Genomic DNA, 71,390 nt, shown 5'->3' on the forward strand with positions numbered 1-71,390 from the left:
AACTAGAGGCTCAATGTTAGCAAAGACATAAAACATCACTTTATATTACAACATTTTGTGTATAAAACTTTATTTTTTTATTTTTTTTATAACTATTATATTGGTAAATCACAGGGCCCCTTCCTTGCTTACTGAACACAAACCACTGTAATTTATGAGATTGCATGTGAGCTTCTAAGAGAAAACTAGTAACACCATAATTTAATTACACAAACTACCATTATTCCAATACCACATCATTGAATCTCTACTTAAATGTAAAGAGACATATCTCAACCTATTGATTAAAACAAATATATGAATGAGAATAATTTTTTTGGTTATATATATATATATATATATATATATATATATATATATATATATATTACTTTTGGGAATATATGCATAACCACACCAATTAAGAAATAAAAAAGATTTTGTAAATCACGTGGGAATTCATTAAAAAATAATAAAGAAATGTACTTTAATGCATATTAATGAATAAAAATTAATTTTTTAGTCAATGCCTCACATAGTAAGAGGAATTAAGTTATTATAAGAGTACAGTCATTACCTTTTATTTTCTTTAATATGATATTTCTAATAAATTATATGAAATAATTAAATTAAGAAAAGAAAAAGGGGTTGAGAATAGTAGTAACTCTTTCAAAGCTACTCATAACTTAACCCCTTTCATATACACACATACACAGGTTTTAAAAAAAACTAAAAAGTAATATTAAATAAAGCATGTTTCATGAAATAAAGTAAAATTAAATAAAAAAACAAAATCATGTAATAGATGTTTTTTTTTTTGGTAAATATAACCATGCAATAAAGTATATTGGAACGGCCTTAATCACGCCCCACGAGTACTCATTAGCTAAAATCATCCTATGGAAAAAGTTTTATGATACCTACAATTTAAAGCTAAATCAGGATACGTGATCAGCGCTGGTTTGTCCTGGTCCCCATACACAGCAACAGAGACGCAACCAGAGCGAGTTCTTACAACATGTTCCTGCAAAAAAGACTAGCTCATTAATCTGGAACAGCGCATAAAAATACCCAGAACCACATAAGAATATGATAAAACACCTCCTTCGTGTTTTAACAGCAAGAGGAAGGGTCAAAAACCACACAGGCAACAGAAGTATGTAAATCTTCTGGTTTTTCAGGGGTGCCCATTCACTTTGAAAAAAAAAAAAAAACAAAACAAAACCAACAAAAATGTGCAAATCTTTGCAGACTGACACTGCAAGTTTAAAAAAAAAAAAAGTATATCAATCTGCACCTGCCAGAATCCTATCGGTGATAGCTATTAAGACAATTAAAAAAATTAAAATCAAATCCAATTTGTTTAATTCATGGAAATCATGCAGCAAAAGAAAAAAATCTTCATTCACTATCTGGAAAGCTTTAAAAATTCCATTATGGCATAATAGAATTCAAGTGAGTTTCTGAAGCAATGCAACAACATTATGAAACTCAGAGGAAGAAGTTTTTAATTAATCAAGCTATGAAGAAACAAAAATGAGTTAAAAAAGCCAGAATGAAAACAAGAATTGAGTTAAAGTGCGTGCCATGAAATGAAATGGTTGTTTGTGAGTGTTAATATGAGCGTAAGTTAGTTACCTCGGGTGGAAGAGAAATGGCTTCCATGTCCACCGACACCGAATCTGCCATTTCACTCTCAATAGCGTCGTGAATGTGTAACCACTCACACTCCATTTGTTTTTCTCTCCTAATTCTTGCTTTTATAGGTAGTTCTCAGCACTAGCATGCGTCAATTTCTCTCTCTTTCTCTCTCCATTTTCTGCTGGTCTCGCACGAGTCACCGACGCTCATCCCCGTGCCAAATTCAATTCAAGCCACACCAGCTCTCTGCATTAATACTCCTTTACTTAACCCACATTCTGCTTCGCTTAACCATGGTTCCCAAGCCGACACTTTTTCCTTCACATTTTTTATCACTCTCTTTTTAAATATTAATGACTAACATATTTCTTTTTCATTAAAATTGCCACTGTCAAGTGCAAACGGATCAGTTTTAGATTTTTAATTTCCTTTTTCTTGTATCTCAGCCTCTAAATTACTTTTCTTTTCAACATCTTCCATTAAATGAATATTTTCAAATATAAAAATACATATAACCACTTGTTTCATAAAATTTCGGTAAACATTTTTATAAAACAATATATAGGTATAATTTAACGATTAACTTTATAAAAATCGTGTTATATATATGTGAAATTATTGACATAAAGTCCGTTGTCTGCAGTTATTGGTAAAAATCAGGTGCATTTTTTTAATAACAGAATGATATACATTATGAACATATTATTACATTCCATACAGAGCATAGGACATGAGGCTTGGGTTGGTTATTATAAGTCTAAATAAATATAACTTAGTACACATACATAGAAATGTGTTAATTAAAATTTATTGTTAATATTATATTATTTTAGAGCATAAATTAATTCCATTTATTATAAAATGTATCTTACACTGTTATACCCTGTATAATGCATGAAATTAAATTAATTACACTGAAATTAGCGCCTCCATCCTTCATGGGAAAAAACAAGCTAATTTTTACATTAGGATAAAAGTAACAAAAAATATATATTGAAATAAGTATTTACGGTATGAAAATATAAAACTTTTACAATTTCAGAACATTAAAGATAACTCTTAATTGAGGTTTTAAACTCGTTATTCTGTAAATATTTCTTTTACAAATTGAGTATATAAAATTGTTAAAATGATAGCGAGTATCCATAAAAGTTATATCACTGGTTAAAAAATAATATAAACAAAATTTAAGATGAATATAATATTTTAACGAGGAGAATTTGATCAATCTCTCTTATTTATCCTTGTGAACTTAAGTATATACATAAAGTAAATCAGAAGTTTATAACTTAAATTTCATTTTGAAGTTCTTATAATTTATTTTTCCTCTTTGTTGAAATTTTTAAACTGTTTGAATTCTAGTTTATGTAAAATCGGTTATAATGTTGATAAATTTATTCCGTGTGTATTTCGAATAATTTATGTGGATTTTTTTTTATATATTTTACAATTAACGTATTAGTTTAGAGATTAATTTATCCAATTATTATACTAATATAACCAAAACATTACATTAATTTAACTAACGTGTCGTGTTCTTGAAAGAAAAAAAAAAGGTCTTGTGTCTCATATTTTTAGCATGTGATACAATTAGTACAATGTCTCAGTCGAGACCTAACCAAAAGTTTAAATTATTTAATCAATTATTTTAACTTGCTTAAACAAACAGTTTGGGTACACATGCACAAGTATGTTTATAATTGTTTTTTTACATTATTATAAGATTAATGATAATTAAGAAATTTAGAAACTTCTAATTGGTTATGTAGTGTTTTGATCTATTGCCATGAATATATTAATTGATTCAAATGAATTTAATAGTTATCCTAATTTAATCAAAATATTACATCAGTTAAATAAATGTATTGTGTTTTAAAAAATAAATAAAAGCTAAGTGAAGTTTTAGAATGGGTTCACACCACTTTAATACATTCCTTTATCATTTGAGATAAGTACATAATGTCAGTATTTTGAAACTCTTAGCATTGTTCTTCTTTTCAATTTCATTTTCTTTTAGGATGAAAAGAATACAGATTAAGGATTCTGTTAACAATGTTTTTAAGGTATTAGTCAAGAAGTTTAAAAAAATGATTAAAAGTTACAGAATAGTTCATTAAAATAATATAAAATAAATATTTTTACATGTCTCAGTAAAATCTTATAACTTATTTATTGTGTTTTATTTTATATATTGTAGTGAAAATATATTTGTCTATGTATGGGTATACATTTTGTTTTATAATAACAAAATATAGGAAATGTAAAAAATTATTTTAATCATAATTTTGTTTCTGGCGTAATGTTTATGGTGAACATTAACCATATAGCTAGTACCATAGAATTGAAAGGTGTAATGTTTTTGGTGTAGTTCACCAGGGATTTTTTTTTATTTTATTTTTATGAATAAGCAGTGTCTTTATAACAGAATGACAAGTGTGATTTATTTGTCCGAAGAAGAGGAAGCACAAGTCATCATCAGTACCTTCAAACATTTCCAGTGCAAAAGGAGAAAGCAGTAACAGAAGAAAACAAAAACAGTGTTGCATGGGATTTGTCTACAAAATATATAAAATCTTCCAAAAAACAAAACACCATTCATAATTGAGAAAGAAGTGATTAATAACTATAGAGAATTCCAAGAGCGTGGTGCCGATCTCGGAGCAAGGAGATTCAGAGATTGCAAATTTCAATGCCATTTATTAAAACTCAATCCCGAGATGTCACTGCCCCATCTACACCTGCTTCTTGAAGACCACTTGTTACTAATAATTCTCACAAATTTTCCTAGCTTAATTGCATTCATTCTTTAATTCCTTTTCTCTCATAATTGCAATTTTGAACTTAGGGTTCGTGTGATCGGAGATAAATTTTGAACTTGGAGAAGATAAGAAAGATAGAAGAGTTCATCATTAATAAAGGAATATCTTTATTTTGCATAATCAGAAACTGTTATCCTAAACCAAAATTCAAGTAAGTTAGAAGTGAACTTACTTGTGTACCGGCACATGGTTGAAAAGAAAATAAAATAAAAATGTGGGAGAGAAAGAACCAAAGAACATTGTGCAGACTTTGGTATATAAAACATATAATTGGGCTGGGCTCACTCGAAAGAAAAGACCTTAATGACCTCGTTTGATTTTGTTCAATGGGTGTTGTTCCCTCCACTTTTACTTTGTTCCTCTACCTCCTCAATTTTTGTTCTTTTTCAAAATTACCTTAGGTTAAAATTTTGTTACTTTTACATTTACTTTTATATAAAATTTTATTTCTTACCCCTTTTACCCAATTGCGCAGCACACCTCATCCCATTCCCACTATCTCATTTCTTTTCTCTTTCTCATTTCTCTCTTCTCATTCCTCTTCTTTCATTTCATCTTTTCTCCTTCCATTTCCGTTTCTTCCATTACTTCCATTTTCTTGCTTACTTGGTTTTAAGTTCCATTTCATTGCTTCCATTGAGTTAGGTATTTGGTTTGTGTTGTGGAAGAATGTGCTTGGTAGTTTGCAGATGGAGTAGGTCACGACGCGTGATGCATATTCGAACTGTGAAACTTCCCGTTAAGTTATTCATGGCCACAGAGTAACTGGATAGAGAAGGGAATATCAAAAGCAAATCCTTATGTTTATTTGCTTGAGAAAGGCTTTACTTAATTGTGCAAATTATACAGGTAATACAAGATATTTGTTTAGCCATAACAGTCACTGGGTTGCCATCATTTCCTCCAAGGGAACTGGTCATATTTTTGTTCTTGCTTCATTTGGTGGATAGACAATTCTTAAGATGCACGATCAAGACACAGATGAGCCTGCTCTTTTGCCAGTTTTTCCTCTACCATGGTGGTTCACTCCACATTTCATAGTAAATCAGCAGCAATTGAGCTTGACACCCCCACCTCCTGTTGTTCTTTTAGTGGTTAGCAGAATAAAGAATAGTAATGTCGGATGGCTCAATACAATTAGTAGCGCGACATCTTTTGCAACAAGGAAAGTTCCAATTCCATCTAGTGTTGAGGAGGTGGTGGGAGCAAATGGGGAGGTGGAGGGAGCAAGTTACATGTTGCAAGTTATAGGTTTCTCTCAGCACCCCCAACTTTTTCAACCTTCAACCTGTAATCTGGAACCTGTAACCTGCAACGACTAACATCTTAGATTTTACCTGTAACCTGTAAATTGTAACTTCTAACCTATAACTTGTATCCTATAACCTGTAACCTGTAACCTGTAACATGTTACATGTTACCTGTAACCTATAACCTGTAACATGTAACATGTAACCTCCAACCTGTAACTTGTAACATATAACCTATAACCTATAACTTGCAACCTGTAACTTGTAACATGTAACATGTAACTTGTAACCTCCAACTTGCAACCTATAATCTCTAACATGTAACTTGAAACCTCCAACCAATAACTTGCAACCTATAACATGTAATATGTAACCTGCAATCTGCAACCTGCAACCTGTAGACTGTAACCTGCAACCTGCAACCTGTAACCTGTGACCAGTAACATGTAACCTGTAACATGAAATATGTAACCTGAAACCTGTACCTACAACCTGGAACCTGTTACTTATAACCTGTAACCTGCAACCTACAACCTACAACTTGGAACCTGGAACCTGGAACCTGGAACCTAGAACCTACAACCCGCAACCACCAACCTCCAACCTGGAATCTGGAACCTGTAACGTGTAACATGTAACCTGCAACTTGTAACCTCCAACATGTATCGTGCAAACTGTAACCTGCAACCTGTAACCTACAACCGATAACCTGTAATCTGCAACCTGTAACCTGTAACCTGTAACCTGCAACCTGTAACTTACAACCTGCAACAAATAACATCTTAGCTTTTACCTGTAACCTGTAACATGAAACCTATAACTTGTAACTTCTAACCTGTAACCTGTAACTTGTAACATGTAACTTTTAACCTGTAACCTATAACATCTAACCTCCAACCTAGAACCTGCAACTTGGACTGCATCCTGCAACTTGGAACTAGTAACCTGCAACCAACAACCTGTAACCTGCAACCTGTAACCTGTAACCTAGAGCCTGTAACCTGCAATCTGTAACCTCCAACTTGTAACCTCCAACATGTAACATGTAACTTGTCATCTTCAACTTGTAATGTGAACTATAACCTATAACCTATAACAGGTAACTTGACTCTTGTAACTTCTAACATGTAACCTATAACCTTTAACTCGAACCAATAACCTGCAACCTGTAATCCGTAACATGTAACCTGCAACCTGTAACCTGTAACCTAGAGCCTGTAACCTGCAATCTGTAACCTCCAACTTGTAACCTCCAACATGTAACATGTAACTTGTCATCTTCAACTTGTAATGTGAACTATAACCTATAACCTATAACAGGTAACTTGACTCTTGTAACTTCTAACATGTAACCTATAACCTTTAACTCGAACCAATAACCTGCAACCTGTAATCCGTAACATGTAACCTGCAACCTGTAACCTGTAATCTTTAATCTGTAACCTGTAACCCGTAACCCGTAACCTGAAACCTGGAACTAGGAACCTGGAGCCTACAACCTGCAACCTGTAACAGGCAACCTGTAACCTACAACATACAACCTACAACCTAGAACCTGGAACCTGAAACCTGCAACATACAACCTGGAACCTGGAAGTTGTAACCTATAACCTGTAACCTGCAACCTGCAACCTGTAACCTGTAACCTGTAACCTGTAACCTGTAACCCGCAACCTGTAACCTGTAACTTATAACCTGCAACCTGTAACCTGCAACGAGTAACATCTTTGATTTTACCTGTAATCTGTAACCTGTAACCTGTAACACGTAACTTGTAACCTATAACCTGCAACCTGCAACCTGCAATCTGCAACATGTAACTAGCAACTTCCAACCTGTAACCTGCAACCTGTAACCTGTGACCTATAACCTGCAACCTGCAACCTGTAACCTGTACCCATTAACATGTTAGCTTTTACCTATGACCTGTAACCTGTAACGTGTGACCTTTAACCTGTAACATGTAAATTGTAACCTATAACCTGTAACCTGTAACCTGTAACATGTAAACTGAAACCTGGAACCTACAATGTGTAACTTGTAACATGTAACCTGTAACTTGCAACCTCTAAGTTGCAACCTGTAACTTGTAACATGTAACATGTAATTTGTAACTTGCAACTTGAAACCTATAATCTGCAACGTGTAACTTGCAACCTCCAACCAATAAAATGCAACCTGTAACATGTAACCTGCAACCTGCAACCTATAACCTGTAACATGTAATTTGCAACCTGCAACCTGTAACCTGCAACTTGCAACCTATAACCTGCAACCTGCAACCTGCAACCTGCAACCTGCAACCTGTAACCTGTAACTTGTAACCTGTAACCTGTAACCTGTAACCTGTAACTTGTAGGCTATAACCTGTTACCTGTAACCTAGAACCAGAAACCTATAACTTGGAACCTGGATCCTGAAACCTGCAACCTGAAACCTTCAACCTGCAATCTGTAAACTGTAAACTATAACCTACAACGTACAACCTAAAACCTGGAACTTGGAACCTGCAACCTGGAATCTGCAACCTGCATCCTGCAACCTACAACCTGCAACCAACAACCTATATCCTGCAACCTATAACCTGTAACTTGTAACCTGTAACCTATAACCTGCAACATGTAACTTACAACCTGCAACCTGTAACCTACAACGAGTAACATGTTAGCTTTTACCTGTAACCTGTAACCTCTAACTTGTAACCTGTAACCTATAAGATGGAACCTGTAACTTGTAACTTGTAACATGTAACCTCCAACCTGTAACATGTAACTTGTAATCTTCAGCCTGTAATGTGAACTATAAACTATAACCTATAACAGGTAATCTGCAACTCGTAACCTGCAACCTATAACTTCTAATCTGTAACCTGTAACATATAATTTGTAACCTATAACTTTTAACCTGTAACCTGTAGCTTGTAACTTGTAACTTTTAACCTGTAACCTATAACATCTAACCTGCAACCTAGAACTTGTAACCTGGAACCTACAACCTGCAACCTGCATACAACCTGCAACCAGCAACTTGTAACCTGCAACCTATAACCTGTAACCTATAACCTGTAACCTGTAACCTGCAGCCTGTAACCTCCAACCTCTAACATGTAACTTGTAATCTTCAACCTGTAATGTGAATTGTAACCTATAACCTATAACAAGTAACCTGCAACTTGTAACCTGAAACCTGTAACTTCTAACATATAACCTATAACCTGTAACTTGCAACCTGTAACATGTAATATGTAACTTGTAACCTGCAATTTGCAACCTATAATCTGCAACATGTAACTTGCAACCTCCAACCAATAACCTGCAACCTGTAACATGTAACCTGCAACCTATAACCTGCAACCTGTAACCTGCAACCTGCAACCTTTAACCTATAACCCGTAACCTCAAACTTGGAACCCGAAACCTGGAACTAGGAACCTGGAGGATGGAACCTGCAACCTGTAACCTGTAACATGTAACTTGTAACCTACAACATACAACTTAGAACCTGGAACCTGGAACCTAGAACTTGGAACCTGGAACCTGGAACCTGCAACCTTGAACTTGGAAGTTGTAACTTGTAACCTTAAACCTGAAACTTGCAACCTGTAACATGTAACATCTAACCTGCAACTGTAACCTGTAACCTGTAACCTGTAATCTGCAACCTGTAACTTACAACCTGCAACCTGCAACCTGCAACCTGCAACCTGCAACCTGTAACCTTTTCCGTGACCTACAACGAGTAACATATTAGATTTTACCTGTAACCTGTATACTGTAACCTGTAACATGTTACGTGTAACATGTAACATGTAACCTGTAACCTGTAACGTGTAACATGTAACATGTAACCTCCAACCTGTAACTTGTAACACGTAACATGTAACCTCAAACTTGCAACCTATAATCTGCAACATGTAACTTGAAACCTCCAACCAATAACCTGCAACCTATAACATGTAATCTGGAACCTGCAACCTGTAACCTGCAAACTGTAACTTGCAACCTGTAACCTGTAACCTATAACATGTAACCTGTAACCTGTAACCTCAACCTGTAACCTGCAACATACAACGTACAACTTACAACCTGAAACTTGGAACCTGGAAACTGCAACCTGTAACCTGGAACCTGCAACCCGCAACCACCAACCTCCAACCTCCAACCTGGAACCTGGAACCTGTAACGTGTAATGTGTAACCTGCAACTTGTATCCTCCAACATGTGTCGTGTAACCTGTAACCTGTAACCTGCAACCTGCAACCTGTAACCTGCAACCTACAACCTGCAACCTATAACCTGCAACCTTAACCTGTAACTTGCAACCTGTAACTTACAACATGCAACAAGTAACATCTTAGTTTTTACCGGTAACCTGTAACATATAACCTCTAACTTGTAACCTGTAACATGTAACCTGTAACCTGTAACATGTAACCTGTAACCTGTAACCTGTAACTTCTAACCTGTAACCTGTAACTTCTAACCTGTAACCTGTAACTTGTAATATGTAACTTTTAACCTGTAACCTATAACATCTAACCTGGAACCTACAACCTGCATCCTGCAACATGCAACCAGCAACCTACAACCAACAACCTGTAACCTGTAACCTATAACCTGTAACCTGTAACCTCAACTTATAACCTCCAACCCGTAACATGTAACTTGTAATCTTCAACCTGTAATGTGAACTGTAACCTATAACCTATAACCTATAACAGGTAACCTGCAACTTGTAACCTGCAACTTGTAACTTCTAACATGTAACCTATAACCTTTAACTTGCAACCTGTAACATGTAACATGAAACTTGTAATCTACAACTTGTAACCTATAATCTGCAACATGTAACTTGCAACCTCCAACCAATAACCTGCAACCTGTAACCCGTAACATGTAACCTGCAACTGTAATCTGTAACTCGTAACCCGTAACTTGGAACCTGGAACCTGAAACCTGGAACTAGGAACCTGAAGTCTGGAACCTGCAACCTGCAACCTGCAACATGCAACCTACAACATACAACCTACAACCTGGAACCTGGAACTTGGAACCTGGAACCCGAAACCTACAACCTGTAACCTGGAACCTGGAAGTTGTAACATGTAACCTATAACCTGCAACCTGTAACCTACAACGAGTAACATCTTAGATTTTACCTGTAACCTGTAAATTGTAACCTGTAACCTATAACTGTAACCTGTAACTTGTAACCTGTAACATGTACCCTGTAACCTGTAACATGTAACCTGTAACTTGTAACATGTAACATGTAACCTCAAATCTGTAACCTCCAACCTGTAACTTGTAACATGTAATCTATAACCTATAACTTGCAACCNAACCTGTAACTTGTAACATGTAACATGTAACCTCAAATCTGTAACCTCCAACCTGTAACTTGTAACATGTAATCTATAACCTATAACTTGCAACCTGTAACTTGTAACATGTAACATGTAACTTGTAACCTCAAACTTATAACCTATAATCTGTAACATATAACTTGCAACCTCCAATCAATAACCTGCATCCATAACTTGCTCCCTCTACAAATTTCTCTCAGCACCCCAACTTTTTCATATCCCTAAATTACTCCTAACAACTTTTAGGTTTTGACTTTTACTATGATCTAAACTCCTATGTAGAGTGTTACAAAATGAAACTCTCTTTTTGGCTCAACCTTCACCTACATTCTTTCTTTTGTACTTACAAACATAAGATTTTGAAATCTAGTAAAAAAAAACTCAACACATAATTGAATTTTCAAATTCAATAAACAAAAATAGTTATATGAACAAAAGAATTTAAAATTAGATTTTCTGATTTTTAAAAATTCAAAATCATATTTCATTTGAGAAAATTAAAAATCAGATTTCAGATATAATTTCTCAAAATCCATATCCAGATTTAGAAAAGTAATAAAATCTACGACTGAATTTTGAAATTCAAAAATATTTCCAACCATATTTCAAAAATTAATTTAAAAACAAATTAAGAATTAGATTTCGAAATGTAATTTTCAAAAATCTACAATCGAATTTAGAAATGCGAAAAAAATCTAAAAATAAATTTTAAAATCCAAAAAAATCCACTGGTAAATATTGAAATACAGTAAAATTCAAAATTAGATTTCAAAATCTAGAAAAATAATAATTTTAAAATACCAAATTTCAAAATATAATAAAATCGAAAATCACATTTCCAAATTCGAGAAAATAAATTTCAAAATTTATATTTTAAAAATCAAGAACTAAATTATGAAATTCAAATAAAATTTTAGAATTGGATTTTAAAATGTGAAAAAAATCAAGAAATAAATTTTAAAATAAAATTTTGAAATGTGGAAAATTCAGAACCAAATGTCTAAATCTTATTTTTGAAAATCTAAAATCAGATTTCAAAATCTGAAAAAAATCAAATTAGATTTTAAAATTAAAAAAAAATCCAAAACTCATCAATATCTTTTTTATATGCCTCAACTCAATGTGATAAAAATGTTAAAAAATTCATCTTAATTAATTATAAAACTAATTCATAGTGTATAACAAACTTCAAAATTCCAAATTCCTAGCTAAACTTTCATTACTCTAAGTAATGACTACTTATTTTTCTTACAAAAAGTATTTATATACACTTTTCATACAAAATGCATGTAAATTGAGGATAAGTAAGAGTCGTCCTAGAATAAACCAGGTTTAGTACTTTTACTTTTTTATGTGATTTTTTTTAGTTTTCTATATCAATATTTTTGTTTTATTTTAATTTTGAAAATGCAGTAAATAGTTATTAAATTACATTTTGTAGCAAGTTCGTGACTGTAATTATTATTTTATGAGTATAATATGTTTTCTTTAATCTCCCATGTTGAAAGTGACGAAAAACTTCAAATAATTGAGCTTAAACAAAATTAAAAAGAATCAGGTTTAATACGGTCCTCGTATTTGTGTGAAAATCTCAGTTCGGTCCTAAAGTTTTGAACTGTCTCAATTAGGTCATAATTTTTGTAAAAATACACACATTTTACCCCAACTATTAACTTATCTCAAACAACGTTAAGTTTAGCTGTTGTGATTTTCATACAAATACGAAGACCAAGAAGGGATTAAGCCAACACGTCAGCATATCACAACAGCTAAACTTAACGCCGTATGAGATCAGTTAACGGTTGGGGTAAAATATGTGCATTTTTACAAAAATTATGACCCAATTGAGACAGTTCAAACGAACTGAGATTTTCACACAAATACGAGGACCAAGAGAGGTATTAAGCCAAAAAATTAGAATGATATAAATAAATTACGAGACAGAAATAAAGAAAATAAAAAGTAAGAATTAAAAAATAGTTTAAAAAGGCAATTAACCAAGTAAATCACATTTATTTGTACGAATGAAGTAGTAAGAAGTAAAATTATTGAATTTCTCTTAAGAAGTAGTGAATTTGAATGGTTATTTAATAATTTAATAAATGAAATAATAGTAATTTGGAAGAAAAAGGTAAGGAATGAAGCTGAAATGGGCCACGTAGTAGCCTTGGTAGGCAGTTTCGTCAACGATGTCTCTACCGTTTTCTAAAAAATAGAAAAAGGTTTGGCTGGAGCGTGGTCAGGGATAAATAGAGAGAGTCGTGAAGGCTGGGTGAGATTCATTCGCTCGTAGCAACATCACTATGGCTCTTCTCAGTCGAGCCTCCTCACGCATCTATCAAGTGCACTCCTATCAACGGGCGTTATCCCTCCACACGACGCTCCCAGCTCTCAACGCATCCACATCTACACACACGCCCACACCATATGCTCCGCCACCGCCTCCGTCCGCTTCATCTCCCGTCGGCGTTTCCAAGGCGGCGGAGTTCGTCATCTCCAAGGTCGATGATCTGATGAACTGGGCTCGCCGTGGCTCCATCTGGCCTATGACCTTCGGACTCGCCTGCTGCGCCGTCGAAATGATGCACACCGGCGCCGCCCGCTATGATCTCGATCGCTTCGGCATCATTTTCAGGCCCAGTCCTCGCCAGTCTGACTGTATGATCGTCGCTGGCACTCTCACCAACAAGATGGCTCCCGCTCTTCGCAAGTAAATCCTCTATCCCTTTTTTTAGGGTTTTTACTTCCCTAATCTCTTTTCCTCTTTGTTCCTTCTCACAGTTGATTACAAATCATATTCCTCACCCGATGCACTGATTTGCTCTGTGCGTGACATATGTGCGTGGTTGAGTATTCAATTTGACTTGATATGGCGTCGATGCCGTCGCGTCTTTGTTTGAATGCTGTTATATATACGTTGGAGAATTTTAAAGATAAATTGTGTTCGGTGTTCAAGAAGGCAGATGCCTGTTATTTGAGAATTTCTGTGACTAAATTGCATTTCGGGGATATTTAATCTGGTCAATGATTATGTGTTTTGTCTTTGTTATGACGTAAGTGTACATGGGTTAGGACTGACTGTGAAGCAGTCAGTACAGTAGATATATAAATCATAGTTAGCTATTGTAAAAATATTCATACTGAACAATAACAAACATACATGTATTCTGCCACTTCTTCTATCAGTTCCGGAATCCCTTCATTCTGGGGTTTCCTGATTTCTTGTTTGGCTTTCTCTCTATTGCCCTAGAACTATGTTTTCTCGTAACAGGCTGTTTTAATTGACTCTTGTTTTGGTGTTGTAGCCTTGTTTTTTTTTTTTTTGATTCAGTGTTGATAGGAAACTGCTACGAGGACACTGTTTTAACGAAATTTTTTTGTTGAGTTAGAGACAGTATAGGGAAATGACACACTAGCTGCAGTTTGTAAACTCTTTAAGGGGCTTGCTTTCTACCGTCCCATTCCTCACTACAATCCTGCCTCCACCTGGCATGTGCACAGGTTGTTGGTTGTTTCAAACTTATAATCCATATCCTCAGACTGATTTCCTATTTACATTTCTTTGCCTCATTGCTTCCACTTGCTTCTAATTCCTTGCCACCCTTGCCTTTCCTCGTAACGACACCTAACTAATAGGTCATGGCTAATACAGTTCTCTTCGTGATTAAATGTTGTTATAGAAATCACTTTGATTGAATGATACGGCATGTGAAAAGAGGTTCTTATGGGGATAATAGTTGTCTTGCATTGGATGAGAGGTGTGAACAGTTATGTCATTTAACTACAAAGTATAGCAATGGTTTTAAGTTGCTTTAGTTTTAGAAAAGGTGTAGAAGAGTATGCCAGTTTCACTTGTTAAATTTTCTACTATGTTATAGTACATATTGTTGGTTGCTCATCATTATCTATTACTATGTCATGATGAGATTCGGTAAGCTACTTAATTGAGCGCTAATTCTATAAGATTTTATCATCGAGGACTTAATTTTGTTTTTCAGAAGCTGGGAATTTTTTTAGGGAGTACAAACCTAAGCTAGATCATAAGAATCCAAAATAGGCATCATTTGGGCTAGAGCCTCTTCCAGCTAACATATTCTATGCAATCGAGAAGCAAGAGATACTAATTTGCCTGTTACTCTATCGGCACATCTTCTGACCAGAATGAGTGTATTTGGGAGTCTGTCTGCATGAGATTATTGCAATCCTGATCAGACAACCAAAGTAAGAATCATGAAACATTTTCTCAATGCATGAAAAACATCATGCATGACTGCCTGTTTCAAACACTACACGAGAACTTATGTCAGATTTTTTCATTAAGTTATTAGAATAAGCTAAAAAAGGTTTGTGGGAGTTATAAATTGTTTTTATATGCTCAAGTAAACTCTGGATAGGTTTTTCCGAATATCTCCCCACGTAAGTCTGTCTAGGAACATTAGCCAGCTTGTTGTGCCACTTGTAAGACAACTGCTTTGTTTATTTCAATTGTCAAAATCTTTTCTTTTGAGGTCTAATTATTCTCTACAATCTTGAAGAACATAAATCATAATGTTGGCTGTTACGTCTGTTGTAATGCCGCATGCGCACTTGGTTGGGATTTTTCTGTCATTGATCTTCATGAAACATTATCAATTTGATTTTTGGGTCATTTTTCTGTCTCCCCTTCCCTGTGAAATTCCATGTTCCGACATTATTATTGCCTTGGAACTTTATTGGTATATGACGCGGAAAAATTCTGGCAGGGTTTATGACCAAATGCCTGAACCTAGATGGGTCATTTCAATGGGAAGTTGTGCTAACGGTGGAGGATATTACCACTACTCTTACTCAGTGGTTCGGGGGTGTGACAGGATTGTTCCTGTTGACATATATGTTCCAGGCTGTCCTCCAACTGCTGAGGCTTTGCTGTATGGACTCCTCCAGCTGCAGAAAAAGATCAATAGGCGCAAAGATTTCCTCCATTGGTGGACAAAGTAAGGTCGACTAAGCTTATTTCTTGGCAGCCAAACTATTTTACAATAAGCAAATTCATGGTATTGTATTACCTTGCTAAGAAGTGCCCATGTTAGATGGAGATTGTGTCGATACATTACCTTATCACAGTTTCTGAATGTTCTATCTGCTCTTTTTATAGGGGCTTCATTCCCCTTAAGTTTTTTTATCTGTTAATGCTTCATTTGTGTACCCGGGAGTAAACTATATGTGAAAAACTCATGTTTGGTTTGTAAGTTACGGTTTTTACGTTGGACCAATTCCCCTCTCCAATGGTTCCTCATGGTGTTCCTATAAATAACTTTCATCCCTAACTTGTATCTGCCACACTCTCTTTCCTCAAAGCTTTGACTTGTAGTTCTCATTTCTATTTTTCTCTATAATTTTCAAAGAATGGATATGCTTTTTTATATAGGATTTGTCAGAGGAAACTTCTTTCTAAATCAACAATGATTTATTTAATGGATTATTTGTGGCTTATAGTCGATTTAGCATAAATGTTAAGGGTTTTTTCAGAGACATAATCATTGTAAAATATTTAAGATAAAATTGATCATATAAAAATATTTCATTAATATTTGTAATTATTTATGTTTTAAAAATTATATTTTTAGTATTTACGTCAATTTATAATTATTTATGTTTTAACATAAACAAAGACATGGTATATTGTATTGCTTATTTTTATTAATATTTATATTTATATACTAAAATGACTCGTTAAAATAAAAAAAAATAAAACAAATAATTGATAATACATAATACACTTCCTTTTTCATTTTTTTTTTACATTTGTCTTTAATCCAACATAATTTTGCTTTCATTTTTTTTAATACAATCATTTAAATGTTAATAAAATACATGTTTTTGTGATGCCACCATTACTTATTTGGTTCAGTGAAGGAAAATGAAACTAGAAATGGCACGATAAAAGATAGGTAGAATAAGAAAAAAGAATGTTAAAATAAATCCTTCTTTCTTAATTTTTTTAAAAATTATTTATTTAAAATCACCATTTTTAAGTTTAAATACTTTCGCTTATAAATTAACCAAACTTTGAAAGAAAAATAGTGAAATAAATCAAATAAACGTGCATAATTTAACTTATTTTTAATCCTTTATTATATATTTTAAGTTTTATTTATTATTTTAAAAAATAATATCAATCGAAACCATTTTTTTATTGGAGTGTTTTGTTTAAAATTTAAAAGTATTTAACAGTATATCATTCCTTCTCAACATAATAAACTCTAAAAATTAGAAAATACGCGTGAGCCTCGTTATTATTCACACTGTCCTGAGCTTTTTTTCAACAAACTTTAAACTACAATAAATAGTTTTTTTAAGCGTGTTATAGTTTCTGTTTTACACTTCCAACTAAATTAGTATTTTACCGCGCGAATTCCATAAAATAAATATTTTTAAAACTATATAAAATAATATTAATTTACAATACATTAAAGCTAAACATTATAATAAATAATTATTTTCGAATATTTGAATTATATTTTACATTTACAATTAACTCCTGAAGTTATAATATAAACTTATTTTATGTTTATGATAAAAACTGCTGAATCTCATAACACAAACATATTTTTATAAAAAAGAAACCATACTTTGAGTAAATTGATTTTTTAAAATAGTTTTGAAAGTAAAGTGTAAAGTGAAATTATATATAAAAAAGAAAGAAAATGTTAAAAATGCCTAATCGAAGGAGCGAAATAATGAATAATAAATATACTAAAATTACGTGAAAATAAAATTTTTCTTTAAATATAGTTTCTTCTTAAAAGCATGACGTAAAAAGACATCTTGTGATTTTGGTTGCATAAACGAAGCAAAATATCTCGCTCTCTCCTACAGAGGTAACGCGAGTGACTAGGGTTTGTGCCAATGGCGGAAGAAGCACAGTATTCATCGGGAACGGAGTCGGCATCCCTCAAGCGCAAGTACGAAGACCAATCCTCCGACAGACCCACCGGATTCTCTGCGGGTCCCGCCACCGGCATCGAGCTCGCCAAGCAGCGTGCTCAAGAAGTCGCCGCTCGCCTCCTCAGTGTCACTCCTCCTCCTCCGCTCGACGCCAAGCGTCCCAAACCCGATAACGGTGCTCCTTCCTCCGGTTTCGATTCTTACGGTAACTAACGATTCCTCTCTGCTCCGCTCTTCTCGTTTATGTTAGGGTTTTATGAACTATGATTTCCGGGAACGTAGATGCGAAGCCTCAGTACTCGGCCGTTCCCCCCGTCTCCTACAGTCACCAAGGAACGAGCAAGAAGATTGATATCCCTAACGGCAGGGTTGGTGTGATAATTGGCAAAGGTGGAGAGACCATTAAGTATCTCCAGTTGCAGTCTGGTGCCAAAATTCAAGTTACTCGCGATATGGACGCCGACCCTAATTCTACTACCAGGACCGTTGAGCTTATGGGCACTCCCGAGGCAATCGCTTCTGCAGAGAAACTCATTAATGAAGTTCTTGCCGAGGTTAAACACATTTTATGCTTCTCATTTTTTTTTTTCTGTCAATCATGGATGGATTAGATTTCGTTTATCACCGATTTTGATGTTACGATAATCTTACCAAGGAGAACTGTTTCCTAGTGAACTGCTTAAATGTTTAATTATTGCAATATATATGGTTATAACTATTTTTGTACCAGGCTGAATCTGGAGGTTCTGGCATTGTTGCTCGAAGACTGACCGGACAAGCTGGGTCGGATGAATTTGTCATGAGAATTCCGAATAATAAGGTGTGAAAGGGAGATTTAAGTGTATGCTTTGTACAATGTCATGAGTGTTTCCCTTGTTCAGACTTGCGGTTTTTTTTTTTTTGTCTGTTTGGGTTGATATGTTTATTGTGTGCATCGTCAGGTTGGCCTTATAATTGGCAAAGGTGGAGAAACCATAAAGAATATGCAAGCTTCTACTGGTGCACGGATTCAGGTTTTTACTTATAAGTGATATATAGAACAATGTTCTCTTATTTGTGCATTGGATATCCGTGATTTGCTGTTATGGTATTTTTACCGTTGCTTTGTCGTTGATAATAATTTGAAAAGAGATTGTATTAACTGCCAACTCCCATGACTAGGAAATTTCTATCTGGAGTTCTTTGTGACTAATGTTCATAATTATTTTTTCAGGTGATACCTCTGCATCTTCCTCCAGGTGACACATCAACTGAAAGAACATTGAAAATTGATGGGACACCTGAGCAAATTGAGTCTGCAAAGGAGTTGGTTAATCAAATCATCAGTGGCGAGGTATGTTTATGGTGCTTCTTTTTGCCACATTTGGCCTAGGCATATCTGTCTGGTTATGCCAAGTCTCGTCTAGTGTTTAAAATTGTTGTTTTTCTACTTGGTTTTTCACTCTGTATGTTGCACAGTCTACTTATCTTATAGACCGATTGATAAAAATAGGTTAATGTACGTAGCTTTATGCGATTGTTAGATGAATACTCCGTGCTTCTGATTGCCTGTTGGATCTTTCTATATTTATGGTATTAAAATATAAAACTAGATCTGATTCACCCTGTAACATGATACATGATTTTGCAGTACTCTTTGATTTGTTCCTTTGCAGGGAAAAATTGTTTTGGTAAATCATGTGATGCTTTTTACTATAGTTTGCATAAATGAGTTTTATTTTTTTCATATTAATTAATTCATTGATCTTATTAATGATATATTATAACACTGATCATTATTACTTAGCATTGTATATCATTGATGGTTTTGATCTCGACTGAAGCAGCTTTTAGCTGTATGGCAATTATTAGTTAACTTGATGCGTATTCTGGACGCTTTGATATCTCTTCTAAAGCAGCTTAGTTCATAGTGTATGTTTTTAGAAGTAGTATGTTTCGAGAGCCTAATGTGCCTTTCACAAGTGATTTTTATTATATGGTACTTAAACATTGATACGACCTCTGTTACCTATTGTATTGTTCTCAAAAGAAAATCAGTATATAATTTCATATTGTGCAACTGTTTCAAGACTTTTACAAAGTAATACTCAAAGGTAGAAAATAAACTAAACCTCTAGTGGCTGTTACGATGTTCTTTCTTTTAATCTCCAACTCTCATCAATGTAATTTATTCAGCTCGCCAGGTGGAAATATGGTTAGGGAGACCGTTCACTGCTATAGCCATAGTTTATTAGCTGTAATGTTAACGACTGTATGGTATCCTGTTCTATGAACAGTCTTTATATACTGGCAATATGCACCTTTCTTTATGTTTAGTCTCGGATTAGGTGATGGTCATTAACTTTCAGGATCTTCTAATTCTGGCTTGTCAACTGGTTTTTACGTTTGTGTATGTGCACTCTGCTCTGTATAATTAGCTAACACTTCTTGGCCATTATCTTTTATCCATCCACAAACTAAGCAATAATTGAGATTTGGACTTTCAGTTTTCTTGACCAAGATACCATACTTTTTTACATAGACCGTTTTTTAACTGTGGTGAAGTTTTTCACCTAGCCCTGTGCTTTCGTCTTACATTGTTTTTGTTGGTTTAGATTCCTGGGGGTGGTGAAGGCTACTGTTATTATGAATATTTTTGGGTCCTGATGGATACTCATTGAGATTATAGCCTTCCGACATTGGAATATGATTATTAATTGTGTATCCTATGACTGATAATGTTATTGGGACTGTTGTAGGGTTAGTGTCTATTGGACTATTGGTGACACCAACATGAATCCCTTTGTTGGTGTTCCCTCAGCGTGCCCTGGTATGGTTCTAAATCTCAGATATTTATTATCAAGGGCAGTAAGTCTCCTACTATATTATTTGACTATGGTGTCATTATTAGACTGAATATTGGATTGTGTTGAAAAGGTTTCAACTTGGTCACTTGTGCTTTTCAGTTCATATCTCAACAAGAACCTTTATGTACTTGGAATAGTATTTTATCCTCGGATCTTATACATGACTTTCATTTGGCATCAGTAACCTGAAAGTTGCCTACCGTGCAACTCTTTAATTATTTTCCCCTACTATTATTCTTCTCCAGCTTTAAATAGTAGTTTTCTGAACTAACCAGTTATCTTCAAGATTTCTGTTAAGATTTATCTGTTGTACATTTTGTACCACTTCTATTCAGCCTCATCGTTCCATTATTTTTCTTTTTCTTATTCGTTTTCCATGAAAATAATATTTAATTTTAACTTTTAATTCCCTAGGTTGAACTATTAGATTGGGTTGTACAAAGGTTGAGAGTATGTATATGGGAGCGCAGAAAGTTGTCTCAACAGTCTATATATTTGAATTTAGAGTTACGCCTTCATCTTAATATACAGTGAAATACTCTTTCAATTAACCTGAATACGAATGATATATTCTATATTGTATGTGTAACAATTGGATTAAGATCTTGCATATTTTGAGATACTATATGATGGATTGCCCTTTCGAGGCAATAAATATTGAATGCTTGTTTGCTTCTATGGTCTGTGCTTTCTTTTGTACCCATCCAACTCGAATAGGGAAAGGGTGTGCTTCTGCTGGAGTAACTCAGTTTTATCACGAACCAGTACGGTATGTAGGTATTCATATCCCTTTCTGATCATGTATGCAACCTGTTAATGCAAGATAAAAAACCCTTTATATCGTATTTATTATATGTTGATTTTTGCATTTGTAAGTTTAACCTGTGTACGTGTGCATATGTTGCTTTCTGTACTTGTCCGATGTGGAAACTTGGGTGAATTCACTTTTCATATTTGGTTTCAATTTGTCTGCACAGAATCGTCTTAGAAATCCTGCAATGTCTGGTGGTTATCCTCAGCAAGGTTACCAATCTCGTCCACCCTCTAACTGGGCTCCCCCTGCTCCAATGCAGCAGCCTGGTTATGGTTATATGCAGCCTGGTGGATATTCTGGTCCATCACCTCAGTATAATATGCCTCAACCACCATATGCGGGCTATCCTCCTCAACAACCAGGTGGATATTCCACTAGCTGGGACCAGTCTTCTGCACCACCTCACCAACAGTCTACTCATGCTGGCGGCTATGATTACTATAGTCAACAGCCACAGCAACCGCAAAATCCTGGAGGGCCAGCACCTCCAGGGGATAGCTCTGCATACAGTTACAGTCAACCACCTTCATCTGGTTATAGCCAACCGGGACAGGGTTATTCTCAGGACAGCTATAATGCATACAATGCACAGTCTCAATCAGGGTATGGACAGCCACAAACATATGATCAGCAGCAAGGCTATGGCTCAGCTACTACTGGCTATGGTAGTGGGAATAACCAAGCGCAAGAGGGCCACACTGCAAGCTATGCATCGCAGGGAGATTCAGGCCCAGCTCCATCTACCCAACCGACCACACAACAAGGTTATCCTACCAGCCAACAGCCCAGCTCAAACACTGCCAACTACCCAGCTCAGGGAACTCCTCAGTCAGGTTATGGGGTTCCCCCGACCTCCCAAGCTGCTTATGGAAGTCAACCACAGCCAGGTTACGGACCTGGTTATGGAGCCCCTCAATCTCAGAAACCAAGTGGCAATCCTCCTGTTTATGGACAGTCGCAGTCACCCGGTGCGGTGGGAGGCTATGGTCAGTCAGCATATCCTGCTCAGCCTCCACCTTCCGGTTATACTCAACCCCAAGCAGAAACGGGTGCTCAGAGAGCACCTCCATCGGGCTATGGTGCAGGGCAACCAGGTTATGGTTCTCAAACATATGGTGCAGCTCAGGGTGGCCAGCCTGCTTATGGTCAGGTACCACCTCCTTACAGCAACAGTTCTTATGGTGCTGGTTATACTCAGGCTCCCGCATATACTGGCGATGGTAATGGCAGTGGAAATACGCAGCCTCCTCAGACTGCTGTTGCTAAAGCATCGCCTCAGACTTGATATTTTTGTCTCCCTTCTCTCATGGACTATCGTTTTTAGTTGTGTTTTACTGATCCTTATTTTTCTAGTGACACTATGTAGCGTTGCATTGTTTAGATGGAAAAAATCGTGTATTGATATTTTCTACATTATCCGGTTCTGTATGGTTGAATAGGAGCTCATTTTTATGTTGTTTGAAGTTGAGATGAAAATAACTTCCCATTTTTATGCTAGTTTCAGTTGTAAATAAGGCTTTAAGGTTTCGTTTGGAATAGAGATTTTTTAAGAATTATCTTATTATGAATTTAGTGATTTTTGTAAGTGTTTTGAGAAAAATTTAAAATAAAATTATATCCAAACGTAACTTTTTAATAAATTATGAAAACAATAATATTTTTTATGAAAGTATCTGTTAACACGGGTAACAGATTTTTGAATCCGATTCTGTAGAAATACATACAAACGAAGAAAGAGAGTATAATAGAATTTGAAAACTTATAAAAAAAATTGACCGTTTTTATACTTGTAAAAGTTAATACTTTTATTTTTCATTTTGGTATTTTATTGCCCAAGAATAGCATGTTTTATTTTCATCTCTTAGTGGATTTTGCATAAAAATTGAATAATACTTGATGATGCTTGTTTGGTTTAGAGTGTTAGATGGATGTGAAAAATGAAAATTGTTTAAACCAATTCCAACTCATATAATATTGAGCTAACATACACTAAAATCATATTCTAAAAAGAGGTAAGTCTGTCAAAATTTTCTAAAAACTTGCAACTATGGTTTAGATAATTGGACATGACACTTTTTTCAAAATCGACCAATTCAATCTATAAATAAAACTATTGTAATGTCGAAAATTCAAATCTTTTCCCATAAAACCCAATGTTAAAAATATTAGTGACTCTTGGAATATTATTGGTGAGCAAAACAGAAATGGGAATTGGATTTTCTCTTTTGCCAAGGCTATTTGAAACTGTGGATCATAACTTCTGATAATTTCATTCAAAAAATATATTTTAATATAAAGTGAAAGTTATATATTTATCGAAAATAAAAAATAAATATTAAAAAAGATAACAAAGAGAAAGAGTAATAGGAATGCCGTTATCTAAATTATAAGTCAGTTGTTAATATACTAACTCATTATAAAGTTTCTCTTAAGTCATATATATTTATTTTTTTTCTTATAAGATTCTTAGATATTTTTAAGAATTTATTAAAGAACCTCATTAATTAATATTTTTTAATTCAACCCTTATTGTTGGAAGAAAAAAAAAGATTGGTTATATTCTGAAAAAAGAAAACTTAGTTGAATCCCTATTAAAGTACACGATTATACATTTATTTATAAATACATCCAATATTATCGTTAGTGGAAAAATCATTTTTTATGAGGAGTAAAAATGATTTATTATGATGGGTAACCTGACATAATAGTTTTGGGCATCATAATAGGTCTGCACATTTTATGACGGACAGAAAAGTCCATAATAATAGGTCCTATTATGACGGACTTTCTGTCATCTATTATAATAGGTCCAGTGTATTATGACGAATTTTCACTTATCAATCATAATATAGCGAATTTATTATGATGCAACTAAATTTACCTATGATAATATGTAGTGTTTTATGACTAAGATTTTTTCACCTGTCATAATATGTAGAACATATAAGTAATTGTTCACCTATCATAATATATATTTTTCAGAAATAAGTTTTTATTACAAACATTGTTCACCACCTATAATAAAAACTTGTTTTGTAAAAATAAATCATTATTACATTTGACATATCCATTCAATTTACAATTAATTTCCTGTATTATAATCCCATCAATCAATTTATAATCAATATAACATGAAATGAACATATTCAATTAAACTAACATAATGAAATTCATTTTAAACATAATAATATTTAATACATAATTTGTACATCAAACCATATATTAATTCCAAATATAACATTAACCTATACTATTACATTGTAGTCAAGTTTCTACAATTTACTAACAATTAAAATAAAAGAAATCCACTTGTTTCTAGTGTCTTCAATGTCTAGAGTCCATTAGAGATGAATAAGTAAAGATTTATAAATAAAATAATTAAGTTAGAAAAATTTTATAATGAAGAAATTATTTTATCATACTAAGGTATAGAATAACAAAAGATAAGACATAACCATGAAGGTCATTTTACAGATTGTTACATCTTGAACAATGGTCTGGATAAAGCCAGAGACTTGACCATTACTCCAATGATAAAATAATCACCATTATCATATAGCACAAATACTACAACAAGCAATATGAGTACGTACCAACTTACTTTTTAAAAATGACATCAGGTTCACAAGCAAGATCAAGTAAACAAAAGCTTTTTAAAAGACAACAGAGACATGGAGCACCAAAATGTGATATACCTAGGTTGCATTTATGCTATCACGGTGAAACTGACATATCTTTCCAAGAAGTGAAACAACATTGTCATATGCCATTACGTTATCAAGGAAGTTGTGCATTTGGATGTCTTATCACAGTATCTAACCTTGAGAGTGTCTCTACAGTAGAGCAGATAAAAAATAAAATAAAAAAGATATATAATTGGCCGCGGAAAAACAGTTAAATGGTGGTATTGGGCAACTAACCTCCAACAAGGGGTTTGAAAACAAATCCACCAAACTCATCACACACACCAACACTATAAACAACAGCCTGCAAAGACATTTAATTATTTTGAGAATATTATTATCCCAGATTATATTCTAAAAATGGAAAGCAACACTAATATATAGAAAACCAAGAAGGGGAAGTTAACTTTTCGAACATCTGGATATTCATCATTGCAAGCTTCTAGTAAGAATGGAAGGAAAGAATCATACTATTTGTGCAACAAAAAGAAACATGTAAAAATATAGAACAAAATCATTCAGGGTAAAGGGGATAAATTTTTTTTTTGCAAGGAAATGTAGAAAATCCACACAAGAACGAAAGACATGGGACTCCCACAAGGAGGAAGCACTTACTTGAGAGCAGTTTCACGACAGTGCTCAAAAACATCATCAAATATACAAATGGCAATTCTCCTTTCCTATGAGGTTTTATCTTAGCCCTGATATTGATTATCAATGGCGGAGGGACGAAATGGGATCAGAAAACAAAATGGAAAAAATTTCTAAGCTCATAATTTGTACAAATATAAAAATGTCCACATTCACAAATATAGACAAGTAGTTCAGTAGTAAATTAGTAATTGACATAATCCAAGTTATTTTCGTGTGCTCTGGGAAGGGGCATAAGAACATTAGCATAAAACCCAAATTTCATATAGCATTTCAGGAGGTTGCATCGTCATGATAGAGGCTAGTTCACGTGATATTATCCACTTTTTTCACTGGCTACATCGCCTTTTCCCTAATAAAAAATGGCATATATAACAATCAAGAAAAATGAATATCAACTTAGGAAAGAAAGATAATAGCTAGACAAGTTTTTTTTTTTTTCATTCAAATTAATTGCCTTACAGAAAAACATTTCACAAAAAACAAAAGGAAATGCCATGAGAGGAAAGATAGACAACTTCAAAGCAAGAACGCCAAAAACTTAAGACTAATTCTAGCATCAAATATGTATTATTAGACAGACAGAAAGAAGCTTTTATATATATATATATATATATATATATATATATATATATATATATATATATATATATATTAGTCTAAGCTTAACCTGACAAAGAGTTTTAGATAAACGTGTTCTGTTAAGATCAATAATAATACAAAAAAAGGTACTCAAATGTTTCCGTTGAAAGAGAAGTGTATAAATGTGGAAGAAATTCACTCTTAAAGGAGGGTTGTTAGAATTTAAAGTGTGAGTCTAAATCTCACATTCGATAGAAATGATTAGAGAATCTTGGATTTTAATGGTTTCTCTTTCATGTTCATCCATTCCTTCTTCCACCGTCATCTTTTTTTACCTCCCTTTTATCGGCATTACATTTGACTCGTCCATATATGTTTTTTTTCCCATGAAAAAGATGAATTTTGTTAGTTTGTTTATAGTCGTGGTGACTCTCCAATAATGATCTCTTTATCCACTAGATGACAACAATGCATTCCTCAACCTTAATTTGAAAAAAGAGATTTACATGGAGCAACTTTCCAAATTTGTTGCTCAGGAGAGTCTTTTGGGTTGGTATTTCATCTTCTATGTTGTCTTGAAAATCATTAGCAATTTAGTGTCACTCAAGTGTAGAAGTTGATATTTTCACTAAATCTCTATAGATTATATTAGTAAAAAGCTCGATACATACAATTTGTATGCATTAACTAAAGGGGAAGTGTTAGATATATTATACAAGTGAGATTAATCCCATACATAATTTTTTTCATTATATTCAACAAAACCTATGACAACTTATCAAGTTTTAGTTTCTTCAATCCTCAACAAGCAACAATGCATTAAGTTTAATAGTCTTAAGATTACTAATGAACTATATTTTATCCCTAAATATAAGCTCTATTAAATACTTAATTTTAGTTTTAGGTTCAAAAGTCATTTTGCAATATCTTAGTAACCAATTAAGTCACAACAAGAATTAAACATAAAAATCAAATACCAATATAAGAATGTAAAAGCATGCGCGCGTACACACACACACACACACACACACACATATATATATATATATATATATATATATATATTAATAACAAAATATACACAAAAAATTAGTTTAGGGTTAAATATGTTTTTATTCCCTATACTATCAAGCGGTTTTGGTTTTAGTCTCTCTTTCAAAGTAAGGTACATTTTAGTCCTCCTTCCTAAGGAAACTTTAATTTTAGTCCTCCAAAACTAACACCATTAAAAACTAGCTGATGTGGCTAACACTGTAATGGCACGTCATTTTTTTTTCTAACATTAGTCAATCTCCTTCATTCGAAACCCATGGACCACCACCAAGCCGCCATCTGCACATGGTTGTTGTTTCTCTGATTGCAGGTGGCTTTTCACGGCAGCAATTTAGGGCATTTGGAGGTCGCGATTTTTTGGTGTATTTTCTGCATTTTAGGTTACGAAGATGGTGTCGCTGGTCATGGGAGATACTCGTTGATGAAGACCGCGAGTGAAGGTGACTCTACTTCACGATGGTGCTTAATGGCGAAGGCATGGTGGCGAGTCTGGATTTGAGTTTTGTTGTAAGTGATGGTGGAACATGGAGCAGTTTTGTTGAGTCACGATTTGCGACTTCTGTTTTGAAATCTCTATGCGAAGAAGATGGAGGTCGAGGGTGATGAACCCATTGTGCTCTGGTGACAGCGGCCCATGTTGAGGATGCGATTTTGGGTTCCCTTTTATTCTGGGCTTCTGTGTTTTCTCTGACAGGTGCGAGATCGATGATGACGCGAAGGTGGCAAGCTTCCTGGTGGCTGCCATGGAGGAGATTGAATCTTGCGATCTAGCGAAGAGAAACACGATACTGGTTGCGCTCTGCGACAACTTAGTGGTGGTCCGATGAAGAGTTTTTTGTTCGAAGGATTTGGTGAAAACGATGGAGGGAGCGGAAGATGGAAGGAAGGAAACAGAAGGGAGAGAGGGGAGGGAGAAAAGCTGGGAAAAATTAAGGTTTAATACATCTTTTGGTCCCATCTTTTGGGACTTTTGTTCAAAATGATCCTACCTTCGGAAAAAAATCACTTTGGTCCCATATTTCATTAAATGTTGTTCAAAATGGTCCCTATGGCAGACGACGTTAAATTTTTAATGGTGAAGTTGCTAGCGTGGCAAACGTCTATCCACCTATTTAAAATTTATATCACGTGGCTTTTTGAAAACATTTAAGGGTAATTAAAAAACCCCTAATTAAAATCAAATTAGAAAATTAGGGTAGGTAAAAAACCCCTAACCCTAATTGTTTTTCAATTGTCGTGGAGAGAAGGCTCTGGGTTGTTCATCTGCTGTTCATTTGTCGCGATTGGAGATCACGTCAGTGGTGATTGCTTGAAGGTGGTAGTTCAACATTGACAGTTTTGACAATTTTCTTACTGTCACTTTTCATCATCTTGTTTTTCTTCTTCTTAATGTTGTATTGCAGAGTTAATTAAGCCCTGAAATGAAATTAACTCTAGTGGAGGGAATCCACGAGTTTCCAGCAATAAAATTAGCAACAGTGAATTTGGAAGCATCTTCAACCTTAAGAACGTGAAAACCCTGCCACTGCACCCTCCCTGCGGTTCCAGCACCACCTCCTTCATTGCCGTACTCCGCGAAATACAAACTCTTCAAAACGGAGCTTCCATACCCAGGCCACGCCACCCACCCTTTCGCCGCAATCACTTCGTCGATTCTACTCTGCATCACCACCGATCTCGAATACTCCTTCCAGGGTCTCCCCAGAAACGAACTGTGCGACTGCTTAAAGTCCGAGGTCGGCGATATACTGCTCTTGTGAACGGAGAACCCAGTGTTCTGCCCGGGGTTAGATCTAAAAACAATTAGGGTTGGGGGTTTTTAATTACCCTAATTTTCTAATTTGATTTTAATTAGGGGTTTTTTAATTACCCTTAAATGTTTTCAAAAAGTCACGTCATATAAATTTTAAACAGGTGGATAGACGTTTGCCACGCTAGCAACTTCACCGTTAAAAATTTAACGTCGTCTGCCATAGGGACCATTTTGAACAACATTTAATGAAATATGAGACCAAAAGATGTATTAAACCAAAAATTAACTAGTGTTAGAAAAAAATGATGTGCCATTACACTGTTAGCTACATCAGCTGGTTTTTAATAACATTAGTTTTGGAAGACTAAAATTAAAATTTATTAAGAAAGAGGACTAAAATATACCTTACTTTAAAATATGAACTAAAACCAAAACCGCTGATAATAAAATTGAAATAAATAAATAAATGTAAAATAAAGTTTATTTATAACAATGTATCTTTATTTTTTTGATAGTTTATTTATACAAAGAAACACCCATAAAAATTGAAATAAAGTTGGAAGTCCATGGATGACGTAAAAAGGCCTCATTATTTTATTTTGGTTGTACAAGGGAAGCAATGTAAAATATCTCTTCTTTTTTTTTCTCCACTACCCCACCCAAGGGATCACACTAGCCACCACTATAAATTATAAATATTAGCACAGCCTCTCTTACACACCTAACATCTCTAGGGTTTGTGTCAATGGCGGACGAAACTCACTATTCATCTCCCAAAGACTCTGCGCCCCTCAAACGCAAGTACGAAGACCAATCCTCCGACAGGCCCACTGGCTTCTCGGCAGGTCCCGCCACCGGCATCGAGCTCGCCAAGCAGCGTGCTCAAGAAGTTGCCGCCCGCCTCCTCAGCGTTGCTCCTCCTCCCCCGCTCGACGCCAAGCGTCCCAAATCCGATAACGGTGCTCCTACCTCCGGCTTCGATTCTTATGGTAACTATCTGTCCCTCTCTGCTCCACACTTCTGCTCGTTTAGGTTAGGGTTTATAAACTCTGATTTCCGTGAACGTAGATGCGAAGCCTCAGTACTCTGCTGTTCCTCCAGTCTCCTACAGTCACCAAGGAACGAGCAAGAAGATTGATATCCCTAACGGCCGGGTTGGTGTGATTATTGGCAAAAGTGGAGAGACCATTAAATATCTTCAGTTGCAGTCTGGTGCCAAAATTCAAGTTACTCGCGATATGGACGCCGACCCTAATTCTGCTACCAGGACCGTTGAGCTTATGGGCACTCCCGAGGCAATTGCCTCTGCAGAGAAACTCATTAATGAAGTTCTTGCCGAGGTTAAACTCATTTTATACTTCTCGTTTTCTTTTTCTGTCAATCACAAATGGACTAGATTTCGTTTATCTACCAAGGAGGAGTGTTTCCTGATGAACTTCTCAAATGTTTAATTATTGCAATATGTATGATGATAACCTCTTCTATACCAGGCTGAATCTGGAGGCTCTGGCATTGTTGCTCGAAGACTAACCGGACAAGCTGGGTCAGATGAATTTGTTATGAGAATCCCAAATAATAAGGTGTGAAAGGCAGATTTGTTGAAGTGTATGCTTTGTACAATATCATAAGTGATTCTCGAGTTCAGGTATGTGGTTCTTCTGTCTGTTTGGATTAATATGTTCATTGTGGGCATCTTCAGGTTGGCCTTATTATTGGAAAAGGTGGAGAAACCATAAAGAATATGCAAGCTTCTACTGGCGCACGGATTCAGGTTTTTACTTATAATTGATACGACCGTAATCTTATTTGTGTATTAGACATAGGTGATTTGCCGATATGGTGTTCTTTCTGTAGCCTTGAGATTGCTACTAATTTGATAAGAGATTGTGATAACTGCCAACGCTCGGGACTTGGAAATTTCTATCGGAGTTCCTTGTGATTAATGTTCATACGATTATTTCAGGTCATACCTCTGCATCTTCCTCCGGGTGACACATCAACTGAAAGAACTTTAAAGATTGATGGGACACCTGAGCAAATTGAGTCTGCAAAGGAGTTGGTTAATCAAATCATCAGCGGCGAGGTATGTTAATGGTGCTTCCTTTTGCCACAGTTGGCTTAGGCATATCTACCTGGTTAAGCCAAGTCTAGTTCAGTGTTTACAATTGTTGTTTTTCTACTTGATTATTCTACTTGATTTTGTACCTGGTTAAGCCAAGTCTAGGTTAACTTACTTGCAAGCTTTATGTGATTGTTGTATGAATACTTTGTGCTTGTCATTGCCTGTTGGACCTTTTTATTTTTTTATGATATTGAAATATAAAATTAGATCTGATTGATCCCTGTTGCTTGATACATGTTTTCTGTACTTTCTCCGATTTGTTTCTTTACAGGTAAAAAGTTCGTTTGGTAAATCATGAGATGGTTTTTACTTTAGTTTGCATAAATGATTTTTATTCTGTTCATATTAATTAATTTATTGATCTTATTAATGATATATCATAGCACTATGACCATTATTACTTAACAGTGTATATTATTGATGTTTTCATCTGGAATGAAGAAGCTTAGCTGTATGGCAATTTTGATGCGTATTCTGGATGCATTGATATCTCTTCCAAAGCAGCTTAGCTGATAGTGTCTGTTTATGGAAGTAGTGATTTCTTCAGAGTGTAATGTGCCTTTGGCAAGTGGTTTCTATAATATGATACTTAAATATTGATATGACCTGTTACCTATTGTGTTGTTCTCAAAAGAAAATTAGTACATTTAATTTCATATTGTGCAAGTGTTTCAAGACTTTTACAAAGTAATTCACTACGGTAGAAAAGAAACTAAGTCACTAGTGGCTGTTATGATGTTCTTGCTTGTAATCTCCAACTCTCTTCAGTGTAACCTCATCAGCTCGCCTTTTGGAAATATGTTTAGTGAGACCGTTCACTGCTATAGCCGTCATTTATTAGTTGTATTGTGGTGTGAACAACTGTATAGTATCTTGTTTTATTAACAGTCTTGACATACTAGCAATATGTGCCTTTCTTTATGTTTAGCCTCGGATTAGGTGATGGTCATTAACTTTCAGGGTCTTTCTAATTATGACTTGTAAACTGCGTACTTATTTTGTGCATGAGTATTGTGCTCTGTATAATTAGCTAATACGTCTTATCCATTATCTCTTTTATCCATCCACAAACCAATGACTTTGGTAGCAATATTTGAGAATAGGCTCAGTTTTCTTGACTAAGATACCATACTTTTACAAAGACCTTATTTTAACTGTGGTGTAGTTTTGCACCTGGCCCAGTGCTTTGGAGAGTTTCCTTTTTCGTTTTTATTGGTTTAAATCAGTGGGGGCTGCGAAGGCTACTGTTATTATGAAATCTTTTGGTCCAGATGGATACTCATTGAGATTATAGTCTCTCGACATTGGAATATGCTTATTAATTGTGTATCCTATGACTGATGTTGTTATTGGGACTGTTGTAGGGTTAGTGTCTATTGGACCATTGGTGACACCAACATGAATCCATTTGTTGGTGTTCCCTCAGCATGCCCTGGTATGGTTCTAAATCTCAGTTTTGATATTTATTATCAAGGGCAGTAAGTCTCCTACTATATTTTTTGACTATGGTGTCATTATTAGATTGAATATTGAATTATATTGAAATAGTTTTCAACTACCAAGTGGTTTTCAGTTCATTTCTCAAAAGAACCTTTATGTACTTGGAATAGTATTTATCCTCGTATGTTATACTGGACTTACATTTGGCATAGGTAATCTGAGACGTGCCCATTGTGCTGCACTTTAATTATTTTCTCTATTCTATTATTTTTGTCCAGTTTTAAGTAGTAGTTTTCTTAACTAACCAGTTATCTACAAGATTTCTGCTAAGATTTGTCTGTTGTACATTTTGTGCTACTTCTATTCTGCTTCATCATTCCTCTATTTTCTTTTTCTTATTAGTTATCAACTTAAATAATATTTAATTTGAACTTTGAATTCGTGATCCTGAGGTTGAATTATTAGATTGGGTTGTACAGAGGTTGAGAGAGGATGTACATGGGAGCACAAAATAATTGCCTCGACAGTCTGTATATTTGTATTTAGAGTTGAGCCTTCATCTTAATACATTGTTAAATATCTGTAGTTCCAGTCAGACTTGTTGAATTAATATGAATACAAGTATTATATTGTATATTGAATAGCGTAACAATTGGAGTAAGATCTTGCATATTTTGAGATACTATATGACGGATTGCCTTTTCAAGGCAATAAATATTGAATGCTTGTTTGCTTCTATGGTCTGTGCTTTCTCTTGTACCCATCCAATTCGAATAGGGAAAGGGTGTGCTTCTGCTGGAGTAACTCAGTTTTATCACGAACCAGTACGGTATGTAGGTATTCATATCCCTTTCTGATCTTGTATGCAACCTGTTAATGCAAGATAACATACCCTTTATATCGTGTTCATTATATGTTGATTTCTGCATTTGTAGGTTTAACCTGTGTACGTGTGCATATGTTGCTTTCTGTACTTGTCTGATGTAGAAACTTGGGTGAATTCACTCCCTTTATTTTTGTTTTCTATTTGTCTGCACAGAATCGACTTAGAAATCCTTCAATGTCTGGTGGGTATCCTCAGCAAGGCTACCAATCTCGACCACCCTCTAACTGGGGTCCCCCCGCACCAATGCAGCAACCTGGTTATGGCTATGTTCAACCTGGAGCATATTCTGGTCCATCACCTCAATATAACATGCCTCAGCCACCATATTCAGGCTATCCTCCCCAACAACCAGGTGGATATTCCACCAATTGGGACCAGTCTTCTGCACCACCTCACCAACAGTCTACTCATGCTGGTGGCTATGATTACTATAGTCAACAACCACAACCGCAAAATCCTGGAGGTCCTGCACCTCCAGCTGACGGCTCTGCATACAATTATAGTCAACCACCTTCATCTGCTTATAGCCAACCGGGACAGGGTTATGCTCAGGACAGCTATAATGCATATAATGCACAATCTCATTCGGGGTATGGACAACCACCAACGTATGATCAGCAACAAGGCTATGGCTCCGTTACTGGCTATGGTAGTGGGAATAACCAAGCACAAGAGGGCCACACTTCGGGCTATGCATCGCAGGGAGATTCAGCCCCAGCTCCATCAACCCAACCGACCACCATTGCACAGCAAGGTTATCCTACCAGCCAACAGCCCAGCTCAAACACTTCCAACTACCCACCTCAGGGAACTCCTCAGTCGGGTTATGGCGTCCCCCCTACATCCCAAGCTGCTTATGGAAGTCAACCACAACCAGGTTATGGTCCTGGTTATGGAGCCCCTCAATCTCAGAAACCAAGTGGCAATCCTTCTGTTTATGGACAGTCGCAGTCACCTAGTGCAGTAGGAGGCTATGGTCAGTCAGCATATCCTGCGCAGCCTCCACCTTCTGGTTATACTCAACCCCAAGCAGAAACTGGTGCTCAGAGAGCACCTCCGTCGGGCTATGGTGCAGGGCAACCAGGTTATGGTTCTCAAGCATATGGTGCACCTCAGGGAGGCCAGCCTGCTTATGGACAGGCGCCGCCTCCATACACCAACAGTTCTTATGGTGCTGGTTATACTCAGGCTCCGGCCTATACTGGCGATGGTAATGGCAGTGGGAATACTCAGCCTCCCCAAACAACTGCTGCTAAAACTTCGCCCCAGACTTGATATTTTCCCCCCTCCCTCTTTTTCATGGACTTCTTTTTAGTCGTGTTTTGTAGTTGTTTATTCTACTAGCGATACCCACCTATGTAGCGTTGCAATGTTTAGATGTAAGGGTTCGTGTACTGAAATTTCCTACATGTTGAATATTTTTGTATGGTTAAATTGGATCTCATGGTGATGGCATTTGAAAAAAATGGGGAACTTAATTTAAGTTGCCAAACTATGTGTCGATTTTCATCTAATTTTTAGTGAGTTCAACTGACTTCTTCGTAGAATTTACGGTATTAAATATTTTTTTGGACGAATTATTTACTACTTTTGAAGTTATTAATTGTGCAAGTGTTTTTCTTTTTGAATTATTGTGGTCATAAATTGTTTTTTAATAATTGTTGAGAATAACTATGTCTTTAATAATGAATGTGTGAAAGTCTTTCACTCTGTCTTTCATTTCCATTACTTTTTTTTTTTTTTCATTTATTTCACTCGAAGTGTGCACGAGAATTAAACAGTTTATGACCGCGTTAAACTGTAAAGAAGTTTCAAATAAGTAATATACACTAATATAGAATTTTTTAGGGGGTTTAATATCCGATATGGGGTGATGAATTCATGGCTCTTGAAATGATCCCTGGTAAATTATTCTTTGAATAGTTCTTTAAGAGGTGAGTTTCCCATATGAGAAATTTTGCTTCTTCATAGCCGTGTGATGTTTGCTATCAATAGCTTCATCTATAAAAGGAGACGGGAGTACTTTTACTCTCAGGTGCTGTGACGAGTAACATACTACTTGCCGTTTTCAATTTAAATCAACATTTAAATATGAAATCTCTATTTAACAAGCGAAACTGTGCTTATTACTAATTCCACTTTATTTCAACTCGTTCGATTTCGATAAGGATCCCCACCATCCTCAATGTGATTGACAGGTATACCATGGGCATTGAAAAATATCACTGCCTGCCTAATACATAGATACATCTAATGGAAGAAACCATGTTGAAAGCAGTCAATAAAATAATAATCTACCTCTTCTGGTCAGCGATTGACTTAATATAGCCTCGTTTATAACGGAAACAGGAGCCATAGACAAATACTCATCTTGTCTGAATTAAATGATATAGTAAACAAAGCCGTAACCAACTCACAGTTTCTATATTTTTAAATAATAATAATAATTACTACGTAAAATACAGTAAATGGTTTGGATGAAATTATTATTTTTTCAATTTTAAATATAATGTTTGTGATTATAGTTGAGGATAAAAGCAAAAAAAAAAAATAAGAATAGAAGAAGCAATTGAAAATGAGATGAAAATTTGAAATTGGGATTATATAAGAGAGGGTAAGAAGAAATAATGAAAATTCAGAAGATTAGGAAGCAGAGAGAGATGGAGGGAATTGAAGGAGATGGCAGTGGAAGGGGTGAGGGAAGCAGCAAAAGATACAATCTGAAACCCTCGCGAGTTTCGAACGAAGATATTCTGATTTGCCTGGACGTAGATCCTCAGTGCCTCGTCGAGATGAAAGGGGCCACCGGACCCAACGGCAGACCCCTCACCCGATTGGACTCCGTCAAGCAAGCCATCATTCTATTCGTCAATGCCAAGCTCACCATCAACCCCCAACACCGTTTCGCCTTCGCCACTCTCTCCAACACCATTTCCTGGGTTTCTTTCCACCATAACCTATTTATTTATTCCCCTTCAATTTAATCCTTTTTAGGGTTTTTAATTTTAATTCTTATTACAGGTGCGCAAAGACTTCACCTCTGACATCGACTCAACAATCGCTGCAATGCGGAGCATTTCAGCTTCTTCTTCCGCCGGCCCACCCGATCTCACCCTTTTGTTCCGATTGGCCGCTCATGAAGCCAAGAAATCCCGTGTGCAGGGTCGCATCTTTAGAGTTGTAAGTGTTTTCCATGGCTACGATTAACATCACTCAATCGTATTTATGCTTGTGAATCCTAACACGCAATCTCTACGTTCCACTCCATTGTAGCTTCTGTTCTACTGCAGATCATCAGAGCGACCACAGCATCAGTGGCCGGTGAACCAGAAGGTGTTCACATTGGATGTGATGTACCTTCATGACAAGCCTGGTCCTGATAATTGCCCCCAGGAGGTTTATGATACACTGGTGGAGGCACTTGAACATGTTAGTGAATATGAGGGGTTTATCTTGGAGAGTGGACAGGGTTTGGCACGTGTTCTATTCCGTCACGTCCTCATTCTTCTGTCCCATCCTCAGCAGCGTTGTATCCAGGAGTATCTTGACATTCCAAAGTCAATTGCAAAGAAGGTTCCTCAGGTGGAGCCTATGGCCACCGAAGATACCGCTCCGATAGCCACCCAATAAAACAATGTAATTCCCTAATCTCTTTTTACTTCTTTTTTTCATGTGAATGTTGATGTGATCACATACCAAAGTTGGAGTCTTTTGTTACTGGGATTGTTACTAGCATGAACAATTTCTGATTTTGGATTCAATTCCCACAACCCACTTTCTTGTTCTCAAATCTATCACAAGTGTACTATAGTTTAGGCATAGGCCTGGTAATATGTAGAGAAGTGTTTTCTATTTCATGGCAACACCCATTATAAAATGCCACATTCATAGAAGATTGACAGGGTAATAATGCGATGCAAAAGAATCTCTAAACAGAACATAAATAAAAGATTGCAAGATTTATAAAACTCGTGATTTCCTGAATATAAAGAAAAAATGTTCTGGCGGCAACAATACTAATTATTATTCACATAGAATTTTGATAATAAGATTTAATAATAAGGTTTAATATACTTTATTATTAAACATATATTCGTTTTTCTTAACACGTTGTACCAAAAGTACTCAAGTTCAAAAAAAAATTAAGAATTGAATATATTTCTAAAATTATTATATAGAATAAAATTGCATGGACAAAAATGAATTTAAACTTCAAAAAGCAATAACCCTCTGCATTTGTAAGTTCGTGAAATGGAAATCACACTTAAGTCTTCCACGTTTTGTGATTCTAATGTGTCATTAAATATTTTATTTGAAAAATTGTATTTATTTAGTTGCGTTCATTATACAGGATTCATAATTAATTACTGCTCTGAAAATGTATCAGCTAATAATTTGTCTAACTAAAACTAACACACGAAATGATTTTTTTGAATACATTACTTATTTATCAGTCAATTTATGAAAATTAATCCAAAAAATTAGATAAAAGTAAACCAAAAATAAGTGAATATTTCTCTTACTTTTGAAATTCGTCCAGTTATCACTTCACCCATTTTAACCCACAATTCAAGAGAGCTACATCAGAGATATATAATTTCACCAAATACAGTAAAAAAAATCAATATAAAAACACTTGTTTTACTTTTAAATTTCTTTCTTGAAGTAAAATAACATTAACATGAATCTCCCAATTAGATTCTTTCAATAGCCTCCTAATATTAAGAACACATCATTTTTCAAATCATCGCTTCTTAATCTCATTAATTAGTAATTGCATGCAAAAGAAGAGAATCTTACTCTCTTAAATGACCACTACTCATATCAATAGATTTAACAGACAAACTGAGAACTTTTTTTATCAACAAAATGAGAAAATGGGATTTGGTATGGCTACAAAATGCAACAATTTCAATTTCAAATAAGAAAAAACTTAAATTCTTTTGTCACTGTGATGATGCAATGAATATTTCATTGCAGTATAGCCGACTGCATGCACTTATGTACTATTCTTGTTCCACCATAAAAAGAAATCTACTGAAAGTGAAACCACTGAAGCAAGGGATAAAAAATTTGAAAAAGGTAACTATAGGTAGATTGTAAGAAATACAACCTAATTTGGTACTAATTTTATCAGTAAGTTTGTCTGTTTTTACCTTAGCTTTGGTGTAAGATAAAACATGAGAACTGCATATAAAGTCTAAGACTCTTCACACATATTATATGCAGCAAAAGATACACAAACACAATTACATAATCATATGAATTCTGAAAAACATTTGGGGAGGGAAATCATACTCTTGCAATGAAAAGAAAAAGGGAAAAATAAAGGAAAAAAAAGAAAAAAAAATTTGGACCATTTCTCGATTTGTGCGTGTCATCCTTGCGCAGGGGCCATGCTAATCTTCTCTGTATCGTTCCAATTTTATCGGATGTCCCCGAAGGGACAAGCCTCCTGGGCCGAATTTGGTTTATAAACTTTAAAAGTTAAGCAGTTTTAAACGATGTGGGACTTAAATGGGAATGAGACCACTTACCTTCTAAGAAATGGAAGAAGAAACAAAAGGCGCAATCTGAAGAAAAAAAAATGTTGAAGCAATGTTGAGGATCCATGGTAGAAGATCTGTCTGAATGCAAACGCAGACAGCTGAGTCCAGAAATGAAGAATGAAAGAATATCCAAGTATTTTAATTCGTAGCCATGATGACTCTGCTCTACACACTGCACACCCTACACTACATTTTTGAAATTTGTGTTTAGTTGTTCCTTCCACCTCTATCACACTATTAAATATATTTTATTTATTTATAAATATGAGATTGAGGAAGAATGAGAAGGCACCCCCGCTTATTGTTTTAATTATAAAAATACTTTATTGTTCACTTTGAAGATAAAAATACTATTTATTATAATTATAATAATAATTATCTTTTATTAAAATAATAATAATTATTAGCATTTTATTTTTATTATTTATTATTATTATTATTTTTAATATATTATTATTTATTATATATGATTTTTCATCTTTAATACAAGATAATCGATTTCTTTTTAAAAATTAATACTCATTTACTTATTTCATCAATCAATTTCATCTTCAACACAAAGGAATCGATTTTTTTTCAATCCAGAATCGATTCGCATCTACTTGTTTCACCACAATCGGTGGCTTTCTCTGCAGAAAATGAACTTCCGTGCTTAGGCTTACAGGATTACAAAACTCTCATCGACACTGTTCGTTTCCATACTGATTTCAGAATCAATTCTCAACCAAGTTAAATAGTGGCAAAGATGTTTTTTCTCTTTCAAATCTTTCGATAAAAGTACAAAAATCAGATTGGAATCATAAAATCTTTAAAAACATGAGATAAAAAAGGAAATAATTATTATTTTTAAATGAGAAAAGTATTTTATTATTTCAAATTACTTATATATACTCTCAAGTTTAATACTGAAAAAGAGATATGTCAAAATGTCGTATCAAAAGTCAGGTGCAGAATTTGCAGAGCAGAGTTATTTATGAATAGGACTACCTATAGATAGATGATGATAGTGCTTAGATATTCATTTTTTTATCTTCATTAATTATACATACCTATTTTTATTCATACAGATCTTTTATATTTTTCCTTCTAGAGTCTCAGCAATAATTATTTTATGAGAATGATTATTTTTTTTATTACATAAAAAAAAATATGAACACACGAAATTACGTTTTGGTTTACACTGGTTATTAATATTAAAAATTATGTAATATCATCTTTATTATATACTAGTTATTAACAATGAAAATACATAAAAATTATCTTTATATAATTTAAAATGCCCGTCTTAAACACGTACAAGTATTCTGAATCTTTGCTTTCATTATTAATACATTCTGAAAGTCAAATAGTAATTCAATATATTAAACTATTGTTCCATTCAAATAAGAATTTTCTAATTATGGCATCCTTTCGTTCTTCAAACCATGCTTACAAAATAAAATAAAAATATTAGCTGAACATGTGTTTTAATTTATTATATTAAAAGTTAAGTTAATGAATGATTAAGAAACAAGATGCATTCATGCACAATTGTAAGAAGAAGCCGATTGCAGGAATACAGGAAACTTGATCCTTATTTCACAAAAGTCCATAACTCAAACATAAGCAGAAAATGTTAATGTAGCATAGTAGTTGAAGGAGACAATACTTTTGCAGAAGTGTTAGATTAGATCTCCGATGGTGTTGTTAGATATATTATTTTCAACTATAGAAAGTCAGAAGCATTTGTAATGTCCCTTAAAGCCAGTGTTGGGACATTCCAGTTCAATAAATAACCATTAAAAAACCGTCCATTATTGAGTTTATATTAGCTTAAGCTTTCCCACATAAGCAACTACTTCGCTTATTAAATTGTAAATGATTGCTATATATTGGGTCCTATAATTCATGAGAGTTAGACTTTAATAGAATAAAATAACAGAAGAAAAAGTCTCCATGGGTATCTGCATATCCTCTGAATCTTCAGCGATTCATGGAGCGCCTGAAGAAGCTCGTGACGAAAATGTGTTTGTGTTTGAAGCAACCAAGCTTCTCAGGGGACTTTCCTCTGCTTACTCTAAACAAGGTACCAAAGGGCTCAACCAAGATGCTGCAACACTTTGTCAGGTACATGTTTCTTATAAAGAAGCTATCTTTTTTTTTTTTTTTTTCTTCTGAATCATAGTAGAATAATCTCTTAAGATTCTATGTAAGATGCTAATATTGACAAAGTTTAAGATTGAAAACTTGGTCCTTTAAGCAAGCTGCATAGTATATATGCATATATATTATATATAGGCACTGGGAAGCACATGAAATTTATTGTAACTTCTCTTCCTCTGCTTCCTTTATTAGGTTTATGGGACGGCAAACGCAGCATTCTGTGGAGTTTTTGATGGGCATGGAAGGAATGGTCACATAGTGAGCAAAATAGTGAACAGCCGTTTGTGTTCACTCATAGTGGACCATAAAAAAGTGCATGCAAAGATTGATAAGAAGAACATCACAAGGCATGTGGAGACAGTTGAAGAGGACTCACAAGCTCTACTAAACAAGAATTTTGAAGAATGGAAAGAAGCCATTCTTGATGGTTTCAGGGTGATGGACAAGGAAGTGAAGCTACAAGAGAATCTGGACTGCTCTTGCAGTGGAACTACGGCTGTAGTTGTCATAAGACAGGTAAACCAAGAAACCAACCAACCGTGAAAGTGAAATTATCATTGACGGTATCTTTGATCATATATATGTGCCTCAGTTTTTGCTATTTGGAATAGAAAATATATAGTAAGTGATAACAATGCAAAAGGATAAATTAACAGGGTGAAGATGTTGTCATAGCTAACCTTGGTGACTCTAGAGCAATCTTGGGGACAATCTCTGACGGTGAAATCATGCCCATTCAATTGACGACGGATATGAAACCTGGATTACCTTGTAAGGCTAATATGATCGTCCTTGTTGAAGCTAAGTAAATTAATGTGAGCCCAATTTATGAATCTATATTGAAATGCAGGCGAAGCGGAACGAATAAAAAGTTGCAATGGCCGTGTATTTGCCCTGAAGGAAGAACCACACATCCAGCGAGTGTGGTTACCCGATGAGAACTCTCCAGGTCTGGCCATGTCTCGGGCTTTTGGAGATTTCATGCTCAAAGACCACGGCATCATTGCCATCCCTGAAATTTCGCATCGCACTCTAACATCTACCGACCAATTTATTGTTCTTGCAAGTGATGGGGTAAGTGTTTTATTTTGCATGTTAATTTGCTTATTTTGGATTTTCCTTTATTGACTTTTTGATTTTCTGATTTAGGTGTGGGATGTGCTAAGCAACGAGGAGGTTTCCTCAATAGTGTGGGCAGCAGACACTGAAAATGAAGCAGCAAGGGCTGTTGTGGAAGCAGCAGCGTTAGCATGGAAAAGCAAGTATCCTTCTTCTAAGTTAGATGACTGCACAGCCGTTTGCCTCTTCCTACAGAAGAAACCCTCATAAGTTCCTTTTTTCTTGGTAACAAAGTTGCCATGTGAACGTGAAATTATAGCTCCTTACATTACATACATAGCGCCTCGCATGTCATGTTGGGAATTTACATAGAAAACTGATAAGAAGATGTACTGCTTGTGTTATTCTCAGTTAGCATCCTCTAGTTTCTCTTTTTTACTTTATAAATCTCTATGTATCTCCTATAATATAATCTTCTACTCCACTTCACACCAAGTTAATGTCGTCGTACCTATTAAATTTTGATGAGTAGTGTAATCGGATGATAATTAACAAGGCTAATTTCAGGCCGTGATAGTCTGGTCAATTATCAGGAGTATTAGCTTTGCACGGCCAGATTATACAGAAAATTAAAAACAAGCGATGTAATTGAGAGAAATGAAATGAAAAAGAAGAATATTAAAAAAGTGTAATAAGATACTTTACGAATAATACAACTCATCCCTATAAAAAAAACTATATGCCACCATATCACTAACATGAGATCCATACCCTGTATATCCAATAATTTCACTTCTCTAGAAAATACAGAACTCCCCAAGTGTGACCAATGCAAAATATGCTGTAATAACTTTTGTTATTGAATACGAGATTAAATTTTAATATTTACTTAAAAAGATAATAAATAAATAAAATAATTTTAAGTTCATCAATGAATTAAGAGATATATAGAAAAATAAAGTACGTGAAAAAAATATTTTTTAACTTGTGTATGTGTTTATAATTTTGTGTAAATAATTAAAAAAAAAAATAATACTCAACTTTGTCCTTAGTTTGGTTGACAAATCTCAATTTAGTCCATCTTTAGAAAAGTGTTTGAAATTGGTTCTTATTTTTAAATTTTTGAATCAAAACAGTCCCTTCTGTTAAATAATGACAAACGACATTAAAGTTTTTTTTTCTCTCCTCATCTTCTATGCATTGCAAGTTTTTGTCAGCATTTGCAGTATTTAATGATTATTGTACTTTTCCCAATAAAATTTAATATCCTTATTGAGTAATAAAGTCAGAAAAATTTAGTTATAAATAAAAATTATGCTCACTTGTTACCTCTACTACCAAATGGAAGTAGTACTATCTTTACGTTTCTTTATAAGTAGAGCTGTTAAAACGGGTAACCCGACTCGACCCGGCCCGACCCACCACAGGTTGGTCACTTAATGAGTCAAGCCAACCCGGCTCATTTATTAGCGAACCAGAAAAACTTGAACCCGGCCTGACCACCACGGGTTTGTGGGTAAACGGGTTGGCTCACTAGCCCACTTAATTACATTTTTTTTAAAATAAAAAAAAAATACAAACTTTCTGTAATTTAAATTTAAACAATTTTCACTCCCAAAAAATTATATTAAAGAGAATTCAAAATAATAATAAAAAGTACAATATAATCCAAATGTCATTCAAAAACAAACACAACAAACAAACATACAAATAAGTTTCTTATATTCATCATTTTGTGTTCTTGTTGTAATCCTTGACCCTTGTTCCTGTTGTCTCCAAATTCACTAATAAAGATTTTCCTAATATCAGAACAATTCCGACAACAATAAAAAAATATTAGTAAAAAAAAAGAGAATCAATACTCAACAACATCAACAAAAAAATTAATAGTTTAATCTGTAACATAATTTCCCAAATTCAAATATATCAAAAAGAGCTTGTTCAAATAATGTATATTCAAATTATTTAAATAAAATGAACAAAATCTAATACAAGCATGTCAGAACATGAAAAAATCATTCCATGTCTTCAAATCTCCCAGAACAAAAAACAAATTCGCAAACCACTATTTTTGTCATTATAGGGTTTTTGAAAAAAAAAAGTAAGAAAACAAAAATGTGGAAAAAAAAAAAGAAAAAAGGAAGGGTGTTTTACCTGCTCCTTGAATAATTTCAGTGAAGTGAGGGTGAGAGCACCATCAATCAAATGAGAGCAAGTATCCCGAGAGTGATTTGGGAGAGCAGAGGTTACTTTTTTTGTATACACAGTGACTGAGTGAATAAAGTATTTTATTTTTTAGCGTTTCATAAATAAAATAATAAATTAAAAAAAAAATTAGGTAGGTGGGTTGGTGGGCCAACCCAGCTCACCACGGGTTCAACCCGCATGAGCCGGGTTGAAATTTGACCCGCATATAAGTGGGTTGTATTTTTCAAACCCAACCCGGCTCGAACGCATGACGGGCCGGGTTGGCTCGAGGGTTGTGATCCATTTTGATGGCTCTATTTATAAGTGTGATTCTCTTTAAAAAAAAGTACTTTTATTTAGTTATTACTTTTACCATACATTTTTCTAAATTTTGAAAAATTGATTAAAAATAAATCTAAATATATATTTTTAATTCGAGTTTATAATTTTTTTAAAAGGATTTATTTCTCAATTACTCTAAAATTAAAAATAAAAAATTTAATTTTTTAATGATTTTTTTGTTTTTGTTTAAATTTTATTTTTTATTTAATCAAAAACAAAATTATTAACAAATTAAATTTTTTATTTTTAATTTTAGAGTAATTAAGAAATAAATACCTTTTAAAAAAATTATAAACCCACTTATTTTACAGGAATTAAAAATATATATTTAGATTTATTTTTAATCAATATTTCAAAATTTAAAAAAAGTACTGTAAAAGTAATAACTAAATAAAAATATTTTTTTAAAGAGAGTAGTAGAGTTCTTTATTACTTAAAGAATATTAAATTTTAGGATAATGATATTTAGACAACATTTTTTTGACAACATTTGAACATTGATTACTTGTCAATATGTGATTGGTCAAAAATTACTTCACAGTAGTGTTTATGATTATTATTATTTATTGTGGAGTAATTTTTGATCAATCACAGATAGACACATAATCAATGTTCAAATATTGTCAAAAAAATGTTTTTCTAAATATCATTATCCTAAATTTTATTAAGAAAAGTACAAATCATTAAATACTATAAATACTGACAAAAACCTACAATGCACAGAAAATGAGAAGAGAAAATAAATTTTTTTACCATTTGTCATTATTTAAGGGAAGGAACTATTTTGACTCAAAAATTTAAAAATAAAGACCAATTTCAAACAATTTTTTAAAGAGGGATTAAATTGAAATTTGCAAACTAAACTAGAGACAAAGTTAGATATTAAACCAAAAAAAAAAAAATAATCGCTTTTCGAACTTAAAGAAAGAGGCGCTGACAAACCAAAATTTTTGCGAAAACGTTGGCCAACTGGAAGATCAATACGTCCAGCAGTGATATCTTTTCTCTTTCCATTTTGTGGCTTTTATTTACTTTTGCCCGCGTAACTATATATTAGATAGCAGTAAGGCAAAATGAATAAAGCCCTATTTTTACCATAAACATAATTTATCCTTAACACAAATCGTTGCACAAGCAAAAAAGAGAAAAAAAAAAAACGGGGAGCCGCGGGGAGAGCAAAAGGAGACAGAAGGAGAATGAAGTATAGCTCAAGTCCTAAAGGAAAATGAGGGATGTAGATTTCCATCTGACAGGGAATAAATCTACTTCCAGATTCAGGTTGCATCATTGACTGGATTCTCTCCCAGCAGATCATCATCATATGATACTGGTATCCTTAACCTATCATGCACAGATATAGGTTTTTCTTCAGAAGGTGCCGGTTCATGTTTATTTTGCAGCTGGGAAACATGAAAATCACTACCCAAAACATTGCCCTGATCCCTGCCAGAAAATGAAACGGGCACTCCTTGAGAAGAATCGTCTTTCTTTGGCACAGGTCGTTGCGTCACATTAGGCTGCTTGAACTGTTTCTGCATTACGATAAACATGAAGCCCAAAGGCAAAACAGTTAGTAAACAACAACTTACAATTTGAAGATGCACTCCTTCGTCATAATTAGTTAAGATGGAGTGAAAGAGATAATCCCAAACAATTCTAATCTTGGTCAGAGGTTTGAACACGGATTTAAACAGATATCTGGCTCACAAATTCGGCCCAAATTTTTTGCTGTGTCAAAAATCTCACCACAAATTATACCCAAAAACAGAATACCAGTAAGCGCAAACAAATTTCAGCAATGACTTCCTCTCAGAACCATAGAGGCATCGGAGATGATAACCAAATTTTCTTTGAAAAGTGGGGATTTCATCTGTTCCATCAAGGTTTTTGCCTACAACTAACAATCTAATATTCAGATTTCGGAGGTAGAAATGAAGTTGCTGGAGCAGAAAACCTGTCCATATTACAGAATCTGAGCATATAATTGAACAGAGTATGCCTCTAACATCCACGGGTTCATATTTCAAGGAGAAATATCACAAGCATTCATCCTTGTGGGATCTCGGTAAATCAGTGTAGTCAAGTCTGAGTGTCAGCTCAATTTTCTCACCAATTACCATTTCACACAGTAAACAACAAATTACAGTTTTAAGAGATCCAAGTCAAAAAATGTTTACCATGACTTTCTTAACCTTACATTTTTAACGTCATACCAATACCATACACACTTCAGAAATCAAAGGCGACCTTACTTAATTTAGTTGGATGGAAAAAGAACCCCCTCTTACAAAAAACTTTCGGTGTTTAAATAAAAGAAATTTTATTGTAGTGAGAAACCACACTTAGGCAAATTGTCAGTTGATACTCCCCCCGTCAAATAAAAACACCTCCATTGTCGCTGAGTAAACGGGAACAATACTTTTTATCTTTTAAAAAGAATGTATCAACTAGACAACTTGCCCAGATTAGAAATTAACAAAAGAATAACAAAATTATGAAGGTTAAAAAGTCACACACCTCAAACTCCTTTGTTTTTTTCATTATCTCTTTAAAGACCTTCGGTTCCCTAACTTTTAAGATGCTCCACAATATGCCACCCCCTGTCCGGAATCGTCTACCATCAGCCGTTTTCTGGCCTCCACAAGCCTGTATTGCATCCACCTGTAACTTCCCCACATCATTATACTAGTTTACAACGTATCAACTAGAAAACTGGCACAGATAATAAATTAACAGAAAAAGAACAAAAATGTTCCTCTCGGTATAAATTGAAGTGTATAAGTGTTTTTAATACACAATATGAATATAGTCGATATTATCCACTGTGATTCCATACAAAGCACAAAACACGTGTAATAAAATATAAGGTTTAATTGTACTTTTGCTCTTTTTACCGAGTAATTTCCTTAGTAACATTTTTTTTAATTTAGTCCCACAATTTTATTGTTCCAACAAGTCCTTCCATATGTTGGTTTAAGGTGAATTTAAGATATTGAAGTCATTTGAAAGGTTCAAAAGTCATTAAAAAAAGAGAACTCGAGTGGTATAGGTAGAGGGAAACCAATAGATACCTATCAGCAGGTTAGGTGTCCTAGTGAAGGAATTAGTTAGTTGGGCTGGCTGAGATAGTACAAAACAAACAGCATATATTGCAAAAAAGAGGAGATTGAGATTTGAGAGAGAAATCATCTAAATATTTCATTGAGGATTAGACTTCTAGACAGAGTGAAGAGTCCTGATCTTGAATATCCAAGAAAATGTTTGGTTTTGCATCCTCTAACCGTAGCCACATTATAGATTATGCTAAACCAGTTCTACCAACTGCAATAAGAGCTTTGATTGTGGGGCTGTGTTTATTAAATCTTAGAGATGATTCCAACATCTGATGGAGAAAAGGCTTACTAGTTGCTGACCTAGACAAAACAGTAATTTAAAGCCACTGGAACATGCAATAGAAGAGAAGCTATCAAAGTGCAGCAGTGATGCTCTCAACTGGTAGCTAACAGAGAAATTGCACACACTGAATGCAGCCTGGTGGATGACTTAAAGGTGCCAAACAAAAGGTTCCAACCGAACTGTGATTATAATCAATTGCATGGTTATGCCAGAACTGCAAAAACACAGGGAGCTAAGTAAAACAAAAGTGAGGATGACTAACCTTGGGTGCAAGAAAAGGTAACAGAAAAGGTCTGGAGAACAAAACAAGGATCAAGGAAAAGTGAATTTCCTGAGATCAAGAATCACAATGGTAAGGATTGAACCCATGGAAAGTTGAAAATCGCTTTTTAGATTACAAAGAGGCAAAAATTTAGGGAAATCCTATCTTTGGCATGGAAGAGAGGTGAGGACTGAAACAGAGGCAGTTATTCTTTATTCTTAAAGAGCGGATTGAGTCCAGTTTCTCAAATATCCCAGGAAATCATTCATTTGTATCTTCTAATCCTAGCCTACAGCAGCTACCTCACATTGGCACAGCAACTGGGATTTCAGGCTATTGTGAAAAATCCTTATGTCCTTTATATTCTGAACCAGTTCGTTCAGAAACTGATAACAAAACTTAATGATATAGCAATTAAAAATTAAGGGGATAAAATTAATTAGCTGACCAAAATTAACCATCCTAGAGGAATAAAATTTGCAAGTAAACCAAAATACAACACTGAAGTCATTACATCAAATAGAAAACGAAGAAATAGAGAGTAACTGATACAATGATTGGTTATAATATTAAAAAATTACAATAAAGAAGCCCCTAGTCCCATTACTTGATAGTGCTATCCTAGCAGCGTAAAGCTACAGATTTCAGGAAGCAGATGCTTAAGTGTTAAAGGATTTTCCAACAAAAAATAGTAGATCAGCAGTTAAATGCAACTTTCAGCACAATTAATCCACAATTAGGTGTTATGGTGAATCCGTTTAAAATATAAACTAAATGCTGCCTGTCTAGACATAATAAAAAATTCCTTACAGTACCTGCCATATTTAACCTTAAATCTTAAGTTTACCATCAAAACTTCCTGATCTGTTAGCTATTCGGCCATACAATTTAATTGAGCACATAATAATCTGTTAGCTACTTATGCCAAAATCAAATAATAGTCACGATAATAAGCAGTACATTGAAAAAGAGATTCAATTTTGGCTTTGAAATTGTAGGTTGCCACAATGAAGTGGACTTATGCCCAGTTTGTTTGTGCTTTTTCTTTAAAGAAAAATGTTTATAATGTGAACACTTCTTTAGTCATTTTTTAGCCTTTTTCTTCCAGAAGCCTAATAACTTCTACAAAAAAAAAAATTGTATAGTAGAATCAATATTTTTAAGCTTAACAAATGAGCCCTGGAGAAACATTAGCTTCCTTTTCACCAGCACATGCTTAATAAATTATTTATGGGACCAAAAGGAGAAAACGTTCTCCATATATGCACAACAGACAATATGAAGCAACAAAAATTTTGACATCAACCTTCACAATTAGTAAATAATGAAGTGGTTCAGCCAGGAACATCGAAGCTCAAGTAGAGAGTTGGAAGGAGCAAACTAGCATCTGGAAGAAAAATCTGCAAGGTTAGGGACAAAATTTCACATCAGAGAATATGAATAGCCATATTATGCTTGAAAGAGTGGATAAGAATAACCAGCGGAAGGCTCACCCAAATCTTTTAGGACCTTAGCCCCCAAAACAGGTGACCAAATTATGTCCCCTCCCAACCATATCCACATTCTCGTTGAAGAAATGAATTCACATAAATACAAATTTATTTCAAAGAAATGCAAAGTGCAATCCAATGGGAAATCAAGAGAGAAGGCCGTTAAGGTAGTGACTGAAGCCAAAATGGAGGTATTCAGAAAGTAGCCATTGGACCATATGAACCCAACCACATTTGTAAAATTAGTACCAGAAGTTGCGAAAACCATAAGATGAGGAGTTAAAGTAGCCGGTATAATACGACAAACTGTAAAAGACAATCACTTTTGTGCAGCTGTACCTCGAAGTAATCCCAGCAAACTAACACCACCATAGACAATCAATCTTAACAACAAAAACACACACACACACACACACACACACACACACACACACACACACACACACACACATATATATATATATATATATGTATGTATATATAATTAACCAAAATAAGAATTCAGACATGTGAAATCATTGTCCAAATGACAGAAACAACTAGTAGGAACTAAGACAAGAAACAAGGGTAAGAAATTATAGAACAGACAGCAAACTCCAGCGCAGGAATTGAGTCGGGAGTAAACTATTGGGATGATACAGAACCTGTACAATAACTATCATGGCAGTTATTAAACACTATTGTCAAATATCAATGTTATTCAAGTCATTAAAATGCATTGTTGCTAGGTGGTCTTAAACTATTTCTAATTTCCAATTGGCCATGGTATTTCACACAATACTAACAAACACGTAAGCTGGCTTATTAAACCAAAATTGAGTATATAACAGGGTTTCAATACCTCACTGACAAGATCACTTAATGCAGAGATCCCAAGGCAGCCCACAGCAGTGTATACCATGTATGACTTTTTCTCTTTCAGTCGCCGACATGTATCTAACACAAATCTGAAAAACAGACAATTTGTTTGAAATTCAATGACAGGCCAGAAAGGCTAGTAAAAAAATTCAAAGAGACAAACAGAAAAACAACTTTATATATTAGATCCATACAGGGTTGACGATTCAAATGCCATATAGGTTAAGGTTAAGATAACCAGTGAGCAGTGAACAATACTACATTTTACAACCATATATAAAGGAAGAAGCATATGCATAATTCTTGAATACTTAGTGTTAGAATTCAAAATTTCAATTAATGAAATCTACAGTTGTAATCCAAGTGAAAATGATAATGCAGCACTCTTGGATTTAGAAGATGTTGATCTGAAAAAAGATGTTTTGTGATTCCCATATTGGAAACTTGTATTTGACTCTTGTTGGAATTTACTTATATAGCTTGTTTTAAGACACCGATGACTTTTAATTGTTAATTATGAATGTCATTAGTTTAGAGTAACTTTTATAACTTTTTAGAAATTATAGTGTATATAGTATGTAGATTATATGAACCTAACCATCCTATACAATTAGCGTACTGAAGCACGTAAACTAGTAAAATAACTATTAAGTGCATGTAAAATGTCAAGTCTAATCTAAACTGCAGTTACTACTCATCAAGCATCAAGCACTGGGTGGTGCTCCACCTCTTCCCAAACCATGCCTTTTTGTTTGCCTTACCATCACGTATTCTTCCATATGAACTATACTCATAACACAATACATGAAAGAGAAAAAACAGAACTGATGGCCAAGGTGTTAGGAAACAAAGAAATACTGCAAAAAGTGCAAGGCTAAAGGGATCAGAACTGCATGTCCCAATTGTTGTTGAGCTGATGATTTGAAGCTTTATGTAAAGAACTTGGAGCAAATGTTGGATATGGAACTATGGGGTGAATTGAAAGAGTTTTTTTTTTTTTTTTTCTGTTTCTGCTGTAATTTATTCAGGACAGTTGTGAATAAGGGACGCAGGTTCAGTAATATATTAAACGAGACTCTCGTACACCTTAAAAAGTTATGAGGTAAAACATAGATGAACTAAATTTTAGTGCGTGAATCATATTTTAGCCAACATGACAATGCCTTTCAAAACTCAAATCGGGCAGAGAGTTGGACCTGTCTATGTCCGTGGCATTAGATCCTGAACCCTTCCTTTTCTTCTTATTCTTTTTCTTATTGGCTCTGCGCCTGCGGTTCTTAATGAGAGGTTCTTGATTTGCTTCATTGACATCTCCGGCACTGCTTTGTCCCAAAACGTTTTTGGAATCTGGCTCCACCAACTCCCCTTCTTCAAGATCAGCCATTTCAACATCGCCATCTATGTAATCTAAATCACCCTCCTCGTATATGACATCCAGAATGTTATCCCCGTTCTCCATAGCAAACAGCTAACCTGTATTTACAAACATTATCAATTGCCAATTATCATGAAAGCACAAAAACATTATCATGACAACTCTAATCTCGAATACAAAAACCAGATAAAAATATTTTTTAAAAAAAAAAAAAAGACAAGGAGATAAACGCAGGTGGTATGTTAACAGAGGATTGGAGAGAAAAAAAATGATAAACAGTCTACGAACATTCGAGTCCAATTTTGATTAAACATAGACAAGCAATACTCATACAAACCCTAACGGTGCGTACATTTGTTTCAAATAGAGAGACTGAGAAAACTAATTGAAGTTAAACCACATGTAACCACGATTGTACTACGGGTAGGCAACACAGTGAACAGATAAAATCGAAAAGATTGGAGGTTACCTTAGCACTGCAGTGCAGTGGAAAAACAAACCCGAGAGAACGCTGCGTAATGCTTCTATATGGGCCGGCGTAGTAGAAACTGCCGCAGTCGAGTGAGAACTACCGCTCTTGAAATTCAGAGTTTCGAAGAAAAAGAGAGGGTCTCCATTTTAATACTTGTACGTGATGTGAAAATGGTGAAATTTTGTTTACCTTTATACAGAGAACCTACGTATTAATAGGGATTTCAAAAAATATATTATTTTACATGTTTTTAATATTTTAAATTTTGTAACATTAAAATTATTAAAAAATTGAGTTCATAATTAATGAATCACGTCTTACCGTTATGCTCCTCTCATTTATGTAACAACAATCGAAATAAAAAATATATAATATTAATTTAAGATGAACTGAATTTAATTAAATAATAATACTAAAAGGACTTCAATTTTTTACCTAAATTTCATCTTACTCGTGATTATTGATGAATAAATCTTTTATTAAAAATAAGCCCATGCAAATTAATCATGTTTCACCACCATTTAGGCATTCATCCTCTTATGTAAAAGACAGAGAAAGGGATAAAAACAACGAGATCGATTGTTGACCATAGATGCTTGATGTGAAATAATGTTTATGCACAGTAAATTTTTGTAATTTTATCTTTTTTTGACTTAATTTTAATATGAAATTAGATTTACTTTTTATAGATGATAACGATTATAATCGATAAAGGTGACATTTTTTTGGTGAAAACATTTTTCTTCGAATTTAAAAAAAAAAAGTATAAACTTAAATAACATTTATAGAATAACTTATATTTAGCTATAGAAGAAATATGTGTCCGATCAATGTTTTCGAAAAATGTTGGAAAATCGTTTTCAATCCTAGATCTATATAAATTAGACAGAAAACAAATAAAACACTCTCACTCACTCTAGAAAACTTATAAGATAAAAGTTTAGGTAATTATATATGAATAGAAGATTTTACTATGACAAATTATATATTTAATAGATTGAAGATTATAATTATTGTAAGGAGTTAGCAAAAGCAATAATAAAATACAGTGGAGAATAAGAACATAAGAAGAAGGAAATGTAATTTATCATGTAGAGTTAGAAACTATACAAGAATAGAATGTACAACTAAAGACCGAACGGTCAAAGGTTCAAATAATACCGAGTGATCTAATACAAAAGCTACACCGAACGGTTTTACAAAATGATAAACAACCGAACGGTTATCTATTCAAAACATTAAATAGAAACTTAACTAAGGATTGGACGTTCAACACTGTCTTTAGACTGCTCCATCTGTAAGGCTTCCTTCAATGATTCTTCAATAACACCTTCTGCTCACATCCATTGGATGATCGTTGCAGTGAAGAGAATGACCAAACGGCCAAAACCGAACGGCAATACAGACATGACAGAAAGTAAGGGTAAGCTTATGTAATTTAATTAATTCAACCTCACACATATTTAAAACATAACAATAGTATGATCAAAACAACATTTCAATCACACAATCCTCATACAATTGTAACACTAAAAACTGAACATTTAAATATTATAACCGACCACTTTAGACTCTGTCCGGACTGTATGAACAATGTAGCTCGACGTTCCTAGCACCCGGTGTGGTGTAATAACTGGCATTCACACATCAGCTGCCACCCGAGGTTAGTCCTAAAAACGACCATTTGGTCTTATGATCGCGGACCTCCTGCCATTCCCACACATGAATAACCCTTCTTTACATGAGAAAGCGTCATCACAGAATATCAAGAACAAAACGACAGCAGAGACTGACCATGTTTATACTTTACCAATCATCACCCATTATGAGACATTCCTCCTTGGAATTCTCTTACATAATCATATGCACAAATTCAACCGAATACACACTATCACATTCTGAAGCAATATAAAATTTTAAGGAGATGACCGAACGGTCACGTATTCAGGAGAAAACCGAATATATAAAGGTACTTTAGAGAGTGACCGAACGGTCAAACATTGAAGGGAAATGAATACTATATAAGACCGAACGTATAGAACTTAATTTGAGAATAAGGTCTAAAATTTCATAATAATACCTTAGACTGAATATGAGTGCTTAGACCGAACACTTTAGAGCTTAAACTGAGTACTTTACACTTTGGCTGAATGATTTAACATAAAAGAAATTCTCCTCAAGAAATCGAGTGTCCGTACAAGACCGAACACTCTCTAGAAATCAAGTGTCAGTATAAGATTGAGCACTCTCTCAAAGACATAATGTTAATATAAAATTGAGTACTTCAAAGATTAAGTGCAAGTCTAAGACCGAACACTTAATTGACCGAAATACTAGTCTATGACCGAACACTTCAAAACCGAGTACTTAAGTGACTGAACGCTCTTTAAAGAAATAATATCAATATGAAACCGAATACTTTAGAAGTTAAGTGCTAGTCTAAGACCTAGCACATGTATGACCGAAATACTAGTCTATGACGAGTATCTCCTAAGACCGAACGCTCAGTGTATGACTGAGCACTTCAAAGACCGAGTCCTTAAATAACTAAACGTTCGGTTGATGACCGAACGTTTTAAACAATTGATGATATATGTTAAAACTGAGAATAAAGCTTTCTTAACTTGTTGAAATGGTTAAACTAGGCAAAGTAATAAGAAAATCAACATAGGCTCTTATAAGACCGACCGATCATCAACTGATTCCCTATAGAGGGAATTCAGTCAAAACCGAACGTACCAAGGAAAAACCGAACGATCCTAATGACCCAGTTACAGAAATTCACTAATTTATCAACTTAACCCTATATCTATTTTTCAATCATCAACACGTTCAAACAGACATGCAGTATCACAAAATCAACCAATTCACACCTATCAAAATCATTCCAGCATACCACATTCAAAGTGCAGAAATCATAATTAAATTATAAGCTTCTCTTACCTCTAATTTCAGCTAGACTTCTAAGTTCTTGGCAGCAACTAATTCTATGGTTTCCAAAATCCAAAGTCCGATTGGTGAAAGGCATCCATCATTGCATCAAATACACAAAATGGATTCAGAGAATGAATTGACTAACACATGCAAGCATGAAACGTTTCTTGCATGCAAGGAAAATAAGGGACTTCAAAAGACAAAATTTCTTACCCGTTCAAATGAAAATCTGATCGGTGCAAATGGAAGCTCTTGTCACCGGGAAGACTTAATCTGAAAGGGTTGATGATCGGAGAAGAAGAAAGGTTAGAAATCTAGAGAGAAGTTTGAAGAGTTTAGAGAGAAGGAGGAGAAAAATAGTGTTTCTTGAAGATGAAGAGGAAAGGTTGTATGCAGAAAGTGGTGCCAGATTTAAAATCCCACTTTAAATACTACCCCTAAAAACTGAACGCCCACTCATTGTCTGTCACCTGTTTTCCACTTTCTGGAAACCCACATTCCCTCTATTGCCACACAGTTACCAAGGAACGGAGAATTAAATGAACTGTAGTCTTTGCCCCCACTAACTTAGGGAATTAAATGGAAAGTAACACTTATCATCCACTATCCTAGGAAAAATAAAAGGACTATTACATTAAGTATCTGACTATCTAAGATAATGTTAAAAAAATAACATGAAAGTATGAATGAGTAGTTATAGATCCAATTCAAGATGTGTGAAGATATATTACATCATAACATCTAAAAGATCTTTTTTTTTTAATTCTCTCTTTTTATTTTGTAAAGTTCTAGTTCTTCATTGACAAATTAGATATATTTGATGTAATTTTAATTTTTTCCTCAATTAAAAACAAAAAACTTACATTTAATTACTTTAGAAGTGGTAACAACAATTTAACCTATTTAATGGAAATATCATATCAAATCATTTTAAATAAAACAAGACTAAATGTTTATAACAAAATCAAGCACACAAAAAAAGGTAAATAATCATATTGAATTAAGAGAAAAAAATATTAATTAAGTAAAAAAAATCCTATTATCATCTTATTTTTCATTTCGTTACTTGTTTGTTAGAAAGTATTTATGGTTTTTTTAAACTCTTGTATAATAATGGATAGGAATATTTGTATAATTTATTTTTTATTTCAAATAAAATTATTTAAAAAATTCTTTAAAATTTAAATTTACATAAAAATAATAATTTCAAAATACAATTCAAATAAAATTACACACTAAAATATTAATACAAATAAAACTGGTCTTTCTATGAACATAAATTCAAATTAATTACACCAAAATATAAATTAAAAAAATATTTAAAATCAAATTCTAAACATTTTTTAATTATTATTATTTCTTCCATTAATAATTCTGTTTTGATTCTTGATCTTTAAAAGAAAATACTTAAATCGAATTTATGAATAATTAGTAATCTATAACGAGTATTAACTGTAATAAAAAAAATACCAATAAAACGCATGGGTGTATATAAATTAATTAATTTAATTAAAAACACTTATAGAATTTAAATAAATAGTAATTTAAGACAATAGAATGATGAAATAGTTTTTTCTTAAAAGATAAATAAATTTAAATTAAAGGTCATTTAAAATATAAAAACTAATTATAACATTAGTTTAAAATAACGACTTAAAAGATAAAATGAAAAATAAAATGTATATAGAAAAGAAATATTCTCATAATTTTTTTATATAAATATAGATAATTTTTTTATTATTTTATTTTACACATCAAACACATGGTAGGGACAAAGTATGGAGACAAAACAAAGTGTGAGGACAAATCAAACAGCAGAATTTATAAGAAAAAAATGTACACTTTTTGTTTTCTAAAAAAAGTGGGCTGCAACTTTTACCTAGAAATACTTTGTACAGTTGTCAAAAATTAGTAATTTGTAATGTGTTACATGCAAGTAATTAAAAAAACGAAAGTATAAATTAAAATAAAATTGTTTTTAAATATAAATTTATATCAAATTTTATATAATTATTCTTTTATTAATATTTTAAAAGCATGTGGTTTCTAATAAGAAGGTTATAATGTATATATGGAAAATAAGATTTCTTATTCTGAAAGTGTAAGTTATAACCGGAAAGGGAGGGAAACCTCCAAAGCCACGCAACGCACCCGAAAGCAACCGGTCTTTGTCTTCCCTGAATTAAATTAATCTGAAATTATAATTTAAGGAAGGGTTGCTTGGTTTGCTTCGTCATCATTTTTTCTTTCCAACCTACTTTTCTTCGATTCAACGCCCATCATGAATCGTTTCCCGATCATTTTTGTCGTAGCCACCCTCATCACCCTTGTCTCCGGTGGCCGTGACGAGATTCTCCGAATGCCCTCCGAAGCTTCCAGGTTCTTCCAAGCACCTGCTACCGATGAGAATGACGAGGGAACGAGGTGGGCCGTTTTAATTGCCGGATCCAATGGCTACTGGAATTACAGACACCAGGTCACTCATTTTTCTTCTTTCCCACTTTTTACTGTTTAATTATTTCCCTGTCTTCTGTGTTTGTTTGGTAGGGCAGCAAATTCAATTATTCATTCCATCTTAATTTACTTTCTTTTTAAATTCAGTCATGAACTCTCTCAGCTATGTATGTGTATATTTTTTAATTTGTCTGATTGATTCTAAGTAGTTCTTTACTGCACTTAGATATATTACTTTTAGTCTCTGTTTTTCTAAAGATCAGCTTATTGGTATAGGTGAATGTGGATTTAGTTGGATCAGGTTTATCATCCTGATCGTACCCAAAATTTTTACTGGACAATTTAATTCAAATAATTTTCAGGTTATAAGTTCAAAACCTCGGACTTATAAGGTCTTCTCATGTATATTCCGATGACATAAAATTAACCTAATAAAACATAAATAAATGAATTAGGTGTTAATTCTATAAAACCATTCTATGAGAGTAAAAGCTGTAAGGAAGTCTTAAAAGTGATGCAACACACTGAAACTGACAAAAAGTAAATTAACCATGGCGTGTTTTGCCTCCCTAATTCTTGGTTATGACTCTTGAGTTTTGATATTTTAAAGAAACTAATCATGGTATAAAAGTCTGGAACAATTTATCATTTGTAGAGTAAAAAGTGCACGCACTTACAGTATAAAGTGTCTCCACAGTGTCATCTGATGATGGATCATCATATTTAAGTTTGTTGACTTTTATAATAACTTCCTTAAAATCATGTTTACACTGATGTTTGATTTACTGAAGTGTACATTTTTTTGCACAAGAATAGAGAGAATTAAAACTCTTCTTTGTATGGCTTATCTAATTTGGAGATAACCGACGAAATTTGTCATTTCATCAGTCTGATGTTTGCCATGCGTATCAACTGCTGAGGAAAGGTGGTCTGAAAGAAGAAAATATTGTGGTATTTATGTATGATGACATTGCTTTCAATGAAGAGAACCCACGGCCTGGAGTCATTATTAACAGCCCTCATGGAAATGATGTTTACAAGGGAGTCCCAAAGGTATGTTATCTTACTCTGGTATCCCATATCCTGTTCCCAATTAGAGTTTTAAAGATTCCTAACAAGGACCTTGTTGTGGCAGGATTACGTTGGTGAAGATGTCACTGTTAACAATTTTTTTGCTGCTATACTTGGAAATAAATCAGCTCTTACCGGTGGTAGCGGGAAGGTTGTCGATAGTGGTCCCAATGATCATATATTTATATACTATTCTGATCATGGCGGTCCAGGAGTGTTAGGTTGGTAGTTTTGAACCTTTCATGGAAGCTTTATTATGAAAATCATGGTCTGTTTACGTTTTAATACGAGCCTTCTTGTATTGCGACTTATTAATGGAAAATGTGTTTCCTGTGTTTTTTTGCTGGGTTGATTATGTGGCGTTGCTTGATTTTGAATTGAATGTAACAGTCAAAGGAAAGTTTAGCACACCTATAATACCTCCCTTGCCAAAAGTCTCTATAGCTGTCAAGCTAAGCACAATAAACTGAAAACTTTGAACTCTAAAATGTTGGTTTTTGTTAGATGTAATATTTCAAAATTCATACCAGTTTTATGGATATTTTCCGATTCTTAAGATTGTCTCAAGTGCTGAATTTGAATTTTTTTTTTTAAAGAGGAGACGTAGTATTATGCAGCATAGAGGAACAGTGCAACATGTATGTGGGTTGATTTCAGTAAGACATATACACTCATCGTACAGCTATACTAAACAATTTATCATGTCTGATGCAACTTTTTTCCCTTTTTTGAACAACAGTGGCATTTCAAAATGTTCTGATTAAGTTCTACTTTCTGTTTTTTTCTTTTTGTTTTTTTTTTCTTCCTTGTTTGGGTAACTTGAAGGGTAAAATATGAAACCAGAGGAAGCTGCATTCCCCGCCTGAAAAAAAAAGGCAAAAAAAAGAACTGGTCGGAATTGTGAAGTGGAGGAGTATATGGTCTTCAGTGTCAATGTCCTGTTATCCATTTTTGTCCGTGATCATTTTATTACATACTATTGTTTATTGGTCTTGATTCTTCTATTATCAATTTGTTTTGTGATTCTTCTTTACACATCGAAGTGTTTCTTCGCGCTAAATACCTGCCCATTTCTATTTCTTATATGGTATTTTTCCTTGGGGGCGGGGTACTGGGGATGGATTTCAGGGATGCCTACTAATCCATACATGTATGCCTCCGATTTGATTGAAGTCTTAAAGAAAAAACATGCTTCTGGAACGTATAAAAGCCTAGTAAGTTGCCACTAGTTATGTTTTACTTAATATTTGTATCAATCTTCACCTGGCTATTTACTTACTAATTCTTAGTATTTATGATTTATGCAATGTTGCTGCAGGTATTTTATCTAGAGGCATGTGAATCTGGGAGTATCTTTGAAGGTCTTCTTCCTGAAGGGCTGAATATCTATGCAACAACAGCAGCTAATGCAGAAGAAAGCAGTTGGGGAACATATTGTCCCGGGGAATATCCTAGTCCCCCCGCTGAATATGAAACCTGCCTGGGTGACCTGTACAGTGTTGCTTGGATGGAAGATAGGTATGACTATAAGAGCGTATCAAAGAAGCATATAAACTAGTGTTATTCATTTCTCCAAATCTTAAATGATTATAAAAATATATCGGATGCAATACCTTTTACGCGGGAAATTTCCAAGACCTTGTTGAAGGCCGGTGACTGCTGTGATATAGACATGCTACTGCATATGTGTATTTGCCTCTTATTTTGTACTCTATCAAACCCTTTTTTATATGAAATAAGTTTTGTTCCATGCCCCTTGATAACTTTTTTTTTTTTCTTTCTGGAAGATTATGTTTTCTATTAACTAATGTTGTAAGGTCTTTTATTGACTGGTCTTTTTCCCTCTACCTTTTTGAACAGTGACATTCACAATTTGCGAACAGAAACTTTACATCAACAATTTGAATTGGTAAGATCCCGTTTCTTACTTAGTTCTGTCTGTAATAAACTTATACAAGCTGAAAGTTATTTGATATCTTTGTTGTTTGAATATATGACAAGAAATGTCTAAAAATTTGATGGGTCGAAGAAGCTAGTAGACATGTTTCAGTTGTCTGACAGCTATGCTCACAGGTGAAACAAAGGACTATCAATGGAAATTCAGCCTATGGTTCCCACGTGATGCAGTATGGTGACATAGGGCTTAGCAAGAACAATCTCTCCTTATATTTGGGTACAAATCCTGCTAATGATAATTTTCCTTTTCTGGAGAAAAACTCGTTGGTGCCACCTTCAAAAGCAGTCAACCAACGTGATGCAGATCTTGTCCATTTCTGGGATAAGGTATCATACGTTTGAAAACAAGTTTATTGTTATATATATTTCTTAACCATATCTTCATGATTTTTCCCCCAAAGTTTAAATTTGAAGGGTTTTGAGAATCAGCACTATTATGTTCACTACCGTCTACCACGTAAACAGTATTTGATGACAGAATTAACCACAATAGAATTTCGTAGAAAGAGCTTGAAGGAGATAAAAGATCTCACAAGGAAGATGAAGTATTAGCGAACTTCAACTTATATCCACAATAAAATTAACCATGAACACATAAATTACAACTTGAAAATTTTTTCTTCTTGAACTCACTCTTTCGGTTAACAGTTTGTAACAACATTAGGTAACTGACAGTAACATGTTGCAAATGATGACACAAGGTCCCTGTTTATAGATAAAGTCAACCTAACTAACATTACCACCCACGCCTGGTCACAAGCATCAGCACACGACGCTCACATCTGGTCACCAGTATAATATGCTTCAGTCTTAGCAAAATATCACAGATTACTAGACATGCTATTAAGACTGGATGTTGTTAGACAATATAGGAATCTTTGAACAGATTTTATTGAGTCAATCCTCACACAGGGGTATACATATATTCATACTTGGCAGATATTATTAAATGGAGTTGTGATCCCATTGATTTCACTCCACATTCATTTCATGTTCCAAACAATTGAGTGACATCCCATTCGTGATTGAAGCTGCCAAGCTTTACACTAGTACTGGCTATTATTAGGCCAATGACTATTAGCCCTTTCCTTGTACCAACTGTGCCGTAGGAGTGGATATATTGATTTCCACTAACAAATATGTAGATGCACCAGAACTTTAACTAGCTAGATGAGAAATCTTTGAACTTGTTTTCTTGGATAAAATATGGAAAATTTGTGTGAATCCCGTGCCTTTATGTTAGACGAGTGAGTGGCTAGTAGTTTTCATTCCTTGAAATTTTGGTAATTTGGCTTTAATGATAAAACTACAAGAAAAGAAGATGCAAGAGGGAGGGGGAATATCTCTGATGTCATTTCCTATGGTAAGCCTTTATTTTTTCTAATTATATTCTATCTTCTTTACTTCCTTTCTGTTTTTCCAGTTCCGCAAAGCTCCTTTGGGTTCTTCTAGGAAATCTGTAGCTCAGAAACAAATTCTAGAAGCAATGTCTCACAGAATGCATATAGACGACAGCGTGACACTTATTGGAAAGCTGTTATTTGGCATTGAAGAGGGTCCAGAACTGCTTAGCAGTGTTAGACCTGCTGGGCAACCACTTGTTGATGACTGGGACTGCCTTAAAACACTGGTACCGTTTCCCTTGATTAACTTTGTTGAGTTTGAATGTATTAGATCTTTTCTAATAACATGCACCTTTATTCTGTAGCCATTGATTTGGCAAAAAAAAAGGCATCAACGATGGGTGGTCCACCCCACCTACAATAACAAGTACAAAATCTAGGGGTAGGGGTGCTCCAATTAAGAAGTGTGCATGCTAGAATCCATCTATGATTGAATCATTGCTTTTCTGTTTGGTACTAATTATCCAGTTCACATAGTTACAGTATGAGATGGCAGCAGGGCATCCGGTAGTGTTTTGCCTTGGAATAATTGATGTTGAATTTGAATTATAAAGTATAAATCATCATTTGTTTGTTGATTGAACTAAAGTTTTGGATTTCTGACAAAGCCGTGCCTTAATCTACTGTTGATTCAGGTTAGGACTTTTGAGACACATTGTGGATCCCTGTCTCAGTATGGGATGAAACATATGAGGTCCTTTGCAAACCTCTGCAATGCTGGAATACGGAAAGAGCAAATGGCCGAGGCCTCAGCACAAGCATGCGTCAGTATTCCTGCAAGTCCCTGGAGTTCTTTGAGCAGCGGTTTCAGTGCATAATTCATACAATGTATCCCATTGGAGACCGAGTATAATGGTTGTAGCTTTATGATTTATCATTGCATCATGTATTGTACTTTGGTCATGATTTCTTATTCCAACACTGTAAATACACATGGGACGCTGGGGAACCCTCTTCTTTACATTGTAATTTGGGGCAAAATAGATGCTGTAACCAAGCCATTTTACTATTATTTTAGCAGAGACAGTGAAACCATAAGGACCCTTGCAACTTCTTCTAATGGCATAATGACAGTGCACGTTATCGTGTTTGTAAACTTATCCTTCATTTTTATTCTATGGCAGTAACTAGTAACCCTATCCTTATCGTTCTTAACTTAATATATTTGGTAAATTATTAAAAAAAATCAAAAGATATAATAAAGTAACGCTCAAAGTTACCAGATTGAAGTATGAATCAGATTTATTTTTCTTTTCTGTGATTTACGAAACTGGGGCGAACTTTCTCAGTCACAATGACAATGAAATCAAATGAGCTATTATCATTTGCCACTGGTAGCTAACACATGGTTTGGTGTAACTAATATTAATTAATTTAAGGCACAAGAATGGAGTGAATAAAGTAACGGAAATAAAGAAAAAAAAAGGTGTATATATATCACACGTTTACTGGTTTTGTATTGTCCTAATATAAAATTTTATATAATCAATTAATTAAAAACTAATAGTTTAGAAACAGGGTTTAAATATAAAAAATAAATAATTATAAAATATGTGATTACATTTATAAAATAAAGTTTGTAAAAAAATATATATAAATATAAATAAAATAGGAGGTATAAGTGTTAATTTTAACACAAAAATAAGCAAATGTCTACTGTAAATTTAGAAGAAAATGAATAAGATAAGTGACTTGTGTGATACTTTATTAAAATCTTTAATTTTTTCATAATTTCTGATTCAATTTACCCAATATGTAATTCTAAAAGTATAGTACTTGTAAATGTCTTTTAAAAACTAAATACAACATGATTTGTTATTTTATTAAGGGTTAAATATATTTTTGGTTTCTTAATTTTTAATGAAAATTTAAATTAATCACACTTCAAAACTTTGGTCCAATTTAGTCTCTCAATTTTAGAAATATGTGAATTTATTCCTTTTAACCAAATCTGGTTAAGTTTATTTGACATTTTAAACGTATTTCATGATAGCATTTGAGTTGCTTACACTGTTTAACACATTTTTTGTTCAATGTTAATTGAAAAATGCATTTGAAATCTCAAATAAAATTAACAAATTTTAGTTAAAGGACTAAATTCATGCAGTGATAAGGAACTCAATTAGTCCAAAGTTTCAAAGAGAAACTAATTCTAATTTTGATTAAAAATTAAAAGACTAAAAACATATTTAACTCTTTTATTAAATATAAGTTGTTTTTTATTTTATATGTAAAAATAAATATTTAAGATAAAATAGCATGATATTCAAATAAAATATATATAATGAGACTTTGATAACTTAAAGAATAATAAGTTGGTATCCCTTACTTTTTCACTTTTTTGTTAAAAGGCTACCTTTTAGTTTTTTTTTTTCGATTATTTATATCTGTTCTCAATTATTCATTTTCAGGTATTTGAAATATTTTGTATTTTTATTTCAATTCTTATTTATTCTCTATATTTTTAGAATCTTGTTTGCTCGGTATTTATTTTGTAGAATGACAGGCAGGGAATATTCATTGGCGGACATTTGATGAAGAAAAATTACAAATTATTGAATTTAATAGAGTAGTTCATTAAATGAAAAACTTCTGAAGTGTAATGATGAATAGATAAAAACCCTATTGTAGAGGTCAAAAATTAAATATTTGAACAAGCTTTTTATATTCATGAAAAAAACTTGTATGAAAAATAAAAATCATTAAAAAACGATAATTAAATAAATTAAAGACAAATACTTAAAATTAAATTATAATTTTAATTTCAATAGACTTTTTATTTTGTAATACTTTACTTAAGATTTTAGGTTGTTGAACAAAACTCAACGTCCTCATTTGAAAAGATTTAGAAAAGAGTAATTAAAAAGATTTAATGATAAATTGTTTTTTATTTTATTTGAATAGGTATAAGTAAAATAAATTGAAAAGTAAATTTCTTTAATCTCTTATATAAATTAAATCTTACAAATTTTAATTTTAAATTTATTCTTATATACCTTAAGCCTATTCAAATAAATAATAAGAAAAAAAAAATTACATAGATCCACTGGTTAACAAGAACTTAAATCTCAGTCCTTCACTGTCACCATGTGAATGACCATTAATAGAAGACATCATCAGCTCTGAAACTGTGGGTGATAGATTCACCGTCTTCATCATCATTTTTTGTTCTGACCTTCTCTTCTTCAGTTCTACGCCCATCACAAACGCTTTTCCGATCCTCTTTCTCATTGCCACCCTCCTCTTCGTGGCCGCCACCAGGTCCTCCTATTACTCTATTACTTTCCGTAGCTTCCAGCTTCTTTCAAGCATATGGTGGCATCATGAAACCGATGATGGTAATATGTGGGTCCTTTTAATTGCGGGCTCCATTGGCTACAGTAATCACAGGTATGTACTCATTCAACTTCTCACCCTTCTTTTATATATTTTGCCGTGAAAGTGAAGCAACACATGTTACCACTGCAATATATATCGAATTAAAGTACATATCATGCCCAATTTAGTTTGAAAAATAAATCATAACTTGCAAGAGAATAATTTAGTTTTCTATTTTTTTTTAATTGATACTTGATTCAATACAAAAACTATTAATATATCACTAATTACACCATATATGAAATGACTATATTTCATATACTTAGATGAGTGAATTGATATTTTTTTTCTAGTATTTCCCATTCTGACTGAACAAATTGTAACATGTACTTAATTTGCTAGGAGAGTCTATTTTCTAAACTTTAAGAAAATAAGTTTTTAAATGATTGCAAATGCTAAATTTGATTTATAGATTGTATTTAAAAATTATAATAATGTTGGTTAAGATGATGGTTTAAAATGACATATATCAAATTTAATACTGATTTTATGAATATTTTTCGATTCACTAGGAATTTGGATATTTTTAAACAGGGGACTGGTATTGTCGCTAGTGGAATAGTGACACATTGGTGGTTTGATTTGGGTGATGTGTATAAACATTTACCCATCATATTGTTATGCTATACAATTGATCATTTCAGATGCAGCATATTTTTTTTCAGAGAACAATAGCATTTTAAAATGTTCTGGTTAATATCTGCTTTCTGTTTATTTGATTGTTTCCTGAACAAAGAAACCAGGGGATGCGACATCCCCCGCCTGAAAAGAAAAGGAAAAGAAAAAAGGAGTGAGGAAGAGTGAAGTAGAGAGCGTCGGTATCAATATTCACATTTTAGTGCATGCTACTGGTTATTGCTGATTCTTCTAGAGCCATTTGTTTTTTTATACGACAGTGTTTCTTCACACCAAATATTTGCCCTTCCGAACTTCTTAAAGCCTAGTAAGTTACTATTCGTTATGATTTGTGTACTGTTTGTGCAATCTTCACACTATCTATTCTATCTATTTACTTGTTAATTCTTAGTTTTGTGAGTTATGCAATGAATCAGGGAGTATCTTTGAAGGTCTTGTTCCGGAAGGTCTGATAATCTATGCAAAAACATCTGCAAAAGCAGAAGACAGCTGGGTATTGTCTTGGGGTGCATTATTCTTCAATCAAAACCTTAAATGATTAATGAAAGTATATTGGGGATATAAATAAGATATATTAGATGCAATACTTTTACCCAGGCAATTTCCATGACCTTGATGAATTCCCATGAATGCTATGATATGAACATGCTACTATAAAACTGCATTTTCCTATTATTTTGTGTTTTACCAAGCCATTCTTTATATATAAAAGAAATTGTTTGATGCCCTTAATGACTTTTTTTTTTTCTAATGAGTGATGTTGTTAGGTCTTTTATGGACCGGTCTTTTTCCCTCTACACTCTTTTAACTTTTGGTAAGATCACGTTTCAAACTCAATTTGATTTCATATAAACTGAATGCTATTTGATACCTGTGTTGCTTAAATACATGAGAAAATGTGTCTGTTTGATTGATTTCCTGAACTGATATTTGATGGATTCAAGGAGGTAGTGGATATGTTTCAATTGTGTGAGATGTCTTCTTAATGCTATGCCCAGAGGTCAAAGAAAGGACTATGACTGGAAATTCAGACTATGGTTCCCACGCGTGCAGTATGGTTCCCACTCTTCTTATATTTGAGTACAAATCCTGCCAATGATACTTTCCTGGAGTAAAACTCCCAGGGACCACCTTCAAAAACAGTCGACCAAGGTGATGAAGATCTCATCCATTCCTGAGATAAGGTATCATACGGTTGAAGAATAGTTTTTTTATTATTTATTTGATAAAATAACTGCTCCCAAAATTTAAATTTGAAGGGATATATTAATAGTTGGGAGATATTAATAGATTCCATTCCACCTTCGTTTCATGTACTAAACAATTCAGTGACATCCTATTTTGTATTGAAGCTGCCAAGGTTTAGTTTGGGAAGGGCTATTAGCCCATTCCTAATACCAAATGTGCCATAAGAGGTATATATATGATTTCCTCTAACCACCAGAACTTAACAATCGAGATAAGAAATCTTTGAAAAGATTATAATAAACCTTGTTGATTTGTTAAATACGGAAAAATTGTGAGTCTCATGGCTTTGTCTAACATGGGTCAGTGTCTGGTAGTTTCGTTTCTTGAAATGTTGGTAACTTGGCCTTAATGCTAAAACTACAAGAAAAAATTAGGAGGGAAGGGGTATCTCTCTCTGGTTTTATTTTCTACTGTATACCTTTAATTTTTCTAATTATATTACATCTTCTTGTTCTCCTCTTCACTGCTTTCCCAGTTCCACAAAGCTGTTGTGGGTTCTTGTAGGAAAACTGCTGCTCAGAAACAAATCCTGGAAGTAAGGTCTTGCAGAAACAGGTCCAGAAGCTCTCTATTTAGCATTGAAAGGGATCCAGAACTGCTTAGCACTGCGATACCTGTTGGGCAAACCACTTATTGATGACTGGGACTGCCTTAAAAACATTTGTACCGTTTCCCTTGATTCACTCTATTTAGTTTGATTGTATTAGACCCTTTCTAATATTCACCTTCTTATTCTATGGCCATTGATTTGGCCAAAAATGGCATCAACTATAGATGGTCCACCTACAATATAAGTAAAAAATCTAGGTGCACGGATGAATTTAAGAAGTGTGCATGCTAGAATCCGTATATGATTGAATCATTGCTTTTCTGTATGTTATTAATTATCCAGTTCACATAGTTACCGTATGAGATGGCAGCAGGGCCTCCCCACTGTACCCCCTTCCAATAAATCAACATTTTGTTTAACAAATATTACCTTAAGCTTGTGCCACCATGAATGCTGAAGATGAGAAAGATCCACTGCAGTAAAACAAAGAGAAAGTAGTACAAAACTATGTGGAGAAGAGTGAAAGAGAAGAAACAAAGATAAGTGAGATGAGATGAAAGGAGACGAGAAACGAAACTGATATTATTGATTCGTAAAGTCTTAAAAAATAAAAGAGGGAAAGTTATATATATATATATATATATATATATATATATATATATATATATATATATATATAGGCATAAAAACAAACGGTTGGAGTGCGCTAAGCACAAACACGCTGAAAGGAAAAGGAAATAAAACAGTTTATCAGCCCTCTTCTCGGCATATATGTTCTTCATTTCCAAATTGAAATGTAAGTATTTGAAGGTTTGAGGAGGTAACGACTTAGTAAAAATATCAATTGCTTCATCAATAGATGAGATAGGAAGAAATTTCAGAAGACTACAAGTGATTTCTTATCAGACAAAATGATAGTTAATATCAATATGTTATATTCGTTCACGAAAAACAGGATTTGATGCAAAAGTGTTTACGTAGTACAAGAGTGATATGATTAATCTATTTAACATCAATCTTGGTTAGCACAATGTCATTCACATAAATGAGTAAGGCAGTGATGTATGAATCGTCATGTAGAAGAGGAGCAATGATAATTATTTGAAAGAAGAAAATTGGAAAGTTTGGCATACCATAGACAACCAACTTGTTTGAGCTCGTAGAGAAATGTTGTAATTTGCAAACTTTGCTTGATTTGACAGTACAAAGACTAATGGGAGCTTCATGTAAGCTTTCTCATTGAGGTTGTTATGAAGGAAGGCGTTATTAACATCAATTGTTTCAAAATTCAGTTGTTGGATGCAACAAAAGCAAGAAAGAGCCGCAAGGTTATTTATTAGTTTGACAACACAAGTAAAAGTGTCAAAGAAATCTAACTCTTCAAGTTGTGTGCATTCCTTAACAGCAAGGGCCTTTTAAATGTTCAATTGTGTTATGAGAGTTGAACTTGGTCTTGTAAATCCATTGGCAACCAATGACTAGAAATGTGTACCTTATGAGAAATACTAAAAAAACCAATACACAATATTGAATAATATAATTGTTTAACCTTATGTTATATCATTGTGTCATGTACTGCACTTTGGTCATTATTTCTTAAACCAACTCTGTATTTTTGATAAAAATAATTTTTAAATTATATAATCATTATAATGTAAAATTAACACACAAAAGTCAAATGTAGATATCAATTAATACACGGTAGCCACTAAAGGGTAATTTTATATTTTTAAGGTACAGTAACATTGGAAAGAAATTTTGAACCCTAAAAAAGTATTAGACATCTTTAAAATTGCAAAAGAATTTTTGGTCAATATACTTTAAGGTGTTTTATTTAAGAAATATGAATGATTTAAGTTTTAATTTGAATGTTATACAAAAAGTTGATTTATGGAATTGTTGGAAATTAAAATGAGAGTTGGAATAACACATAGATGGACAGCCAGGATTTGGTCAATTCCTAGTTGCTAGATTGAAGTATGAATCAGATTTATCTCTCTTTTTATGATTCACGAAACAGCTGACATTCACAGACAGAACTGTCAAGAAACCAAATTCGTAGTTACTATTTGCCACGTTGTTGTAGATAACTGGTTTTGTGGTTCGGTGCGTGGTAAAGATCAGGTTAGTTAACCGTAGTTAAATATCAAGGGCGGGAATGAAATGAAGACAAAATATGTTTTATTATGAATTTCATAATTATATATGTTTTATTATGGAGACTAAAATTTTAAAATATCAAATAGTTTTTGCAAAAAAGTTCAATAAATTTAACACGAGAAATATCTAGCACTCTTTTTAAAATATTTGTATATGATAATTGGTGATAAATGAAAATATAAAATGCTGAAGTTATTTAAAATATATGAAAATATAAAATTAAAAGATAATTTAATTATAATATTAAAAAAGCATGATAGCAAAATCGGATTAACATTGAAATAATAATTGGAATTTGGAATGTGAGGAGTGTAGAGATTCCGTTAACCTGCTGTGAAAGCATTGACGGCGTAAGGGCATAGGTGAGCGGCTTAACTTAAGGGGTGTGTAAGGGTAAACCGTGAATGGTTAGAGGGAGAAAAGAGGAAAGCCGTGAGATTGTTGATCTACGGTGAGGTGCACAGGAGTGTCTATGTGTGTACTACAAGATGTATGTATATAACACAAACAGGTCCTTCAATGGAAACACCAACCCACACACACACCCCATTTTCGTTCTATCACAACATCAACCTGCTTCCTCTTCAACCTTTTTTTTTTCCTTCTCTTCTCTTCCTTTACCTCTCTCACGCTTCCTCTCCAATTTACAACACTAAT

At 33.9% G+C, this 71,390-nt stretch overlaps 9 protein-coding genes across 16 annotated transcripts in view; 7 read left to right on the top strand and 2 right to left on the bottom strand.

Moving 5' to 3' along the window:
- The window catches only part of LOC106761159 (pollen-specific protein SF21), a 4,694-nt gene extending 2,840 nt beyond the window's left edge, over positions 1-1,854 (bottom strand). The window contains exons 1-2 of the mRNA XM_014644676.2: positions 1,618-1,854; positions 904-1,003 (exon numbers count right to left, since the gene is read on the bottom strand). Coding sequence (XP_014500162.1) covers positions 904-1,003; positions 1,618-1,713 — 196 coding nt within the window. The 5' untranslated portion in view covers positions 1,714-1,854. The remainder of the gene's footprint in view (positions 1-903; positions 1,004-1,617) is intronic.
- Positions 1,855-13,267: 11,413 nt separating this feature from the next.
- LOC106762764 (NADH dehydrogenase [ubiquinone] iron-sulfur protein 7, mitochondrial) lies at positions 13,268-16,368 on the top strand. Its single transcript, XM_014646823.2, has 2 exons — positions 13,268-13,764; positions 15,797-16,368. Exons 1-2 carry the CDS (start codon positions 13,358-13,360, stop codon positions 16,029-16,031), a joined length of 642 nt encoding a protein of 213 aa, XP_014502309.1. The 5' UTR covers positions 13,268-13,357; the 3' UTR covers positions 16,032-16,368.
- A 1,477-nt stretch (positions 16,369-17,845) lies between these two features.
- Positions 17,846-23,077, top strand: LOC106761842 (far upstream element-binding protein 1-like). The gene is made up of 6 exons (XM_014645411.2): positions 17,846-18,186; positions 18,264-18,535; positions 18,712-18,801; positions 18,923-18,994; positions 19,195-19,314; positions 21,805-23,077. Exons 1-6 carry the CDS (start codon positions 17,943-17,945, stop codon positions 22,924-22,926), a joined length of 1,920 nt encoding a protein of 639 aa, XP_014500897.1. The 5' UTR covers positions 17,846-17,942; the 3' UTR covers positions 22,927-23,077.
- A 6,991-nt stretch (positions 23,078-30,068) lies between these two features.
- LOC106761841 (far upstream element-binding protein 2) lies at positions 30,069-35,325 on the top strand. Its single transcript, XM_014645410.2, has 6 exons — positions 30,069-30,352; positions 30,432-30,703; positions 30,854-30,943; positions 31,063-31,134; positions 31,327-31,446; positions 33,965-35,325. The coding sequence occupies exons 1-6, from the start codon at positions 30,109-30,111 to the stop codon at positions 35,084-35,086; spliced, it is 1,920 nt and encodes a 639-aa protein (XP_014500896.1). The 5' UTR covers positions 30,069-30,108; the 3' UTR covers positions 35,087-35,325.
- A 1,094-nt stretch (positions 35,326-36,419) lies between these two features.
- On the top strand, positions 36,420-37,668 carry LOC106761254. The gene is made up of 3 exons (XM_014644784.2): positions 36,420-36,750; positions 36,833-36,991; positions 37,085-37,668. The coding sequence occupies exons 1-3, from the start codon at positions 36,439-36,441 to the stop codon at positions 37,439-37,441; spliced, it is 828 nt and encodes a 275-aa protein (XP_014500270.1). The 5' UTR covers positions 36,420-36,438; the 3' UTR covers positions 37,442-37,668.
- A 3,621-nt stretch (positions 37,669-41,289) lies between these two features.
- On the top strand, positions 41,290-43,028 carry LOC106761652 (probable protein phosphatase 2C 72). Its single transcript, XM_014645219.2, has 5 exons — positions 41,290-41,466; positions 41,695-42,018; positions 42,159-42,273; positions 42,353-42,576; positions 42,652-43,028. Exons 1-5 carry the CDS (start codon positions 41,296-41,298, stop codon positions 42,829-42,831), a joined length of 1,014 nt encoding a protein of 337 aa, XP_014500705.1. The 5' UTR covers positions 41,290-41,295; the 3' UTR covers positions 42,832-43,028.
- Positions 43,029-46,037: 3,009 nt separating this feature from the next.
- LOC106761046 lies at positions 46,038-53,113 on the bottom strand. The gene is made up of 5 exons (XM_014644520.2): positions 52,941-53,113; positions 52,293-52,569; positions 51,080-51,185; positions 47,608-47,751; positions 46,038-46,622 (listed from the first exon to the last, which is right to left on the bottom strand). Exons 2-5 carry the CDS (start codon positions 52,553-52,555, stop codon positions 46,365-46,367), a joined length of 771 nt encoding a protein of 256 aa, XP_014500006.1. The 5' UTR covers positions 52,556-52,569; positions 52,941-53,113; the 3' UTR covers positions 46,038-46,364.
- A 4,871-nt stretch (positions 53,114-57,984) lies between these two features.
- On the top strand, positions 57,985-63,900 carry LOC106762174 (vacuolar-processing enzyme). The gene is made up of 9 exons (XM_014645928.2): positions 57,985-58,353; positions 59,220-59,384; positions 59,467-59,623; positions 60,531-60,616; positions 60,721-60,920; positions 61,263-61,311; positions 61,476-61,685; positions 62,782-62,988; positions 63,397-63,900. The coding sequence occupies exons 1-9, from the start codon at positions 58,159-58,161 to the stop codon at positions 63,577-63,579; spliced, it is 1,452 nt and encodes a 483-aa protein (XP_014501414.1). The 5' UTR covers positions 57,985-58,158; the 3' UTR covers positions 63,580-63,900.
- Positions 63,901-71,216: 7,316 nt separating this feature from the next.
- LOC106762032 (hybrid signal transduction histidine kinase K) overlaps positions 71,217-71,390 on the top strand; it is a 7,352-nt gene continuing 7,178 nt past the window's right edge. For 6 of the 8 annotated variants that reach the window (XM_014645714.2, XM_014645713.2, XM_014645716.2 and 3 more), the window contains exon 1: positions 71,238-71,390. This exon is cut by the window's right edge. The gene's annotated coding sequence lies outside the window, so the exon portion shown is untranslated. The other 2 variants (XM_022780934.1, XM_022780935.1) reach the window with 2 other exon arrangements.

Source organism: Vigna radiata, chromosome 5 (genome assembly GCF_000741045.1).
Source record: "Vigna radiata var. radiata cultivar VC1973A chromosome 5, Vradiata_ver6, whole genome shotgun sequence".
NCBI lineage: Eukaryota > Viridiplantae > Streptophyta > Magnoliopsida > Fabales > Fabaceae > Vigna > Vigna radiata.

Coding starts and splice junctions, on each gene's coding strand:
- LOC106761841 (XM_014645410.2), top strand. CDS start 30,109: ATGGCGGACGAAACTCACTATTCATCTCCCAAAGACTCTGCGCCCCTC. Junction 31,135..31,326: donor CTACTGGCGCACGGATTCAG/GTTTTTACTTAT, acceptor CGATTATTTCAG/GTCATACCTCTGCATCTTCC. Junction 31,447..33,964: donor ATCAAATCATCAGCGGCGAG/GTATGTTAATGG, acceptor TTGTCTGCACAG/AATCGACTTAGAAATCCTTC.
- LOC106761652 (XM_014645219.2), top strand. CDS start 41,296: ATGGGTATCTGCATATCCTCTGAATCTTCAGCGATTCATGGAGCGCCT. Junction 41,467..41,694: donor ATGCTGCAACACTTTGTCAG/GTACATGTTTCT, acceptor TTCCTTTATTAG/GTTTATGGGACGGCAAACGC. Junction 42,274..42,352: donor TATGAAACCTGGATTACCTT/GTAAGGCTAATA, acceptor ATTGAAATGCAG/GCGAAGCGGAACGAATAAAA.
- LOC106761046 (XM_014644520.2), bottom strand. CDS start 52,555: ATGGAGAACGGGGATAACATTCTGGATGTCATATACGAGGAGGGTGAT. Junction 51,186..52,292: donor AATGCCACGGACATAGACAG/GTCCAACTCTCT, acceptor TCTGTTTTTCAG/ATTTGTGTTAGATACATGTC. Junction 47,752..51,079: donor TAAGTGATCTTGTCAGTGAG/GTATTGAAACCC, acceptor GGGAAGTTACAG/GTGGATGCAATACAGGCTTG.
- LOC106761842 (XM_014645411.2), top strand. CDS start 17,943: ATGGCGGAAGAAGCACAGTATTCATCGGGAACGGAGTCGGCATCCCTC. Junction 18,536..18,711: donor TTAATGAAGTTCTTGCCGAG/GTTAAACACATT, acceptor TTTTTGTACCAG/GCTGAATCTGGAGGTTCTGG. Junction 18,802..18,922: donor TGAGAATTCCGAATAATAAG/GTGTGAAAGGGA, acceptor GTGCATCGTCAG/GTTGGCCTTATAATTGGCAA.
- LOC106762174 (XM_014645928.2), top strand. CDS start 58,159: ATGAATCGTTTCCCGATCATTTTTGTCGTAGCCACCCTCATCACCCTT. Junction 61,686..62,781: donor TTGTCCATTTCTGGGATAAG/GTATCATACGTT, acceptor CTGTTTTTCCAG/TTCCGCAAAGCTCCTTTGGG. Junction 62,989..63,396: donor GGGACTGCCTTAAAACACTG/GTACCGTTTCCC, acceptor CTGTTGATTCAG/GTTAGGACTTTTGAGACACA.
- LOC106762764 (XM_014646823.2), top strand. CDS start 13,358: ATGGCTCTTCTCAGTCGAGCCTCCTCACGCATCTATCAAGTGCACTCC. Junction 13,765..15,796: donor ATGGCTCCCGCTCTTCGCAA/GTAAATCCTCTA, acceptor AAATTCTGGCAG/GGTTTATGACCAAATGCCTG.
- LOC106761254 (XM_014644784.2), top strand. CDS start 36,439: ATGAAAATTCAGAAGATTAGGAAGCAGAGAGAGATGGAGGGAATTGAA. Junction 36,751..36,832: donor TCTCCAACACCATTTCCTGG/GTTTCTTTCCAC, acceptor TTCTTATTACAG/GTGCGCAAAGACTTCACCTC. Junction 36,992..37,084: donor AGGGTCGCATCTTTAGAGTT/GTAAGTGTTTTC, acceptor ACTCCATTGTAG/CTTCTGTTCTACTGCAGATC.